Source organism: Coptis chinensis, chromosome 7 (assembly GCF_015680905.1).
Source record: "Coptis chinensis isolate HL-2020 chromosome 7, ASM1568090v1, whole genome shotgun sequence".
Classification (NCBI taxonomy): Eukaryota; Viridiplantae; Streptophyta; class Magnoliopsida; order Ranunculales; family Ranunculaceae; genus Coptis; species Coptis chinensis.
In genome coordinates, this window is record NC_141462.1 from 63205049 (window position 1) to 63257726 (window position 52678).

General features: G+C 36.2%; 3 protein-coding genes across 4 annotated transcripts; 1 reads left to right on the forward strand and 2 right to left on the reverse strand.

Moving 5' to 3' along the window:
* Nucleotides 1–14395: 14395 nt before the first annotated feature.
* LOC147488350 (uncharacterized) lies at nucleotides 14396–21511 on the reverse strand. Of its 2 annotated transcripts, XR_015201513.1 has the most exons (7): nucleotides 21046–21511; nucleotides 20869–20962; nucleotides 18098–18217; nucleotides 16754–16916; nucleotides 15373–15448; nucleotides 14885–14973; nucleotides 14396–14737 (listed from the first exon to the last, which is right to left on the reverse strand). XR_015201513.1 is itself a non-coding variant. In XM_086571666.1 (4 exons), the coding sequence occupies exons 1-4, from the start codon at nucleotides 21198–21200 to the stop codon at nucleotides 16902–16904; spliced, it is 384 nt and encodes a 127-aa protein (XP_086427792.1). In that variant the 5' UTR covers nucleotides 21201–21511; the 3' UTR covers nucleotides 16318–16901. The 2 variants fall into 2 exon arrangements, 1 of the variants encoding a protein (XP_086427792.1); XM_086571666.1 differs by lacking the exons at nucleotides 14396–14737; nucleotides 14885–14973; nucleotides 15373–15448 and having other exon boundaries at nucleotides 16318–16916.
* A 648-nt stretch (nucleotides 21512–22159) lies between these two features.
* On the forward strand, nucleotides 22160–23234 carry LOC147488351 (zinc finger (C2H2 type) family protein). The gene is made up of 3 exons (XM_086573154.1): nucleotides 22160–22405; nucleotides 22484–22546; nucleotides 22878–23234. Exons 1-3 carry the CDS (start codon nucleotides 22209–22211, stop codon nucleotides 22978–22980), a joined length of 363 nt encoding a protein of 120 aa, XP_086429280.1. The 5' UTR covers nucleotides 22160–22208; the 3' UTR covers nucleotides 22981–23234.
* A 3055-nt stretch (nucleotides 23235–26289) lies between these two features.
* On the reverse strand, nucleotides 26290–32739 carry LOC147488352 (ABC transporter B family member 1-like). The gene is made up of 10 exons (XM_086570998.1): nucleotides 32090–32739; nucleotides 31961–32015; nucleotides 31695–31870; nucleotides 31420–31620; nucleotides 31043–31302; nucleotides 30648–30964; nucleotides 30337–30560; nucleotides 28761–29134; nucleotides 27923–28637; nucleotides 26290–27804 (listed from the first exon to the last, which is right to left on the reverse strand). Exons 1-10 carry the CDS (start codon nucleotides 32510–32512, stop codon nucleotides 26545–26547), a joined length of 4005 nt encoding a protein of 1334 aa, XP_086427124.1. The 5' UTR covers nucleotides 32513–32739; the 3' UTR covers nucleotides 26290–26544.
* Between the last annotated feature and the right edge of the window lie 19939 nt (nucleotides 32740–52678).

The window sequence follows — 52678 nt, forward strand, 5'->3', positions numbered from 1 at the left end:
GAGTTGAACAACATAGGCCTAAACTGCTGCTAACGTAGCAGTGAAGCTAGGAATACGTGTGCATAAACCAACAGTCATGTCACAAGAGAGATATGAGAGAGGCTTTCCGTGCAAGCACGGTTCTAATTAAGTAACCTCAATCTTTCAAGTTTCCTAGACACCATTGGAATATGATTAAGATTTATGGAATTAAAATTTATGCAAAGGCGGTATTAATTTTAATTTAATTTGTTTTTTAATTAATTAATTAATTTTTTTTTTAAGATTTATGCAAGGGTTAAAATACAAACATGCAAATACGATCTACTCATACAATACTAGGTGCAGTAGCATGTGAAGATACTCTACTTATACGTATAGCTATACGAATAGGCAAGCTTGTGTCATCGATAAATACTTCCATACGTACAGGCAAATATACATCAGTAATACATATATATACGCTAATTTGTAAATGGATATTACGTAAACGTATATCAACAGTAACAGACAAATTTGAATCATTCATACGTATCTAAATACATTAGCATGCGAATATAGTATACATACGCAGATAAATACGACAAAACTAAACATGCAAAGTATTATACATAAACTAAAATACGACTCTTGTATTGCATAATAATTCAATTTTGACAATACTTATTGAGATTGCGAGTGTCATATAGAGAGCAACTTTACCTTGTAGGGTTTAGAAACAACTTACCCAACTCAGATTTTAACCCTCGTTGGAATGTTCTCCTCTTTCTTGACAAAATCGACTTATTAGACAATACCGTGTACGTATACGTAGAGAAATACTAAACATGTAATAATAGATACTTATACATATAAATATAGATAACCATGCAAAACAGTACCATTGGTATGTACATATGCATTAATATGCAATTCATACCCACTTAATCGCATATAAATATTTATGGGCGTATTAATATGATTCATGCATATTTCTAGCCTAAGACATAAATAATAATAATCCATAAACTAATTTATAATAATTAAGTACATGGCATTCATGCAATAAAAAAAAACAATAAAACGTTGGAACCTGTAGCTTCCCGCTAGTCCACCAAAGAGTGAAACAGACGTTTCAATCGTCGACGTGATTAATCCCAATAGATATTAGAAATTTCAGGTACAGGTCTAGAGATTTAGGCCTGGATATGGATCAAGGTAGATCAGGGGATGTTGGAGGTAAATTATTAGCACCAACAGAACAAATGCACCCGCGGACGAGGGTAAGACCAGCGGACGCGTGTCCAATACCGCGCACGTGTGTCTTTGATGTCACAATGAGTTCAACTTTTCACAGAACTCTTATAATCGCCTGAAGTGTACTTTCCCAGTCCTAACTTTTGGTACCTGGAAGTACAGCAAAAAATCCGTGAGCGAACAGGTTGTTTACACGTGAAAATTCGAAAAAAAAACATAAAAAAAATGAAAGGGAAGAAAGGAAGAGAGTGGGGGTTCCCCCTTGATGCAACTTCCAATCTATAGAACAAGTCCTATGCCTTTAGAACAGCAGCGGCGCCATTTTGATATTAGCTTTTTACTACGTTAGAGATTTGACTCTCTAATTTGGCGAAAGAGCGAATTCAAAGTTCCTTACTCACGATCTTCGCGTTCGTAAAGTTGAAGTAAGGATCGAACCAACCTAAAGGTTAGGACAACTACAACTTGGTTGTTACTCTTAGGGAACTAGTGAATAAGTTTATATTAATACTAGGTTTCTTTCCTACACAAACATTAAAGAAAAACATTAAGATTCGAAATATGCAACTAACACAAAATACAAATTACTAAAGAAAAGGTGGAGAGCTAATCCTCCTCATATGAAAATAACATTTAGTTGTTGATTTGAAAAGGTTCATTTGATTCTTCCTAGACTCATAGACAAACCCTAATGGAAGAAAATTTGATCCCTAACATGTATGGCTCATTTCTAAACTCATACATGTTAGCAATTGGAATCAAGCAATGACTTATCTCTAAGCTCATTACTTGATTCCTAACTAGACACTGCACCAACTATCATTTTAGGATAGGATGTAGGTCTAGTTGTTCTTCCTAACAACCTACCAAGCCAACAACAATTATTTTCCCTCACATGAGTTGGATTAACTCCCCAAAAGGGAAGTTAGCTCATGATCCTTGGGATAAAGGATTACAAACTAGAAGAACAAAAAGAGAGAGAGGAAGAGGAAGAAGAAAAACTAACTAAACTCACTTGCTTTTTATTTATTTTCTAGAAGAAAACCAAAGTTTCCTCCATTAAAACTATTACAAGCTTTTCTTACAAAATCTAAAACTAAATAATAAAAATGACTAAGGAACTAAAATAATACAAGGTAAGGAAAAGAAGTCAAGGGAGTAAATGGAGTGTCCCCCTTGTTTTGTTTTCTTCTTCATTTAAGAGACATCTCATTTCCTCCCATGTGAAACATCAAACCACATTTACTTCATTTTTATCCACCACATTAAAACAAAGTGACACCTTGCCTTTTTTCACTATTAACACCTAATCTAATTAATTACATGCAAGGTGTCAACTTTGCACCAATAATTTGTCATTTTTGTCTTGACATGCTCCATGATTGATGACTCATCCAATCTTGCAGCCCGTGATAGTGGGTCCTATGTGCAGTCCCAGTGGCGATCCGATCTTTGGGCAATTTTACAACTTCCGCCTATCGCGTAGAGTTCATCATACGATTGTCCGAAAGCAGTTCACTTGTCATATTCAAGTCCTGGTTCAAGAGGTAGGAGCTTCGGAAGTTTGATGCTTCTGTGCGGATTTGGAAGATTTCATATATATGTCGTTCCTCGTGCTTTATCGCAGGTTTAAACCATATTTCCATGTCTACTGCGAATACCTGCAAAAGTATGAAAACATATTTATTTCATGATTATTAAACACATAGTTAACCAAATTTATATGTCTCAACGGGGTTTCATAATACACTTTTGGGTGCTTATCAGCTATACTCCTTGTCTGGAGTTGGGTAAAGGGTAAAGGGTTTTATGAAAGAAAATGGCTTATTGTAAGGCTCAAAAAGGTTTAACATGATGGTCCTACTAAGTGGGATAAAAGCTAAATGGGTTCACTACTTGACTTATCAGTATGATACTTTGTTTCGAATAGACTGCAAGCCCTAATGGTTATCTCCCCAGTTGATGTCACTTCGTGATTAACCAAATCAACGAATAATGAGACTATATTACAACGATATAAAGAACTAAAAGATGTTGAGTCACTAAGACTCGGATTTTTCGTAAGAACTCTCCAAAGAATGGGTATAAAGCTCAAGTCTCACGGGCTAAGTCTCAAAATTCTACTTCCAGTTTACTAGGGGTTTAAATCTCTCTTCTAGCAAACGTACACAAAAAACGACCAAATCTTATGGTGGTGCCTTGATAAAGAATTCTATCAACAAGAACTATGTCCGAGCATAATAAATAGTCTAAGCGGTAATGAAATCAATAATATCAACTATCTATCAAACTCAACACTAAGTAGTATAGAATCTATATCCCACACTCATTATTAAAATTCATTTTTCTCATGATACTGATATCGAAAAAAAATATATTTTTATTTTTGAAAACTAATTTTTGAAATTCATTTCTCAAGTACACCCTCCCCCAACTTAACATATGCATTGTCCTCAATGTATAGAAATTAAGTAAATGAAATGAATGAGAAAAAGGGAAGATGTTACCATTGATGCTGAATATCAAAATTAATCCCAAAAATAAGGACATTTCCTTTTACAAAGTTTTTTTTTTTTTTAGGTCTTTTTAAGTCAGATCCCTAAGACTATATATCATGCATTATCAATTTGGAGTGAAGAGATTAGATTTTCTTACCCAAATCTGACGAATATTCGGAGGACGAGGAGGTCTCACCTTGTGGGTTGTCAAAAATACTCCTTGATATGCTGGAAAGATTGCTGGTGAAGTTGCTTCTCTACCTTGAACTATTTCAGGTCTGATGATTATGTGATAGGCCTTGTGGTTCCTCTGTATAGAAGATTGACGAAAATCTTTCTTTCTAACAGGACAATAGTTTCTTATGTGCCATTTACCACCACAGTAATGATAATGGATGTTTGGCTGACTGCACTCAAAGTGGGCGGTAAGCTGGTTCACATACTTCTCTCGTTCAGACAATGATAGTGTAGAAGAAGCTTCAGCAGTACAATTCTTCTTATCAATATGGTCCACTTTCTACTTGAGAAGACTCATTTTAGTTTCTAGATTCTGTTGTTTTTCCAAAACTTCTTTAAGCTGATTCTCTAACAACTGATTTTTCTGGGTAGAAGTCTGTTGTTCATCCTGAAATGTATAGTTCATTTTCTCAAGATATGATATTCTCTCTACCAATTTTCCATTCTGCTCACTTAAATCTTGAATTTTCTGCGGAGATTCCAAGAACATGGCTAGCAACGCCTCTGTGGTGGGGTTCTCAGGTTCATCACAGTTTTCTGTAGATTGAGCACTCTCAATTGTATCTTCGAATGGGAAGGATTCTTGTATCATGCTATCAAGGAAGTACACCTCTCCACCTTCGGTGTCATCACAATCCTTATGCAACAGGTGAAAGATATTTATGTCCATGGACATCTTACCAAAGTTGATCTTCATTTCACCGTTGTGACAATTTATCAAAGCTTTTGCGGTAGCAAGGAAAGGTCGGCCTAAAATAATTAGAATTTTATCAAAGGCCTCCTGGGTGTCTATCACAATGAAATCTACTGGATAGTAGAAATCGGCTACATGAACAAGAACATCCTCAACTATGCCTTTGGAAATCTTGGTAGAACGGTCAGCCAACTTCAATTTGACTTTTGTAGGTTTTAGGTTCTCCAGGCCCAACGCTTGGCACACATGATATGGCAAGAGATTAACACTAGCACCAAGGTCTAAAAGAGCATTACCTGTGAATTTTTCTCCTATCTTGCATGATATTGTAGGACTTCATGGATCTTTGAGCTTGACTAGAGCTTGCTGATGGATAATAGATGTTGTTTGTCCAGCTAGAAACGCTCGCTTTGGAACATGAGTACTTCTGTTTATGTTGCATGCATCCTTCAAGAATTTGGCATATGATGGCAACTGCTTGATCGCTTTGAAAAAGGGGATATTGATTTTATCTTTCTCAAATGCCTCCTTCATCTCTAAAAATTGCTTGTCCTTTTTGCTTTGAGCAAAAAACATAGGAAAAGGTTCCTTCGGTACAAACACATCAGCATGTGTCTGCTCTTCGGCATTCTTGCATATCTTGTCTTGGTTATCTTGACAAATGGGAGTTGAAAGGATTTCTCTCACTTCCTTTTGAACTTTCATTTGAAATCTTGACCGATTGCTCTATAGCAATGTCATCATGAGAAGGTAAGTCAACCTTGTTGTCTATCTTCAATCCTGATCTGAGAGTAGTAACTGAGCTGACATGATCATGGAGGTGATCAGTACTAGAAGTTGTCCCAATGTGGCACAAATCTTCAATCCTCAATATTGGTTCCAATAAGCTAGGTTGAGTGGCTTGAGTCTTTACAGACAAAGCAGTAGTGAGTTGGTCGACCTTAGCCTCTAGAGACTCCATTCTAGAACATTAACTTGTCTGAGATTGCTGGAGATTGAGTTAAGACTGTGCAAGAAGCTCTAAAACACTTTCAAACTTCTGATTTTTCTGTGATATCAAAGTAATTGCATTCTCCAGGTTGGCAGGTGTGGCATAATTTCTCATAGGATAAGGTAACTCTCCAATTGTATTGGAATTCTGCTGAGAGTATAATTGTTGTTGATGAACCAACTGTGAAGCTTGACTTGTCTGTGGAATATAACTTTGATCATGAGAACCTGGGGGTCCAGCAATCTGTCTCTAATAATTACCTTGAAAGTTATTACCACCTTGGTTGGGCCTCTGAAATGAGTTTATATTGTACTCTCCAACAGATGCATGTTGATAGTAACCAGGACATTCTAGAGTTGCATGAGAAGTGTCTGAACAGACTTCGCAGTATCGGCTAGCTTGCATGATTGGGAGAGATTTAGCTTGAGCCTTGTTGATCTTGGAGGGATTCATGGAGAACTGATTGAATTTCTTACTCAAAGTTTCAATGCTAGTGGCCAAGCTAACCAATGTAGACTTCAGTTCTTGATCTGATTATTCATGTGCTTAGTAACCAAACTGCTTTGGCTCCCCCTCCATGCTAGCGACATCTTCGTTGCTAGTAGTCCATTGTTGTGTTTCTTCAGCTAAATTCTCGATAAAGTTGTAAGCTTCCTCTCCATCCACTGATGTAAACTTGCCTTTGTGCATTGACTGTATCATCTGTTTGGTCATTATCGAGAGTCCTCGATAGAAAAAATGAGCAAGTGTGCTCTTATCTTAACCATGATGTGGATATGAGACTAGCATATTATTGAATTTCTCCCAGCTTTGATGATATTCTTCAGTCACCTTCCCTTTGAAATTACTGATGGCTTGTTGCATGGCATCTGTCTTCTGGGGTGGGTAGAACTTGTTCATAAACTTTGTTCTCAACTTCTCCCAGTTGTCTATTGAATTGATCGACTGTGCAGTTAACCATTCAGATGTTTTACCTTCGAGTGAAAGCAGAAAAAGAATCAACTTGATACTCTCATCTTTGATATTCTGGTTCTTGAAAGTTCTGAGGACTGATAGAAATTTGTTCATGTGAACATATGGCTGAACATTGTCTGAACCATTGAACTTTGAAAGCATAGAGATTACTGATGCTCTAAGTTCAAACTGGTTAGATTCTGTCTCTGGAAAAACAATACTACTGGGTAGGTCTCCAATGATTGGTGAATAGAAATTGCTCAACTTCTTTCTCTGTTGTGCTTGCATGGGTGGGATAGCTTCAGGATTATTGGTGTCCATAATACCTCCATCATTGCGTGCGGCCATTGTATCAATCTTGTCTAGTATTCTTGCTATGCGAAGATGATGAAAAACTATCCTACTATGCTTGAGTGCAATTAAACTAATATGCAACTATTCTAAATTATACTAATATGCAAAACTACTTTCCTTCAACTGGGTTGGGCTTTGCAGCTAGTATCTCGCCCGTTGTCTAAAGCTGTCTCTTCTAGGGTTATGGTGAATCACTTGGATTGCTTAAGTAACACGGCCTACAGACGATAGTCCGTTTGTCAAGATTCAGACAAGAAACATTAGAGTTTGATATTTCGCTGTGTTGGCTTACAACTTCAATTGTTGAAAAGGTCCTAAATGCAATTAAACTAGAAAACAATAAAACTAAACTATGATGCAACTATACTAAGAATGAAATAAAATAATTGAAGATTCGACTAACCTGGATGGTAGATCTTGTCTTTGAGATGTCCTTCAAGCTTCTCTCTTTCTTAAAAGGATGAATGATGCGGCTAAAATTACCTCAAGATCCAAACTTCTAATCTTGAAAGAAAATGTTAAACAAACAACTTAAAACGGAAGCGGTGCCATTTGACACTGCCTCCTTTATGTTTATTAGATGGTATATGGATGATGTAGATAGATGATGGTCGTTGAACAAAATAGAAGCGTATCAAAACCTAATTATCCCTCAACAAGTAAAGGATGAGAAGGGTATTGTTCCACTTTTAAGTGTATGTTTCTATGAAGGACAGGACTGGAAAGGGGGTTTGAGGGATTAAAAACTATTATTATAGATTTTAGATTCTAATGCTAAACTAAACTAAACTAACTAAACTATTGAGAACTTAGAAAAGAGGGAATTCAAGAGATTAGAATCCACCAATATTTTTGATTCAGTGACCTTTTGCTTCATGGTTGTTCTCACAAGTAGACTACAATTAGGCAATCGAGCGAGTGTCGATGCCTTCTTGGACAAAACATCGTTAACGAATAACTTTACTTAAGGTTGTTCCTATGTTTATGCTATTAATATCTTCTTTCTTTTTATGTGAGCTTGGGCAGCTATTCAATGATCACCATCTAAGACAAACACAAGGAATGCATCCCTTACTCTAAAACACTACACAACTAGAAGAAAAGTAGAGAATAATAGTATAATATTCAATTATAATAAATAAAACCCTATTCTAGCATTATATTCAATTGCAATAAATAAAATCATGTCACTAGCAAATATTCAATTGCAATAAATAAAACCCTAAACTAGCATGATATTCGATTGCAATAAATAAAAACCTTAATCTATACTTCCATCCCCTGGTCTGGGCAATGGAACTAATAACTAAAAACATAAAGAACTAACCTGATTGAAGAATACCATGAACCAGAAGAATCATTAAACCTTAAGCACCGGCTTCATATACTCTCTTGAAGGAGAAGATTGGCCTTCTATAAAAAAAGGTAGAACACAAAGAACGAGAAGAAGAAGAGTCGAAGAACATAAGACTAGAAAGACTAATTTATTAAGACTTAGCTAGTTAAAACCGAATCTTTTATTATTAATCTCTCTTTGCCTCAAGTTATGGAGACAAGAGTATGAGTGAATTGGCAAATTATATGAGGCACTTAGGTCCTCTATTTATAGGGGTTACAATGAGTTCTAGAAGCATTCCAAACCGCCATTTGTTTCCTAATACAAATAGACTTCTTTCAGAGTCCAACTTCGTCTCCAAAACAGAGAAGGAATTTACTACAGTGTCATTTCATGCGTCTGGACGCACAATCCATGCGTCTTAGACGCGAGCAATCTTGCCCGATCGCTTGCGATCCATCCCCGCATTAACCGCGAAAGTCTATTTTGTCTCTTCTGGTTTATCCTTCTATCCTCTTTTGCGGGCTTTGGTCCAAGCAACGAATCCTTTGGCCTTGGGCTTCCAAATAGGCTTTAAAATAGGTCCAAGTCGCATCTTTAATAGCTTCAATTCCTTGGCCTTCTCCATGATTGTCCACGGGCTTCACATGTGATCCTTAATGCTTTGAATTGCTCCGTTTTATCCCCTTTTCTCTAATATTCCACAAAACTTCCTCTTTCACCTGTAGAATCATAAAACATAACTTATAAATACTATTAGTCCACTAAGATGGCTAAACAAGAGGCATAATCGAGGGTTAAATTGTACTTTTTGAGCACTTATCATCTTACGAAAAATCCGAGTCTTAGTGACTCAACATCTTTCAGTTCTTTATTTCGTTGTAATATAGTCTCATTATTCGTTGATTTGGTTAATCACGAAGTGACATCAACTGGGGAGATAGCCATTAGGTCTTGTTGTTTATTCGAAATAGTTTATCATACTGATAAGTCAAGTAGTGAACCCATTCAGCCTTTATCTCACCTAGTAAGACTATCATGTTAAACTCTTTTTGAGCCTTACAATAAGCTATTTTCTTTCATAAAACCCTTTACCCTTTACCCAACTCCAGACAAGGAGTATAGCCAAAAACCTTTATCATCCATACCCATATGTTTCTAAGTATACGAGGGGCACAAAGAGGAAGAAAGAGCACAAAAGGAAGATTATATTACAAGGAAATATCAGAGAGATACAATGAAGACCATCATTCTGTTCTAAGTGAAAGAAGCTATTGGAAAACAAACATATCCAGTACTAATCAAGGATATACCACTGAGTTAAAAAAAAAAAAAAAATAAATAAATAATTTGAACAAAATGGCTGGAAAAGCTAAGACAAAGGAAGAATTTTCTCTGCAATACAGAATTTGAAGAAATCTTCCAAAGAATGAAGCAAAACCCTTAGTGTTTTAGAAACAACCTTTGACTCCTTTTTACCTTTCCTTCATAAACCAATACCCAAGCCAAGTTACAACCCGTGACTTATCACTACAGTATGGTACGAAGTCTAGAATAGGTGAGAGGATGCTAAAGTGAAGGACCTGACACTTCATATGTGATTGACATTCTTTCCATGAGACTATTGTCATCTAGAAGTCTATTTTTCAAGGTAGTATATGGGATGTTCGTATTCATTATTCTTTTCCCCACATACATGAGGTAAAATAGTAGTCCATTTTCTGAGAGTTTTTTTTCTAAGAGTATGATCGGTGAGGATTGAAAGTCGACATTATCTGCCTATGGTAAACTAGGGATTCCGGTTCTTGGATAGGAGAGTATAGGAGATTGACTAAGTACACACATAAGCCTTGATTGAGAATTTTGTCAATTTTTACTATCTCCCATCATAATCTATGAGTCTTTGCAGCAAATGTTAGCAATGGAGACCGTCTGTTGGAGTAAGCACTAAGTGGATAAGGAATTTCTCTCTCTAAAAAATACTATCATTTTTGAATATGTTATTGATTGATTTTGTGGGTATATCACATGAAAACCCTCAGGAGACTATAACTCGTCCTTTTTAGGGAACTTAAAGGTTTAAAACCTTGTTGCATATGGTAAATGCAATCGCGATGCCTACGGAGTTAGGATTTTATTTTTGTTATTAGGATGTGATTTTGATCACTTATCTATTTTTTATCTTATTTGCTAAAAGACTAGCAAAAGGCTAGTTGGGAGTTATGATAAGTGCTCAAAAAGTACAATTTAACCCTCGATTATGCCTCTTGTTTAGCCATTTTAGTGAACTAATAGTATTTATAAGTTATGTTTTATGATTCTACAGGTGAAAAAGAGAGTTTTGTGGAATATTAGAGAAAAAGGGGTAAAACGGACCAATTCTGAGCATTAAAGATCACAAGGGAAGCCTGTGGACAATCATGGAGAAGGCCAAGAAATTGAGGCTATTAAAGATGCGACTTGGACCTATTTTAAAGCCTATTTGGAAGCCCAAGGCCAAAGGATTCATTACTTAGACCAAAGCCCGCAAAAGAGGATAGAAGGATAGAGCAGAAGAGACAAAATAGACTTTCGCATCTGGGACGCATGGATCACACATCCAAATGCATTGCTTGTGTCTGAGACGCATGAAACGACACTATAGCCAATTCCTTCTCAGTTTTGGAAACAAAGTTGGACTCTGAAAGAAGTTGATTTGTATTAGGAAACAAATAGCGGTTTGGAATGCTTCTAGAACTCATTGTAACCCCTGTAAATAGAGGACTTAAGTGCCTCATGTAATTTGCCAATTCACTTATACTCTTGTCTCCAGAACTTGAGGCAGAAAGAGATTAATAATAAAATATTTGATTTTAACTAGCTGAGTCTTAATAAGTTAGTCTTTCTAGTCTTATGTTCTTCGACTATTCTTCTTCTCGTTCTTCGTGTTCTTCCTTCTTTATAGAAGGCTAATTTTCTCCTTCAAGGGAGGAGATGAAACCGGTGCTTAGGGTTCATTTATTCTTCTGGTTCATGGTATTCTCCAATCAAGTTAGTTCTTTATGTTTTGGGTTAGTTAGACTTACCCCCGCCCCCCTTCCCATTACTAGTTGCAATTAGTGATACCCCCCCATTTTGAGTGATCAAATGGTCGATTTCTTCATCCGAAAAAAAAAAAATCATCTCAGAAACAGTTAGATCTTGCAATTGGGGGGGTATTCACTAATATTTTTGAAAACGGGTAACACTAATTGCAACTAATAATGGGGGGGTAAGTCTAACTAACCCTTATATTTTTAGTTATTAGTTTCATTGTCCAAACCAAGGGATGGAAGTATAGATTAAGTTTTTTATTTATTGCAATTGAATAACATGCTAGTTTAGGATTTTATTTATTGCAATTGAATATTTGCTAGTGATATGCTTTTATTTATTGCAATTAAATATAATGCTAGAATAGGGTTTTATTTATTGTAATTGAATATTATACTATTATTCTCTACTTTTCTTCTAGTTTTGTAGTGTTTTAGAGTAAAGGAAATATTTCTTGTGTTTGCCTTAGATGGTGATTCATTGAATAGCTGCCCAAGCTCACATAAAAGGAAAAAATATACTAGTAACATGAACATAGGAACAACCTTAAGTAGAGTTATTTGTTAACGATGTTTCGTCCAAGAGGGCATCGGCACTCGCTCGATTGCCTAATTGTAGTCTACTTGTGAGAACAACCATGAAGCAAAAGGTTATTGAATCAAAAGTATTGGTGGATTCTAATATCTTGAATTCCCTCTCTTATAAATTATCAATAGTTTAGTTAGTTTTGTTTAGTTTAGCATTAGAATCTACAATATCTATAATAATAGTTTTTAATCCCTCAAACCCGCTTTCCAGTCCTGTCATTCATATAAACATACACTTAAAAGTGGAACGATACCCTACTCATCCTTTACTTATTGAGAGATAATTAGGTTTTGATACGCTTCTATTTTGTTCAACGACCATCATCCATCTACATCATCTATCTACATCATCCATATATCATCTTATAAACACAAAAAGGAGCGTGTGTCAACCAGCCCTCAGCTGCCCCTCACAGACTATTATCCCGCAGTTCGGAGGGTTATACTCCTCACCCCACACCTGTACGCTCTGGCCCGGGTCGTGTATTTCCAGGTCGTTTGCTTCTATCCCATAAGTTGCACTCAGTTTGGGGAATGCCCTTGTCGCAAGTCGATCCACCATCCTAGGGGCAACCCACTAGAGGACGACACCTCGTCATGACCTGAAGTGCTAGCTACAGCACCTACAGAACCAGATCGTGTCCTATCCTCCTCATCCCTAACCTCAGCCTCATCATCCTCATGGCCACTCTCAAAACCCACCGACTCCTCTTTATCTTCCTCATATTCACCACAGCTTACAAATACTTCCTAAACCTCTTCCGATCGAGTATCGTCAGAGTCAGACATCTCGTGGTTTGTCTTATCAAATAACCAAAACTAAGCAACAAAAGCTAACACCGATCTAGCTACTAGACACACAACGCCTGAACAAGAAGATGAAAAGGAAAAACGGAAAAGCAGCGGCAGCAAAAGCACTAACCTGATAAACCCTAGCTTGCGTTTTTGTTGAAGAAGAAAACGGAAAATGACTTTTCAGCTCTCCAAAATTTGATTTTGAATAACCGCTCATTCAGTTCCCAATGCATTATGATTACAACCTACGCCCTAGCCTGCACACGTGTACCAAGGACCTATCTTTTTAAGAGTCCGGAAAACACGGCGATACGTTTCCTCAACAACTGCTCAAATTTGCTCACGTGCTAACTATCACCGCACACCAGTTTGTCAGACAGCACGAATCGATCTCTATAATTCGTTGGGTATTTCCATTTACATCAGTTCGTCTTTTCATTCATGCTCAACACGCGCTACCGTGTTCTCTCAGCAAGTCGCTTCAATGTACTGCACGACCTACTAAGAGGGGGGATGTGTGAGGGAGTGATATTCTCATTCAAGAATATCAAGCACGTGCTCAGCATAGTGGAAATACCACACTGACCTCTAACCTAGTTCTCCGAACTACCTTCAGAACGACCTACATCAATAGCTCACGTCAACGAGCTACGAGATCGCTCTAGAACAGATCGACTCGCAGATCACCACGCAGATTGTTCTATATCATGACTTAGCCTATCTTCTAGAAGCAATCATTAACAAAGCTGCACTTACACAATCCACCACCGCAAGTTACTAACTACTGTAACCACTCCTATCATTACGGAATTCCTACCAACACCATTCCAATACTCCTCAATCTGAACCATACATTTGTATTTGTCTTTATACGTGTTGGGTTGAGATTCACCTCCACCATCTATAAATACCTCTCATATGAACTACGCCAGACCTAATTCTTCTCTCCCCCAGAATCGAGAGATAGATACGTAGACAGTTCGCTCAAAGAAAGAACTAGGTCTTTCCAATAATTAACCCCCTTTCTCCTCCTAATCTTATATGTAGAGGAAGACTAAAACGCTCCTTTATAACATGGTAACATCTGCATATCAGCATTCAGCAACAAGAGACATCAAACTTTTGAAGGGTGGTCCAACTTCATCCGTTCCAATTAAAATGAGACAAAATCCTGCGTGAGAAACTGTATACCGCGCAGTCCAAGCCCACGTGTCAAACTGTTAACCCTGCAGCCCAGCCCAGCCCAGACCAGACCAAACTTTAAGTTATCAAATTTGCTGAAAAACACTACACCATAACAGGCTATTTGCAACGGCAAAAAAACGTTGCTAATAATTTTCGCAACGCTTTTTAAGCGTTGCAAATATAGCGTGGGTAAAGTGTTGGAAATATTTGCAACGGTTAATAAGCGTTGCAAACAGAAATTTCCAACGGTTATTAACCGTTGCAAATATTATTTGTAACGCTTGGTTATGCCTATTTTGTATAAAATTTTAGCAACGCTTTTTAATTTGTAACGGTTATGAACCGTTACTGATGGGTTGCAAATTTTAAAAATAATTTCTCATATTTTGTAGCAACCAGCTAAACCTGCAAAAATGTCCAAAATGCCCCTCTTGCTAAACCCTACAAAAAAATAATTTATCATATTTCTCATTATATTGGAACGCCCTTAACCTGCAAAAATGACACTACTAGTTCTATATTGAAATAAACATCTCAATTCCATATATGAATTTATCCATATCCCCATTACCTTACAAGTAAATAATAGCAAGCCCAAGTAAAAGGCTGAAACATGTAGGATATTCGTTGAACCATATATATAGTATAACTTCAAAATATTTTCTGAGAGTTACAAATTCATATTTACAAATAACAAAGAGTTCCAAATTTCGATACGATTTTCCAAGCAATCCCGAATCTTTGCAATACCAAGCATTAGTGATGGTTTCACTCACTATAAATCTTAACTAGTGGGGATCCAAAAAGTCCATCTAATTCCTAAAAATTCACAAAACAAATAATGAACTCAGAAATACAATAATACTAATTAAACTCATGTAATTAATTAAAATTTTGAAAATCCACCTAAAGAAAGTAACAAGTTGAACAAATGAGAAAATGGATGGTGGAATTTTAAGTTTTTACCTTGATGAGGAGCTTGACGTGAGCATGATCATCTGATTAGGGAGTTGTTCTTTTGGTTTTCTTGTTTTTCCCTCCATCAAACTTATACCCTACACCACATTGAACCACAATAAAAAATTATCTATCTAGCTATTCAAGAAGGCTTTGAAACACTTTAAGAAACAAAAGCATCACTTCTACAAACCTAGGAGTGTCCAAAAATATTGCCCTACATCAACATGTAATAGCAAGCCATGGACCCAACAAAACTCTAAAAGGCAGTGGAACATAACAATGTATAGAGTAGGTCAACCTACTTTGTACCAAGTGAAACTCAAACTTTCAAACTAAAACTTGTGTCCAATGAAAATATATAGAGCAAATCATATGGATTCTCTAACCATGACGCCCAACTAGAAGCATCTAGTCATCAAGGCATTAGTTTCAAACACGGAGGTAAATGGGGCAGAGAAATTGTAGATAAAAAAAGATAAGAAAGAGTTGCCTACCTGTTTTGTATTCCTGAAACACAGTACAGACTTCCTTTCCACCTGCCCAGTACAAATAAGATGCCGAGTAGTCCACCTATAAGGAAAACCGAACCTTAAAAGTCAACAAATAATGATAAATTACAAAGAGATAGACACGTGGTTCGACCACATGTCCTTGTAAAGTCAATATAGCGCGTCATAAAGAACAATGAGGGCCTTTATGACTGGATACTAGCAAACATGGTGAATTGCAAAATTCCCAATGTATCGTTAACTTCAAACCTTCATAAAACTTTCATAAAAGGTAAAAATTAATTCCTTTCCAACAAATGTAACTCATTAATTAAGAGAAATCAGAGGTATCTTTTTCTAATGATATACCTTTTTATGTGTCTTTACTTCATCTGATCAGTGGTAAACTGCAATCAATATAACTAAGGGGTTTAAACACCCCACACACACTAGACGCACACTTTGTTCAATTGTGATATGCACAATCTGTTAACTGATCCTATGGAAAGATGAATACAAAATCAGCCAGTACATCAAGTGGCCCAGACAAAGATACTAGTTGGACTAAGCATGAGTATGAAAGGTTTGAGAATAAAAAAATTGACAAATCACGAAAATGAAAGATAGGTCGACGATTATAATCACATTTAGCAATAATAAACAATTTTTATTTGTTAAACAAAGTCTTTCACTGTGCTGGTACAATACTGGCCTCATATTAAGCTGTTGTAGAATTGTCCATAGTTCTTCATAAGATTATTGTGTTACAGGCTGACACGACGTACAACACTACTACGAAATTTAAATACTACGACATCCACAGTATTTAAGAGTATCGTATATGTGGGCTGGTAGTTACACATTCTGACAGGAAATTGCAGCTGCCTAGTTCTAGTCAATGATGGAAACAGGAAGGAACATCCAAAATTTAACCAAAGTTGGGAGGCCTTAATGGTTGTCATCCAGCATAATAACAACTTGGCCAGTTATGTAGCCGAACCTGTCAAACTTTCAACTACTCAAAATAGATGAGTAAACCAACTCCTATTGGGCACTTAGCTGGTTGGATTAGCAAGAAGACCAGTCAGATGAAATCATTCACTCGCATACCCACAGGGTGGTCGACAAAAGCACACTACTTGACTAACATACCAATAGTATTGATGAACTCGATTACTTCCACAAAACATAAGTAGAAGAGAAATATAAAATTCCTTTAGCAAAGAAACACATATTTTCCTTCTGGTCTATGTACAAACTTCTCAATCAAACCAATGCAACTATGGTAAAAGAAAGAAGTTACAGGGAGTTAGTATAACATCTAGTATCTCCTAGAGGCAACTAGAAAAAAGAAATATGATAAAAGAAATTTCTGACTGTGCTGTACCAGTAGCGATATGAGGAGAGATCATCCATCTACCAGTAAAATTTAGGAGTTAAGAGATCCCTGTATAATCTTCATAAACTTTGCTTCTCCTTCCTTTCTTCCGACCTTTCTTCAGCTTTGCATTCTTGAATATTTTCACAAACGTTCTTTAAGTTCCCCCAGCCTGTTAAGATCCAGTACAATGAATAAAATGAGAAAGTCCTTAACAAGGCGCCAGTCGGTAATCTGTGAAAGAAATGCGTATAAATGGAATCTCAGCAACACCTATTAGATAAGCATAGATGGACATACTGACGTAACCCACTGCACATTTTTGTGACCATAAAGTAACAGCAACCAGATATAACCAATTTACACTTTAACCTGAATGTCCTTGAAAATTAACACAAACTTCAAATGTGTGGACTTGTGGAGTAGTGTACTTACAAAATTACAGCTACCAACCATTATTGTTTAGGTAACATCTTACTTCTCTTTCCTTCGGCGCATATGGAAATGTCTTTTACAAGTGAATACCAACCAATTTTTCATGTGACAATTTTTAGTTTTTTTGGTAACCTCGGGACAACTTAGTTCTCATTTCTAGGTATAAATGCTCCCAAAGCATTATTAAAGAACAATTCAAGGAAACCAACCAAAACAATCAACTTCCCACTGAAAATCCACCATACGAGTAAAGGCTTACATAACGTGAAGAATCTCCATAATCCCTACATATAATCATATTAATCTTAACCAAGTAATGAGGTTTACTGTGCAACTGGTCTGCTTGGTGTATAATATCCCAAGTTTATACCCACAGCAAAAACATGGTGTGTGTAGTAAAAACATGTGCACCAGGTTTGAAACTTGCTATGAACATCTCATTAAACCTTAATAAAACCTAGCAAAAAAAAAACATGGTGTGTGCAGTAAAAGCATGCCCAGCTACCGTTTAAAGATAGTCTGATGTTTTCAATAGAAGTTTGGCAGAGTAACAAGCTATAAAACTTTTGTGTATAGTATGGATCACTTTCTCATAAACAACCCTGTTAACAATCTTAACGGCACAACTTTAAAATAACCACTAGTGTAAACGCGAACAAATGAGCAAGTCCATCCTAACAGAGCATATATAAAAAAAAAAAAAAAAAAAAGGAAGCTAATCATATAAGCAAGATTAACATCAATTTCAAATTAAAAAGTTTTAACAGTGGGATAGATGCATACCTGCTACAAAACCTGAGAAGAAGAAGTTGACCCACACAAAAGTAAGGGTTACCCACAATATAAGACAATAATAGTTGTCCCTATTGGGCAAACAGAAGGCAGAATAAAAATTAAAGATAGTACAAATTGAATTACCTGGGGTATGATCATTGAAAGATTTTTCTTCATCATATCCATCGCCATGTTAGGATCAAAGAACATTTGTGCCTGTGCATTTTGAGCTTGCCCTTTGGGAACATGCAGCAAGCCATTCTCCTGCATAACACAACATATGAAATCTCAGGAGGAATGGCCAATACAGCCTACTGCGACAATAATAATATTAATATGATGACAGATGCTCTAGTAAAAAAGAGATTTTAACAAAATATGGCACTGGGAAATCATGCATACATGTCAAACATATATCTTACATTGATTTACCGAACACAAAATCAATCTCTGACTCATCAAGAAATTATTACTAACAGAAACCTCAAAACTCACACTTCGATGTAGTTTAAGATGTTAAACGAGGAATATTTGAGATAATAAAGAAAACAAAAAAATGTGACGAACTAAGGCGACACAGCACACAAGTCCTGAGGTAAGCTGGTGCCAGGAAAAGCAAAGAAATATTCTGTTACTTTGATACTACATGTAGAACGGTAGAACCCCATTAAGTTAATACACGATGAATCAAGTATCTGCTTAAATAATGAAATTTGATAATCCCAACTTAGGCCAATGTATTAATAATTAACAAGTTCGCTAAATTTGAAAGATGATAAAGTTCAAAATTCCCTTATAGTCTTCTATAGGTTCCACTTGTTATAGAAAAAATTAATAAGCATATGATGTGTAATGGGGTAGAATAACTTGTGTTCAATTAGTAAAGATTGAAATTGAATAAATACACAATTATCATATGTGTAGAATTTTATGATATAACTGTGATATATACATATTTACTTATACATAATAGAACTTGCTCCAAATGAGTAAAGAAACATATATCAAGGTGATATTATAGATCCTTCATTCCATATCATGTATCAAATTTATAGAGAAATAGAAATAACATAAGCAGAATAAATTTTAAAAAGCTAAAAATATTTAGATTCTACTAGGAACAATGTAAGTAGCATAGTCAAAACTCCATGATATGCCACTTTGAAAGTAATCTATTTCTAAGGTGATTGTCTCCTGCTTCAGTTAGTGCATTATGGACAGGATAGGTGGTGGTTAAAATGGGGGGTTGCTAATAACCTACTCCTCATTCATAAGTGTTCTCCCTTGTGTCTTTAAAATTTCTAGCTGCCAAGAAATAGGTGAGTTATTATTTTCAATAGAAGATACTAGATTGATATAATTATTAAATAACAACAATAATTAAGGGCATAGCCAGCAGCTAGATCCCCTAAGATCGGATAGAATAACTCAAGACCCTATTTCATTGACGAAAAAGAAATGTGAACAAAGCAATAGTTGTGTAACTATAAAATAGTAATATATATTTTTTCTTTAGATTGATTGATTTAGCTGTCCTGGTGTCCTACTTCATATAGGTCACCATGATGGATCTTTCGTATTCGTGTCAAACACCGATACCCGATAGTCGTCAATGTTACTTAGAATTCAACTCATTAGGCATTACAATCAAACTTATATACATACCCACCCTAGGCCGACAATTACAAGGAAACAGAATTTTTAAAACCCACAAAGCATGTTAATGATCTAGCTTGTACTGAGTCACATCCCCCATAACATCCACTACCACTAAAGATAATCTATTTTATTAATTTTAGACCAGATATGTAAAACACGGAGGATTATGTAAACTTCAATGTAACCGCTTAAGGTTCAAGAGCTATAAAAGCCAATGTAGTGTAGGAGAAGTTTGTGTGCATCATGAATTCCCGTCCCAAGTACAAAAATACAAGAGTGTGTAGATTGAATTAGCCCCCAAACTTCGATAATCACGTTTTTGTGCATCCCTCCACTTTTTAATTTCCGTTGGTCAAACATCAATTGACTTCGCTAAGTCGGACACAAAGCACTTTCGTATTTATAAGACAAAAATACACATGTCCCATTTTGACAGTTAAACCCAATAGTTTTCCAAATTCAATGAGTTTACCATCAGCTTTCCAAACTCCTCCTCTATGACTACCACAATCACTACTACCGGGACTCCATGCTAAACCCAACTCTTGGACAACAGATTTCCCAACTGTTTCTCCACAACCACCACTTTGTGGGCCACCAAAACGACAATAAAATCATACCAAACAGACCTTCATATGGACCACCACCATTACCACAACCTACCTCCTTAAATGGATGACCAACTTCCCACCACCACATCATACCAACAGTTCTCATCCCTCGCATTGTACACTAAAAGCTACCTTGAAGATTAAGGATGGAATATACAGGAGGTTACTCATGCCTTTGGGTCAACAATTGGACAAATACCTCCATGGGGATGATGAGACAGGTGTTATGGCCACTGAAAAGTAAGTTCATAGTAGTAATCTTGGATAATATATATAATTACAGCAGCTACAACAACAAAAAAACTATGAGATATGTACTGTTCTTACATAAGAGAACCCAACAAGTTTTTCCTGTCAAACTCTAACGCTTCATCGTCTCTTCAAATATTATATCTACCAACCCAAAGAAAATCCAAGCCATTGTGGATTTCACCAAATATTCACAATGTGTATAGCCTCAATGGCTCAGCTACATTTAATCGCCAATTCGTTCATGATTTAGTTCCCTCATATCCTCTATCACAAATTATAATACCAAAACCAACCTAGAAAATTCTCCAAATAAAACAAAAGTCCCCCACTAATTAAAGTCTAATTTGCAGTTTCATCCTAAATACTGAAAAAATAAGAAAAACAAAAACAAACCTCGTTACTGAAATAAGCTCTCCAATTGCGAAAAGACTTAATAGGTATAAAATTAGCAGAAGCTCTTAAATTCCTCGCCCTAACAACAATCTGTCTGTTAAACAACAATAAAAATCAAAACTTTAGACTAATAACAACAAAATTGAAAGAAGTAAATAAAAATAAATAAAAAATTACCCTTTTTTGACGATTTTGGGATCAGTTGGTAACTGAGAAGAACGCATGAGTTTTGAGACAAAGTAACGGAAGATTCCGGTTAGTACCATGACTAGTGAGAGTGGGATTAATACCCAATCTCTAATTGCTGTGTCTAAAACTAGATCTTCTCCCATTATTATTAATTAATTAATTTCAGATCACCTCTCGAAATTGGAAGCAGTAAGAGAAAAGATAAGAAAACCCTAATGGGAATTGGGAAGAGAGTAGTAGCGGCTGTGAGAGAGAAAGAGAGGTTTTTTATTTCGTGATTTCTTTTTTGTTTCCCTATTTTCGAAATTTCGAAGTTGTTTTGGTTTTTTGGATTTCTAACACTTATCATACGGTTTTCAAGTGTTAGAAATTAATTCTTAAAATTCATCCGAATTTAAGTAACACTTTACCGCATTCCAAACGTTTAAAAAGCGTTAGCAAATTACCAACGGCTAAAAACCGTTACAAAGCAAAAAAGGTGTGTGTTATAAATATCCTATTATGGTGTAGTGAAAAATCAGTTAAAAGAGTCCACGCCAAACAATTAACCGCGTCCTACATTGGCTGGTGCCTAGCAGCAAACACAACCCAATTTGCTGTCAAAGTTGCTGAAATTTAAGGTTTTGTGGATGACTAGATGCTTGGTGAAAGACTAATGTTGGATTTTAGCAAATGTTTTGAGACTAAGGGCATCTTTAATGGCGAGTGGTGAAAATCAGCAACATTTTTCATCAACTTAAACACCAAAAAATCATTCAAGAACCAAAACATTTTGAGTCCTAAATCAAATTCACAATCACCAAACAACGCAGCACTATGAGAACACATGGTCCAAGCCCACAATACACTTTTAAAAACTTCTGAAAAAGCCCAAGCCCGCGTTGCACTTATAAAACTGCATGGGCCTAACGAAAAGACCCACGTTGCAATTGAAACATTTATTAAATAAGGCAAGCCCATGCGACACTTGATAAACTGTGTGGACCTAACGGAAAAACCCACGCGCCATTTATATAAGGGGGAATTGGTGTTACCGTTGAAGGTTTGATCTCAAAGCCCAAAAGCCCATAAAGCCTTTTGCTGAAAAGTCCATTTTTAGGGTTTAACAGAAAGAAACAAGTTTTTAGGCAGACACAAAAAAAAAACAGACGATGGGAGGAAAGTGTCCACACAGGAAAGTAAAGAAGAGAAGACTCTCACACAAGTCTGCTCGCCGCACCAAATTTGAACTCAAAGGTGACGATGCTGTTTACGATGAGCTTAAAAAAACAGATGGCGGGGCATCCAAATCATTACCACTCGATGAAGATCTTCCTGGAATGGGGCAGTTTTACTGTCTTCACTGCGAGTAACAATAATTTCTTCATTTTCTTTTATTTATTAAGGAAATTTTAATTATCTGAAAATGTGTATATGTTTTTGGCAGCCGTTATTTCTCAAACGTTGCTGTCAGGGATGAACACTTCAAAACCAAGAAACACAAGAAACGGTATGTTGATTCATAATTCTTCATATGCCTTTACGGGTCAAATATATCAATTTGTTATCTATATGATAGTGAATTCGTGATGATAAAAGATTAAATACATGCCCCTTTTTTTGTTATTTAAAATAACATGTGAAAGTTTAGCCACATTGCTTAGAAAGAACACAAATCATCATAGCCTTGGGACACCTATTGGTAATTGTATCCCAAATTACAATTGTTATCTGATATGTAGGTCTTAAAGGCCTTGTGCAAATCTTGGATCTCGATTGCGTTGTTTTATATACTTCATTTTGTGGGGTGTCATCTGAAAAAATATTTGATGATGATGCAGTGTTAAGATAATGATGGGACCTGCACCACACACCCAACTGGATGCAGACTTAGCTGCTGGGATGGGGATGCCTGATAATGGTCCAAAGCTAATGTCAATGTGAGCCTTGCGATTTCGATAATTTCGCAAGTGTTTATTTTCTCCACAAGGGATTAGTGAAATTAGCCCAGTGTTTTAGGTTTGTTTATGACTGATCAACCATCTTATGCTATATGGTTTTGCAAATTGCTATCGTTGAAAAGCTTTTGTCAATTGTTCAATTACATATAGCTTGTAATGAATGTAGGATGAAGTCTCCCATAAATTATTAATTGATATTTTCTGCAGCAGTTTTGGTTGTAGAAATCGTTACGTTTATCCATATCATGCTATATGTAATGACAGCACTAAGGTTTGGCATATGATGAAATCTTTCTTCGCGATTGTTTGACACTATAAAAGCAATGAAGAAACTTTGTCACCTGGCATATGTTTGATGCACTGCTTTACAGAGATAACATCAAAGTATATGTCCAAACCATCTAGGTCACACTGATAACCCCCAAAATCCTTCTAATTCTTTCTGCTACAGATGGAGTTGTGGTTCTACTTTATTATTAAGTCAGTTCAGTTTTTCGTTCTACTTGTATCTGTAGAAACGTTCACGGCATAAACAACTGAAATAAGAATTTAGGCATTGGTCAGTGGAATATTATTCACAGTTGGTAGATTACACTTGTCCCTAGGCGCTCTTTGTAACAGATAGCATAGCCTTCACCTCCCCGAACAGTTTGGTCAGCTTGGATTCTCTTTATAGAAGCGCCTCTTCTTGGTTTGTTCAATCCATGAAGCTGAGTATATGGCTGGCATGCACATGAGCATAGCTGACTTTGTTAAGCCCTTATGAGCAAGCAACGTAATAGGTTGTATCTTTAATACAACATCAATAGGTTCCGCAATCAGTTGCTACTGTATGTTGTTTGGTTAGCAACATATACCATTTCCTGGAGGCAAAATTTAGAATGGAATTACCAATGACTCAATGATTAGAATCCAGTACGATGACATTTGGATGGTAGACAACTAAACATAGAGGAGTTCCAGATTTGTTGCTGACCATTATGATATTCTCTGCTCAAAATGGATTTCAGTTCAAAGAAGGTTAACCCGATGAAGGTTGTACCAACTACCATGTACAACTCACCAGAAAATTAATTATTTTTTTTGTGATATCTTAAAATGGTATTTAATGACGTATAACCCCTACTCTGCTCATAGACGAAGACTGGCGTTGAGATGCAATTAGGTCTCAATATATAATAATGTAATACTATCTACTGATCTAGCAATTAGGTGCTAGTGCTACCGTGCTACACAATTCCACATTGATATATTGAAATGGGAGGGGGTGTTGCGTCCTTCTCCCAGAGAGGGAGGGGGTGGACTTGCACACCATTCTTTGTTGTCATATGCTGTTTAGAGCACCAGTTCATCATATATATATAAGTAAGTTCCGTTTACCATATTTTTTATACCATAGTTTATACTATGTTCCACAACTTTACCTATAACGTGAATTATAACCTAATTTTTTGTGGATATATTCAACTAACTATGAAGATTATCTTTACAAAATTTCAACTCATTTAATAATGTTTAACTATGTCAAAAAATGATTGCAAAATTGAAAAATCTGAGCCGTTTAAAAAAAATCAAAATTGAAAACAATTTTTAACTATGTTAGATATTTCTAAATTAGACAAATTTTTGTGGAGATATTATCAATAGTTAGTATATCATATCTACAAATTATCTACAAATTATTAACACTTAACTCATCTTGTAGGGAGGTGTAGTATAAGCTATAGTATAAAAAATATGATAAATAAAACCTGCTCTATATATATATGGTCTGGATGGAACTCCATACTCAAATTTGACCTCAAATGACCACATATTAGAGCTCAGTATTACATATGACAAAAAATGAGGGACAGAGAAGAAAATTAGATAATAGTATTCTCTGACCATCGTAGTTTTATGCAACCGGATGTTGTACATCACAGTAGCCTCAAAGTTGGTTAATCCATAGACCAAAATATCGCCGATATATCCGATATATTGCCAATATATATCGGTATTTTGGTACACCGATATCGATATTTCCGATATATATCTACTGAATATAAAACCCTTTTTTCCTCGATGTATATCGGAATTTTCGATATAAAACTTTATATCGCCGAGATAATCGATATATCCAATATTTACAATATATATTGTTTGACTTTTTGACTATTTTTTAATATAAATCCGATATTTCCAATATATTTCCGATATTTTAAATATTTTATATTGATCACAAAAAAATATATATATTCGATATATATCGGTTTTTGGTACACCGATATATTAACCAATATTGATATTTTGGTCCTTGGGTTAATCTACTTCCATGGAAGGAACGTAGTAATACGGTATGTTTTTAGATCATCATTTCATATTTATGTTACTACATGAGCTATGCACAAGTAACTTAATATGTCAGTATGTCTATCAGCAAATTCAGAAAACTAGCTTTTCACCAACCTCTAACTCTCAAGTAACTTTTGAGTGGAATCAACCCACGTGTGGAAAACTAGATTGTGCCATGCGTGGATGTCCACTTGACTAGAGGTCTTTTTCTGTGTCTTCATCATTTTTCATCTAGCCATAACCATATCCATATCAACAAGATAGGATTCACAATTCTTTCATAATGTTCCAAACAGGGCACTATCACAATGTTGCTTAGATGGACTCAATAAATCATCTGTAACTATCCAGATTTTATAGAAGAATATAAGAGGGGACTCACTCACTTTACCATTGTGCGGCATCTTCCCTGTCTTTTTCATGTTTTGTTTTCACTTCACATGCACCATTAAAATGAAAGTGAGGTCTTATTCATCTTTGTCCTCTCTTTTATTTCATCATCAAACATTCAAACTCAGCCATTGCTATCTGAACATGGGACTCAAAATTTGTGCGTGTGGATCAACTACCGATCACTCGAACTGCAGTTGTCTGCCAATCAATTTCCTTGTGCTGAAAACTCCCAAGCACAACATGTACAACTTTCTCATCTTACAAGTTACGTCACATATATTGTTGGGGATTTAGATTTTTAACCTGCATTATGGAAAGAATTTAAATTGGAGTCGTTGTCCATGAAGCAAGTTCACATTATTGAATGAGATATGCATCATTGGAGGGTGGCGAAATTTTGAATGTTTATCCATGAGACCATGACTGGTAAAAAGTAGTCGAAATATTGTTTATACTAGGACAACTCATAACTACACAGTAATCCATGGTTTTGTAAGCTAAAATACAGCTTTCACATGGCTTCCTATTTTTGAGTAGATATTAGTATGTTGTTATGCAAAAAGACTACAAGAACAATGAGGCTCCTTTCTTTTAAATTCACGCTGGAGGTGTACGTACATTCATATATTTTAATTTCTAGGCCGTATCGTTCCTAAGTAGTGACCAAAATTAATCTCATGATTGAACTGTACATCGAACATCCAATTTCACCAGCACTAGAAAACCGTGAAAAAGGAAAGAAAACGGAAGCCCTCGGGACACCAACCGCGATGCCTTCTTCGTGATAATTTTCTCATTTGGATTTCCTCTGTTCGCTCTCTCAGGGAATCGCAGAAGTGGAACCTGAAACCAATCCCATTACTTGTCCATGAGTGAAGCGCTGCAATTGTATCATGTGGGCGTAACATCCGTCCGGATAATGTTTCAAGAGATGAGAGTGTGACCCTTGTTCAGCCACCTTCCCATCATCAATCACTGCTATTACATGGGCATTCCTTATCGTCGATAGTCGATGTGCTACAACAATTGTTGTTTTCCCAGAACAAGCACGTTCAAGTGCCTCCTGGACGCTTCTCTCTGACTCTACATCCAGTGCACTTGTTGCCTCATCAAGTAGCATTATTTCAGCCTTCTTTATGAAGGCTCGAGCTACAGCAACCCTTTGCCGCTGCCCACCAGATAGCTGGACTCCCCTCTCCCCAACCCATGTTTTGTATCCATCAGGTAATGCTGAGATGAACTTGTGGGCATTTGCTAGAGTCGCAGCCTCAATGACCTCAGCCTCAGTCGCAGACTCTCTCCCGTATGCAATGTTGTCATGTATGGTGGCAGCAAATAGGCATGGCTCTTGAGGGACAATCGCAATGTGCCGTCGTAATGATTTGAGGTTGTACTTACGGATGTCCTTCCCATCAATTAGTATTCGTCCCGATGTTGGCTCATAGAAACGCTGTACAAGTGCTATGACTGAGCTTTTGCCACAACCACTTGGGCCAACAAGAGCAAGTGTCTTGCCCGAACGAGCACGAAGGGTGAGGTCTTGGAAGATTGTTACATCAGGACGGGAAGGGTACGAAAAGTCAACATGTTTGAATTCGACATCCCCACGTAGATTATCAGGAACAGGACTGGCATTGGTATCATCAGGCTCAATTTCTGTCTGACGATCGAGCAGATCAAATACAGAGCGCATAGCACGCCCACCCTTAATAAAGTCAGGTGCTAGCGTTAGTGTCTCAGCAGCACCATTGGCGGACACCATGAGGACCATGAAGACACGGATTGTCTTCGAGAAATCAGAGATTCCATGCTTTACTAGCCAAGAGGCATACCATAACCCAAGAGCATATGAAGCATAGAGCAGGAACTGGGCTAAACCAAATCCACTACCGGCAATCTGCCCTTTCCAGAAACAGCGTTTTAGGGGCGTTTGAAGTTTGGAAGAGAAGAGGGCAACAATGTTTGCCTCTGAATTGAAGGCGGCAACTGTTCTAACATTGGCAACTGCCTCTCCTGCTATTTGTGTGGCCTTGGCATGGGCAGCTTCTAAATCACCAGAGAAGCCTTTCATGAACATTTTCTGCAAAAAGCAATAAAAGCCTCTCTATAAGCAACACAGTTGTGCCATTGAGAATACACTCTACCATGTGATCAATGCTACTGAACATATTACAATAAAACTATCTGGAGTGACATACTTGCAAAACAGTAGCTGCGACAACTACGGGGAACACAGCAATAAGGACAAGAGCCAGGCGCCACTGCAGCACAAATCCTGCTGTGCAGGCAACAAGCAACAGAGCTGAGTTCTGCATAATCACTGAAATCCTGTCTCCAATAGCTGACCGGACACTGTTGGCATCCTGAGCGAGCCTTGCTGCTATCCTTCCACTTTCGTTCTCCTCACGGTCAAACCATGCCATTTCGTTCTTCAGGACTGCTGCAAGCATCTTTTCTCTCACTCGCTTAGTGAGATTCTCCCCCACAACATCCCAGAAGAAATGCTGTAATGTATTGAACATAAGAGTTGCTGATGAAACCCCAATTAAAAGATAGCAATACTTCCCAATTTCTCGACGCATATATGCATGATCTTGGCTGTAATAAACACTCATTACCGCACTTAAGACATAGGAAAAGAGAGCACTTATGCAGCCACACACAACAGAGCCAATTGATCCAACCAATGCATATGCCCATTCAGGGGAGTTCATCTTGGCTAGGCGCCAAAAGGAACTGGCCTGCTCTTTAAAGGCTAGCTTCTCATGCCTGTAAGTTGGGTGTGTACCATCGAGAGAGAAGCTGAAGTCAGAAGTAGAAAAGTCAGAGAGGCGTCTTGAGTAAGGTGACCGTCCATACGATGAGTTCCGGCAAATAATAGGTGAGCTTACTGAGTTTCTCGCACTAGAAGGCCTGCGAAAGAAGAAAAATTGTCTTACAAATGAGTTACCAGAGTCACTCACCCATCATTTTAGGAAAAATCATTGCAATTCAATTCTTCATCCTGTAAATTTTTCTGAATTGTGATTAGGCTACCTTGCACTGCTCTTCCTGGCATTGCTGAGAGCTGTTTCATGGGCCGTCTCCTGCATGCGGATGAGCTTGGCATAAACACCATTTTCACCTTTCGCAATCAGCTCCTCATGTGTCCCAATCTCGGAGACACTTCCCTGCTGGAGAACAGCCACAAGGTCTGCCTTGCGGATGGTGGACAGGCGATGAGCAATGACAAGAGTTGTCCTTCCAATCATGAAACGATCAAGGGCCTCTTGCACCAGTGTCTCTGACTCTGAGTCCAGGGCACTAGTTGCCTCATCTAGTAGCAAAATTGCTGGGTTCTTCAGCATTGCCCTTGCTATAGCAATTCTCTGTTTCTGCCCTCCTGAGAGCTGCAGCCCTCTCTCTCCAACCTGTTATTTCAAGCGAAAAGAAAGTTGTCATCTACTCATCTAGTTGTTTCTGTTGTCAATAAAACAAATGACCGATTTTCTTGTTAAACACAAAGCGACAATTCCTTACTGGCATTATTTGCTTCGCGCCCCTTCATTTACTTGCGAAATATTTTTTTTGCACGCAAGTAAGGAGTAGTATTACCAATAAAAGAATGTGTTACAGAGAGATAATAAGATTACATTACATTTACTTGCGAAATATTGAAACGGGTGCCAAGGAAAGAGTTCCGCTTCAAGTATATATTTTCTATGAAGTAATGTACTAATGTATGTAAAGCTTTCCCATGCAGAGGTGTCATTTTCGTTTATCTCAATCAAAGGGGTTCCACCATAAATCTTGAAATGGTTTGAATGCTGCTGATTCAGAAGTTCAACTAAAGCTTACTTCTCGTTTTGTATTCTTTTAGCAACCATCCGTACTATCTTGAATATTGTAACGTTTTGTAGAAATTTATAATAATGTTCCCCTTCTTGAACTTCTCTTGTGAATAGATTAACATTTCCTTGAGTAGAATAGTTCTGTTAAAAACAATCCGTTGATTTGTTTACTATTAATGTCTGATATAATGTCTTTGTTTATTGTCAACATGATGAATATGTTGACTGAGACCAGCTTTCTATAAATTTAACTAATGGATGCCTGATTTATGACCAGAGATAGCTTATGAAATTGCAAAACTATATCAGGAAAAGGTAGTATATAATATGCTACCAACATGAACATGCCTTGCCAAACGTTTTCCTTACATGACGGACACACTTTAACCTCCCCCTTCCCTGTGGCTCCTCTGAATGCGGCTAAGGCACCAGACTATGCGTGTATTTCGTCTCGATAGATACGTGCTAGATGGAACTCATTACATCACTATTTAGAGGAGTGGACTAATGTAAAATATCCTGTTTTTATATATATATATGTACTCTAGCTTCTTTTTATAATTTTGAGCAATGGAAAGATTGGATAAATCAAAATGGTCGAGATTTCTAGGCAACTTAATTCAAAGCGTTAGATCTCTTTCAGATTAATAGTGGGGACTGTCGTACCCTTGCAGAAAGGTGTTATGCTGAGTGCTGATGTTTATTATTTATATATAGGTGAAATACTGAAATGTATTAGTTATGGTCATACTGAAAGATCAAAATGTTTGGAATATGTTTACCTGTGTGTCATAACCTTCAGGAAGTTTAGCAATAAAGAAGTGGGCGTTGGCAACTCTTGCGGCCTCTTCTATCTCAACCTCGGTAGCATCTGGCCTACCCAAGAGCATGTTTTCTTTAATTGTGGTTGCAAATAGAGCAGGCTCTTGGCTCACAAGACCTATCTGTTGTCTTAGCCATCTCAGCTTCAATGTCTTTATATCATGCCCATCTAAAAGAACTTGTCCTGTAAAGATTCACCAACACTATTTTATTCTCGCGCGGTTCAGAATCATGAGCAACAATTGTAACGTTTATGGAGTCGATTATTTACCGGAGGTAGTATCGTAGAATCTCTCTATTAGGGAGACAACAGTGCTCTTACCAGAGCCACTGCTTCCTACTAAGGCTATGGTCTTCCCTGCTGGCACAACTAGAGAGAAGTTATTCAGGATCAAAACATCAGGTCTTGATGGGTATGAAAAGTCTACATTTTTCAATTCGACATATCCTGTAACAGAATCCAACTCCAACCCAGATTTCATTTTCCTGTCAATACTCGGTTTGTGATTGATGACGAGGATGATCTTGGCAGCTGCAACTCTTGCCTTTGCAAAGGCAGATATGCTAGGTGCAGATTGTCCTAGGCCTCTGTTGTAAAATCAATTATGAGAAACCACACACAAAGAATGCAATACATGTTGAGGAAGTGTTTAAATGGACACTTACATTCCACCTAACATAACAGAAAACATAGTGGCTATGGCCAGTCCTCCATTGGTGTAATGGTGTCTAACAAGATAACCACCATACCAGAGGAGAAGAGCATAGCAGCAGAAAACAGTGAAATATGTCCCACCCAATCCAACCCCTTTTGCAAATCCAGTCTTGTAACCGATTCTCTGAGTGATTGTCAGTGCTGAGGAGTAAGCCTGCATTGCTCTTGATTCTCCTACGAATGCTAAAACCGTCCTGACTTGAACTATTGTCTGCAATTCAGCTTGATATCAGAAACACACAGATGCACAAAGGCCGTAGTGTTCCAAGTTCCAATAAGAAAATACTGAGGGTCAGAAACTTAAGGAATGGGATTCTCATTGTAATACCTGCTCTACAATGTTTCCTGCTTTTGAGCTAGCCTCCTGGCCCTTGGAGGAGAGCTTGGCCAATGCAGAAGTCTGAATACCTCCAATGACAGCAATAAGAGGAACGACGGCAAGTGTGACTAGGGCTAGTTGCCATACTGCAGTAAAACCCACCACAAATCCAGAAACGAAAGTCGCCATGTAATGGATGAAATTACCCAACTGCGAAAATTGAATCCTCTGTTACTCAAAAACTCCAAGAAGAAATCAGAGGCAGTATCGAAATTATCATATACCTTCTCACTAATGGCATCTTGAACCATCACAGCATCAGTGTTAATGGCGAAAACCACGTCGGAAGTGCGAATCTCTGTATCAAAGTACTGGACATCTTGATTCAAAGCAGCTTCCAGATACTTTATCCTCATCTTGGTCGACTGTCGCTCCCCAGTCCACATCCAACATGATATCTCTGCAAGTGATTGAATTGAATACCGCCATAAACATTAGAAGTACTACAAATCGATTGTGATATGAAACAAAGAGATGAATGATAACTCACCAGCCCATGAAGAGACCCAAATGGCAGCACCCACCAGAAGAAAGTAAAAGGAGTACTGCAAAATCAATGGGATTATTTCATCTTTAACTGTATAGGAGCATAAAAATATTTTAACTATTCTGTACTTACCTTCAAAACTTCGTGCATCATCTTATCTACATTGTTAGCATAAGAACCAAAAGAATTCACAAGATCAGCAAAGAAGCGAAGAAAGATAGGCAACGAACAACCATGAACAATCGCGCCCAAGGTTCCAATTGCCATTAAAACATAGTCTAATGTATCTGCAAATCTAAAAAGTTCTCCAAATCCCACTGGTGGAATGGAACTAGGCTTCTCTGCACCATCTTTCTTCCCTTCAGAAACTTCCATTCCTACTCTCTCTACTTGTTCTTGGCTGCCTGCTTGTTCATGCAACTCTCTATGTGATCCTTGTTCTTGTTGTTGCTGCTCTTGCTCTTTATACTCAACTGGTAACAACTCAAGTCCTTGCATTTCAGACCATTTCCACTCTTCTAATGACTTTATCTGTTGATGAGAATCTTGTGACATTGGAAAATTCTCACTTTTAAAACAACCCCACTCTTTATTGCTATGTTTTCTTCAACTTTTTCTTCTTTATTCATAATTTTGTCCTTTGTTTGCATCCATTATTAACAATCTATCTCTTCTTCTTCATTTTAGCCAGGAACTGAAAAACAAGGTGGTGTGGGATGTTGTGTGTTTTATGACAGTTAATGAAGAAGAAATTCTTACTTGGTCTGTGAAATGAAAATGACAAATGAGGGGAAGACTAGTAGAGATTGTTAATAGACAAGAAAACACACACACTCAGAGTCACTGTTGAAGAAAACAACTTTTCTACCCGACAACACGGGACTGTTTGTGATGACTTGCTTCTTCAGTTTTTGACCAAAAGAAAGCATCAATGAATATTAACTGTGATGACTTCTTTCATTTTTCAACTTTATGTTTAAATCTTAGAACAGAAGAAATTCTAGGCCAATCTTTATATTTTTACTGTTTACTTGTACAAGCTAATTAAAGAGAAGTGGAAGTTGGTTATTTTAAGGCTAAGATACAAGTGGGAAATCTGTTGTGCCTGTCAGAATTACAGTTAAATTAAACTGGCTTTGAAAACAATGCACCCATGATTTGACAAAATAAATGTTAACACTAGTGGAATCTATGGTGTCAGAAAACAACAATGAGCATATGTTTCCAGCCTAAATTTCCACTTAATTGTTCTCTTAGAATCTCGTACTATATTGGGCAATTTTGTCAGAAACCACTATTAGATTTAGTGTATTTAAGTTTTGAATTTTGAGATCCATCTGAGAAAATTTGGAGGATATGATGCTCATCTCATCTGATTATTGGTTCATTTGGTTGTTAATAACTTACCATCAGAAGAATGTGTATGTAGCGACGTAGTGTACGAGCCAAATATTAACCAACACAAATTTTTCTGGTACCAACAAACAGTCTAACACAAAGATGCTCCAAAGAGTAGTCAAAGACATCATAATGTAGTTAGGTAAATGCCACTTCACGTACTAATCTGCTCTTACATGGTGGAAAAAAAGTACCCAAAAAAGTTGGGTGATCGATGAGATGGGCCGGGGTTGACGACTTCTTACTCTCACACTCTCTCAACATAAGAAGCATCACTACTGATGTTATCATATAAAACCATAGGCCACCGAGCGATGAGCCCCTATTAAAAATCCAAAGAATGGCCTACAGTCCCGAACAGTATTTTAATATTTCTTTAGGTAACTCTTGGTCTCTTCAACCATTTTATTTGGACGGAATTGCCCATATCCATTTGAAAATTACAAAACACCCAATCAAAATATAAAAGGAATTCTAAAAAGGTCATTTAAACTCAAATAACAACTACTAAACATCATGTGCGGAGCACATGCATCATGCTAGTAGGTTATAAGGACAAAGGTTCACGGGCACTGCACCACCCTATTATTCTAGCTAGCTTTACTTTCTGTATACATTTCTATCACCTTGCCACCTTGGCTTAGGCTGCAAAATTTTGATGATTCCCCCTTTTCTATAGGCAACTCTCTTGGCTAACATATTTTACCTAGCCTACATTACACTAAAATGCTATATATAATGCGGTTTTCCTTGCACAAAACTTAAATATATTTTTTTGTCAACATATAGTCATTGTTTCTGAACTGATTTAATTAGTAAATTAGCTGATTATAGAAATCAGGCTTAATAATACTTTTCTCTAATTCAACTAGGAAGTAGTCTGCACGTACAAGTTCTACCTACTGGTCTGGTAATCTGGTATAAATCTGACATTTAGCACATTTAGCCATTTAGGAATTACATAAAGACTACAGGAAGCATGTGAATATGAATATAAACTACTAGTCAAAGTAGAACTGCTCGACATATGTTGGGATATGCATTTCTTAATTGTATCGTCACACGAAAATTTTGGGGGATGGTTTCCCATTTTCAATATTATAGTATTCATTTTGATAATGTAGTGTGTGGCCTTTAATTGGATATATTATATATATGGTGAAGAAAGTCAACATTTAAAAATAGAAAGACTTTGTTGCATTTCAATTCAGATTTTCAGATATATCTTGGTGGCCATTCAAGAATGAGATCAAATAAGGTCGTTGCAAATTAGGTATAACAGTAATTACAAAACACAAATTTAGGCCCAAACACATAAATTAAATAGAATATCTGCTACAGTACTGGTGAACAAAAATTTCAGTTTTAAAATAAAAATGGGTCGACGTCAGCAACTATCATTAATAATTTTGATTTTAGGACAAATCTGAACTGACGTTAGTATATGTAAATACATAAATTTACATATAAACAACTATGTAAATATAATTTTACATAGCGCTACAATCATGTTAAAGATTTCATCAATTGCGTATTTTTATATGTAAATACTAATTAATTTACATATGTAAATATTCATCAATATAATTGCATATTTGTATATGTAAATACTAATTTGCATATGAAAATATAAATTTACGTGTGATGACGTCAACCCGAATTTGTCCTAAAACTGAAATTCTTGGTCATACTTGCCTAGACCCGTAATTCCCAGCCAATTTTGTCCTATGGGCCTGATCGCTAATTACAAAAAACTAGGTTGGTGATTTTGTTTTTGAAAATTAGTTTAAAGCTTTTTATATATATAAGTTTAATTTTATTGAATCAAGCACAAACTACAGTTACAAAAAGTGAGTGAGTTCCTCCTGCTAAAGTAGGAAGTGAGCTAAACATTTGTACCCCTCCTATCTAAACATTAAAACAAATTAGTTCCCCAATTTTACTCTAGACTAACCCGGCCAGCACCATATCCTTGAAGGCATAATTCCTTCTCTCCAGTCAGCCCAGAAGTAGATGTCCAATACTGTATGGTTTTTTTTTCGATTCCAAAATAATTTCCTGCATATAGAAAGCTCCTTGTTCTTGAAGACATAGTTATTTCTCATTTTCCATATGAATTGAACCACATCACCGCAAAGGGAGTAATTGCCACAAGTTTAAATAAGCTTAGTATAACTGGTGATAACAAGTCAAAAAAAAAAAAAAAAAGAATGTATCATTCATTTTAGGGGTTTTTAGGTCTTAGTCCTAATAATAGTTGGTTTATTAGGGTTTGGTCTAAAAAAGCTTGAATATTAGGTTTTGATCCTAGTTCTGGTAGTTGACTGCCAGTCAACGAACTCAGATGACTGTGGTTAAGGGGTGGAATTCAAACTAATCAAGTCGAGCTTCACTATGCTCAAGCTCGGCTCGTTTATTAAGCGAGCTTTGAAAAAAGCTCAAGCTTGGCTCATATAATATATGAACGAGCTCGAGTAGCTCGGTTATTTTACACTACAATGATTCAAACTAATCAAGCCGAGCTTCATGCAAACTCGTTAGTTAGACAAGCTATAATATAGGTTCAAGCTTGGCTAATTTATTAAATGAACGAGCTAAACGAGCCGAGCCGAGCTCGAGCCGCTCAGCTCAAATTCCACCCTTAAATGTGGTCAATTTGCTTAGTATTTTGTATATAGCAATAATACCATTGCATGCCAAAACCCCGATTAGACTTTGATACATGCATATAATAATGTCATCTTCTAGGACATGACCCTTAGTGTATTTGACAAATTAGAGTTTAGTCCTACTTGTTAACCATTAGAGTTTTGAAGTAAGGTGAAGAGCTGGGAAAAACTTTAGGGGTGGCAATGGGTCGTGTTGGGTTGGGTTCGTATCGTGTCATATTCGAGTCACGTGTTAGGAGAGCAAACCCAAACCCGACCTAAAATTACTAATCGTGTCGAGTTTGTCAAATCCAAACCCAACCCGCCTATATAACGGGTGACCAGCTATTTTCGGAATAGTTTCAGATTGGATTCACAGATAACCTGTATGCAAAATATTTAGTATTTCACAATTTTATTTATCAAAAAAATTTATTAATTCTAAAAAATCATTCATAATTCAATTACATATCAATGAAAATTGAATAACAAAACATTTCTTTATTGAATGAATCCCCATGAGTAATCTTTCTCCTTTTAGTCGTTTATTTTAGGTAGTTGGGATAATGAGATCTTAAAAAATAAGAAAATTTATCTTAAAACAGGTAATACAGGTCATAGGTTGATGACCCGACCTATTAGACCTGAAAACTAATCGGGTCTACTTACGGGTTACTTGGGTTAACATATGTGACCCTAACCCAACCCATTTATTTGACAGGGTTCGGCGGGTCAACCCTTAAATAACCCAAAAACTTTTTTTCCTAATCCGAACCCGCTAATTTCGTATCACGTTAGCGGGTCATGTACAAAACTGTCACCCCTAGGAAAAATGTACCCGTGGCGCCACGAAAGTACTAACTTAGGCTCCACCCATATTTCCAAATTTTGTTGTTTGTATGATTTTCGAAGAATGAGATTAGCAAATGATGAATTTGAACTCTTATATAAAGCACTACCAATGTCTATTGTTTTGGCACACGAGGGTATTATTGCCATATACAAAATAGAAGCAGATTGACCACAATTAACCAAGTTGACTGACAATCAATTACCAGAACTAGGATTAAAACCTAATATTCAAGCTTTTCTGGACCAAACCCTAATAAACCAACTATTATTATGACCAAGACCTAAAAACTCCTTCCTTTTAATTTTTACCTTGATTTTTATCCTCACTGTCAATACTCAATGTCTCGATGCCCACTCAACTGAATATCAACTTAAATGATGTATATATATGGCCGTCATTATGTCATTCCATTGTCTTTCTAGGTGCAAACTCTGTATTATTTTACAAGCTTTGATAGATTATACTAATTGAATTATATTAATTATTTTTTTTATAAAAGTTTTATTTCTGTTGTTTCATTCCCATATATATACAATTATGAAATATAGGTGTTATGTTTAAGGTCAAATTTATGGACACGTACCTCAATCTCTCATTTTTCTTTCATTTTTTTTAGCTTGTTTATTAGGTTTTTGAGCTTGTTTACTTGTAAATATTTCCTAGTAAATTTTGAAATTATTAAAAAGTGATACAATGAAGTGGTTAGTATGTAGGATGTTTCAATTAAGCAATTTAGCCTATGGTTGACAGTTGAACATATATTTAGCTAAACTAATAATAGATGTTTGACACATGTTCCAAAGATATTCGAAACTTTAACTTCTTATTTTTCATCTAATCTTATTTTGGCTTACTCATTCTCATCCACAAAACAATGCAAATTGGTTTGTATCTTTACCATTTTTGCAAAAGATTATCCAACACTCAATTTCTCATGGGCCATACCATGTTTACCATGTTTTTACAAGTAGGAAAATCGGTGCATATATATTTTTACCATTTTCATCAAGCTAGGTTGTTTTTTTTTTTTTTTTTTCGATAATCTCTTGCTAGGGCCCTCGAAATCTCAAAGCCGGCCATGCGCATAATAGAGGTAACTCATTGTAAAATGACTAATACACATCCCAAAAGTTAAAGTGAACCCATTTTTGCTACAAATTAAACTTTGTATGCTTAGTTTGCTTCTCGCCGAATAGGAAGAAGTCAAATATACTACCAAACAAAAACAAAAACTGAGCTCTCAAATATAATAATGTTCTGCTTTTAATTTGTGCATTGTTTTGTTTGTAGTACATTTGGCGTCTTCCCGTTGGGGGCAGAAGCAAAATGAGCATATATACAAAGTTTGCAGGAAAATGAAATATGTTCTTTCCCGTAGCTCCTTCCTCACAAGGATGCCACGTCAACAAACAAAAGGGCTAGAAAGAAGACTGGAAAATTAAAATTTTCAATGTCAGGAATTTGGTTAAAACAAGGATTTTTTTATCCGATTTTTATATCCAATTTTCAGATTCTTTTACCATTCACACATAATAATATACCTAGAGCCATTCGGAAAATTTTAAGATAATGATACGCTTTTTCAGTTTTCACCTATTTAATTTGATCAGTATAGTGTCTAAGATAATAGGTAAAATTATACACTTTACACAAGAATGATTTGGTTAAGAAGGTTACCAGTGTGTTTTCAAGATTAAGACTTCTTCAAACTGTTCAAAGACAAGTATCGAACTTTAACCAAGCTAGAATGATATATGGTGAATTGAATGTGATCGATGAATTCCCTTTGACAAATGACAATTAAATGGATGGGGTTTTTGGTAGGAAGAGTAGGGAACATAATCTCTTGAAGTAATATATTAAGGGTCGTATAAAATATTTTTGGTTGGAAAATATCATGTAAGGATCCACACCACTGATTTTATTAGAATATATACACGTTTTTTGAGGACGATGCTACTAGGTAGCTTAAATTTCTAAGGTAAAACAATTAGTTCTTAAAACATGTCTCTTGAGTCTTGAGGATGCTATTTGATAGGCTTTAATTACTAGGTTGGGAAATAAAGGAACAAAATTAGCTAGCCCAGTAGGAAAAACAATTGTGATAAGATTGGCAAAATCTGCTAGGAAGATATGAAGCTTTAGGTACTGAATATATTAAGAAGCTAATTGTAGATAAGGATTGAAAAATGGGTTTAATTAGGCTAAAACCCCCGTTTTTTGTACCTGTTTTGACTTAACCCCCTATGAAATGAATCATTAGACATAAATACCCACTATGTTTTTCCCTAGTTACAAAAACCACAAGAATTAAAATGTATTTCACTTAATGCCAAGAAAAAGCCCTTATTTGCCCAATTCATCTTCTTCCCCAGCCACTCTACTAAACATTATTTTCTCAGTGACGAAACATATAAGCAACCATTTTGATCATTAGTTAGAAGAACACAAATTCATTTTAATGGCTAGATTTTTTTTTTTTTTTTTTTTTTTTTTTAAAAAAGTGAAAAAATCCTTTTCATTTGTAGCCCACCCAATTCATCACTTCTTTACTCAATAAAAAAAAAAGGTGCTAGTGCAAAACCTTTGATAATCGCTCCTACTTTTCTTTAAAGATTATATATAAAGAGGGGTGATTGAAAAGAATTGTTCTCGCTGAGTTTAAAGAATGTGTTTAGATTGTTGGGAAGAAAAAAGGGGCAAATAAGGGTATTTTTGGTAGTAAGTGAAATATCAAAGTGGGACAAACGGAATGGGGTTTTATGTCTAAGGTATTATACAATAGGGGGTTTAATCTAAACATGTATATAATTTGTTTGTGTGTGTGTTTCAAAAAAACATTAAAAGTCTCTGAATTGATAGGTTACTGAATTTCAAAACGAATAAACAATAAAAACGGTAAAAGTCTCCGAATTCTCAATATTTATTGATTTTTAGCGATTTTTTTCCGATTTTTTTTTTTTATAATGGATAGCTTTCTATTAATTTTTTTAATATTTTACTTTCTAAATAGCAATTATTTGGAGGATATCGTAAGATATAACAAGACTTTACATATATATTTGTAAATTTGAATTTGATATATGCTCGAAGTAACCCTGACATGATGCACAATCACACATTGCATATTATTTTATGTTTTAATTATTTATCGATTCCCAATTTTTTCTGATTTTTTTAACGAATTTGTACGAATTAACAATTTTTTCTTTGCCGAATTGGTGCTGAATTCCGAATTTGTGACTATGGTCTAATTAACTAGGGCTGTCAATGGGCCGAGACAAGTCCGAAGCCCGATTAAATTCGAACCGATAAGACAAAGACTTAGACTTTACATTTAGTTTGATAAGATTATTGGGCTAGGTCTGGACATACCTTTGTCCGATCCGATAATGGCCTGACCCGAAGTGTATAGTAGATTTGTGTATTTTATAGTTAATATTAGTAATATATTTACTAATAGTGTACATAGAAAATTGGAAGCAATGTTGGTCAAATTTGATTGATTTTTAGGGAAAAAAAAAATCACATGTATTGCTAACAGACCTGGGCCTGACTCGAATCCGAACTTGTCCGATAGGACGTAGACCGGATTTGGCTCAAAATTTCATATATGTTCTGGGCAGGGCTTGGACCTAGGTGTGTCCTGTTCAGGTCCGACCCATTAACAACCCTATAATTAACCCTTGAAAAATTAATACTTTTAAATCAAGAGAGGGAGGGAATTATGCATGCTCTAATCTCTCAATAAGTCAATCTGCTTATACATTATCTTCCTCTTCATTTCCTTCTTGATGTTTCCTTTTGTTTTGTATTATTTATTTTTCTTTTCTTCTTCTCATTCTCTTCTTTATTCTAAATTATACCAAGCAAGAGTATAATTTTTCACTTTTCTATTTAACGGTTAAAAATAATGTACTATATACTATCTTATGGGCGTATTTATACATTGAGAAAATATCACATTATATATGTTACCATTGTTACATTGTCTCAAAGCTCGATATTTAATTTAGCATATATACGACTAAGGTAGTGCTCTAAGGTGGTTATCGAAAAAAAAAATACGAGGATGTTTGTAGGGCTAACCAACATTGTTTCATTCTGTTCAATTTCGACATTTTCGATTTCTTGGCACAACCGTCTGTTGAGCTCTTTAAGAGGTTATAGAAAGTTATGAACTGTAACCTAATGACAACTGGTTTTAACGAGTTTGTATTTTGGAAGATATGATTTGCCATTTAGAAAAAACTTGTGGCGCAGCTTGTTACATGTTGTCTTAATTATTTATAAAACTCGTTATTATTATTAATAAAATTTTCCACTAAAAAAAAAAGAAAAAGAAAAAGTAGACTCTAAGAGCAGATTTTTAGTAGGCAATTTTTTTATGTATATATATATATATATATATATATATATATATATATATATATGTGTGTGTGTGTGTGTGTGTGTGTGTGTGTGTGTGGTAGGTTCCGTTTACAACACTTTTTATACAACGTTTTATACAATACCCCCCACCGGACCCTTCAAGATGTTTTAAGGGCTAATATTTTGTAGATAAGATGTTCTCACCATGGATATGATCTCCACAAAAAATTGGGTCCTTTGAACATTTCTAAGTTTGCCAAAAAAAAGTTACAAAATCGATATTTCTGGACCGTTGATAAAAATTCATAGGTTGAGAACAATATTTCTCATGATTAGGAATTTTCAAATGAGCTGAATTTTTGTGGAGATGATCTCCATGGTGTGGAGATCATATCTACAAGGAATCAAGGCTTAATTCATATTTTTAAGGAGTATTGTATAAAACGTTGTATAAAAAGTGTTGTAAACGGAATATACCCCTATATATATATATATACTTTATATGGCCACAAGTTCAAATCCAAAAAGCTTAGAGGAAACAATTCACAATTTTTTGGAATGACCAAGATTATTAGTTCATTATAGGGTAAATTCCTGATTCGGCCATGATAAGGTCATTTTGTTCCTAATCAGGCCATTGTCAGCAACTCAGTGCAAAAAGTTGCTGACATTACCCCACTAGTTGCTTACAAAATGCGTTGAGTTGCAATTTGTGGCCAAATTGGGAACACATTGATATTATCATGGCCGAATCAGAAATTTACCCTTCATTATATCCGTTTTTTTCCATACGATACTAGTGTGTAGGGCTGTAGGGCATGCTTCCTGCCAGCCTTGCCGATGGACTAGCTAGCATGGCCTAGAGCAGCCTTTGTTGAACAGTACACCACAGCGAGCCATGAGATCAAGGGTGCTGAGAGCCTTAGACACCACACCTCCCCTTCCTTCTATGATTGATATATTATATTTAATCTGAGGGACAATTTTCAAAGTACTTTGAATAGTTAGGTCAATTTATGGAATAAATCTCCACAAAAAATGTGTCTGAAGTCTGAACAGAGTTGGAAAAAATGTAGTATGTCTAAACAGAGTTGGAAATGTAGTAGTGTGTCTACGATGGAATAATAAAACTTAACCTCGAATTCCTTTACGTAGTTACATCCTATACAAATTTTGGTGGACACATCAGATGTAGAAAGTTGTATTCTGCTTTCTGTGTATAAGGCACGACCTGCGCTCAGATATAGTGTGTATAGAGCATGACCTGCGCTCAGACGTTCGGGATGTCCAGTAGATTGAGCGCGACCCGCGCCCTTCTCTAGCCTAAACATGGCGCGACCCGCGCCCCGTGTTTCTCAAGCCACCGAATTTTGTTGTTTCCTATTTTGTAAACTCTATATAAACAATTGTAATCTCTTTAGACTTCAATCAAGTAAATATACACTGAATTGAATTGAATCCTTTGGTTCTACATGGTATCAGAGCCAAACCATTGAAATCCGCTACATTGAATCCTTGAATCTTAAACCCATTATTGAATTCTTGAATCTTAAACCCCTCTCACAAAGTTTTATTTTTTATTTTCTTCAAAAACCTAAATTGTTTTTTTTTTTTTCTGCAATGGCTAAATCTGACAACAATTCTTCAAGCATCATTCATCACTACTACACCCCACAAGACAACTCAGTGTTCCCAAAAATTGTTCCATTAGATGAGTCCAACTATACCATTTGGGCTCCTCTCATGCGGATGCGGATTGGAGCAAGGGGAAAGCTTGGTTATTTGACTGGCTCAAAGGTTGAACCGCTTATGAATTCGTCCGAATATGAAGTTTGGGCAACAGTTAATGAAAAGGTAAAAAGCTAGCTTATTGATTCTATGGAAATTTCTCTTATGAACCGCTATATTCATCTTCCTACTGCAAAAGATATTTGGGAGGCTGTGGAGAAGACCTTCTATGATGACTCTGATGGAACTCGAATTTTTGAAATGAAGCAGAATGGGAGACTTATTCCTTTCTATTACAACGAATTGGTGGCTATGTTCCAGGAGATTGATCAGAGGGTGACCTCCCATAATATTCGTTGTTGAAAAGGTAAAAGTCCATGGAAATTTCTTTATGAACGCCCACGATGTCGGAAAGACCTTCGATGTTCATATGTTTTCCTTTCTATTACAACGAATTGGCCTAGAAATGAAGTCAGTCCATGAAACGCCCACGATCGTGTTCATATGTTTTACGCGATGGAGATGATCCTTCGAAAAGAACCTAAATTTTCCTTGGAACAAAGCTATGCTTACATTCGTAAGGTACAATCTGAGAAACAGGCTATGGGGTGCTCTGTATCAACGGAATCCTCTGTCTTGGCTGTTCATAGCAAAACAACTCCTCCAGTTTTTTTTGGTCCTCCACGCTATCCTAAAGGTAAATCAAATCCTTAGGCAGATAAAAAGTGCGGTGTTTGCGGAGATTTGGGTCATAGTAAGGAGAGATGTTATGAAGTGATTGGTTATCCTGATTGGTGGGACTTCTCGAAGAGGCCACGAAAGAATTTAAGCAAGACCGCCATTGCTAATTTGTAAATGGAGACAATGCTTCGGCTAGTGTCGCACAATCAGGTATGAATGGTAAGATTATTTTGAATAATACATAGATAATTGATTTAGGTACATTTGACCATATGACAAATAACCCTAACCTTGTGAAAAGTCTTAGACCTTCACCTCAGACCGCTGTTTCTATTGCTGATGGTACTCCAACTCCAGTTAGCGGAGAAGGGTCTATTGAGTTATCTAAAACCCTCACTCTTGAATTTGTCTTAGTTGTTCCATCCCTTGCTTATAACTTGTTGTCTGTTTGTCAAATTATCCTCGCACTTGCATGTACTGTGACATTCTATCCATCTTTCTGTATTTTTAAGGACATTCTGACTCGATAGATTCTTGGTTATGGTGTTAGAAAGGGGAAATTGTACTACCTGGACTTGATAGAAACTGGCGAGAAACAAAAGAATTTTCTGGGGCAAGCTAATCAGTTAATAGGGTCAAGAATGCCAAAGAAGTTGTGTGGTTATGGCATCGTAGGTTAGGTCATCTATCTTTTAGTTATTTGAAGAGGTTGCAACCTCAGTTATTTTCAGTTGTTAGTGAGTCTGAGTTTCATTGTGACATTTGTAAACTGGCCACGAGCCACCGTATTTCATATTCACCAAGTATTAATAGATGCCCTATTCCTTTTATGAAAATTCATTCTGATGTTTGGGGTCCTGCCAAAGTTTCTTCATTTTCTGGAGCTAGATATTATGTGACTTTTATTGATGATTGCATTCGCATGATGTGGATGTCGTTACTGAAAAACAAAAGTGATGTATATGGGATGTTTACTGATTTTTACAAAATGGTGGCGATGCAGTATCAACAATCTATCAGGGTTTTTCAGTCTGATAATGGTGGAGAATTTGTGAATGGCCTCATGTCTGAATTTTGCAAAAGAATTGGAATTCGTCATCAAACCTCCAATTCTGGTACCCCCCAACAAAATGGTTTAGCCGAACGAAAGAACAGGCAGTTGTTGGAGGTTGTTCGTGCTTCCTTGTTTGGCATGAATGTACCTCGATCCTATTGAGGTGAAGCAGTGAAATCAGCAGCCTATGTTATCAACTGTACTCCCTCACGGGTAATTAAGTTCCAGAATCCTTATCAGAAACTCCATACACTTTTGTTCATCCCATCTATGCCTAACTTGGAGCCTCGGGTGTTTGGATGTACAACTTATGTTCATATCCCACAACCAGAACGAAGTAAACTTGATTCTCGTGCGAAGAAGTGTATTTTTGTGGGTTATGCTGAGTTTCAGAAGAGGTATAGGTGTTATGATCCGATTAATGCCAAGATGTATATATCTCTTGGTGTCTCATTCCATGAATCAGACCCGTATTACTCAGGGGGAGTTTCCCAGTCTTCCCTTCAGGGGGAGAGTGGCGGTGAAGGGAATTTTGATGTCTTTTAAGAATTGGAACACTTGGAGGAACGATTTGAAGTTCCCCGCGAAATTGATCCCAGAATAAAGAAATAGAAAGCACATGATCCGGATGTATCCAAACGTAGTACACGACATTTCCCTTCTACATCAATAACCGAAGATCTCGATCAGAATGCTCCACCTCAGGTACCTCCTATAACCTTTAATGAGTCTGTTGGGGTAGAAAGTCTTGAACCTAGACAATCACAAAGAGCTAGTAAGGGAGTTCCTAAGAAACAATATGAACCAGACATCAAAGCCAATGCTAAATACCCTATAGCTAATTATATGTCTAACCATAGCATTTCTGAAACCCATGCACTTGTCATAAATCAATTGTCTACTGTATCTATTCCTAGTAACGTGCATGATGCTTTGAAAGATTCAAAATGGAAAAAAGCAATGAATGAAGAATTTGAAGCCCTTCAAAAGAATGTAACATGGGAGGCAGTTGATATGCCTGTTGGACTAAAGACTATTGGATGTCGTTGGGTGTTTACCGTGAAGCTTAATGCAGATGGAACTATTGATAGATATAAGGCGAGATTGGTTGTCAAGGGATACACACAGTGTTATGGAATTGATTATGAGAAGACTTTCACACCTGTAGCGAAAATCAATACAGTCCGGATTTTAATTTCACTTGCAGCAAATAAAGATTGGCCCTTGCACCAGCTTGATGTGAAGAATGCATTCCTGAATGGGAACTTGGAGGAAGTATACATGGATATGCCTCCAGGTGTGAAGAACCATCCCAAAGATGTTGGGAAGGTGTGTAAACTGAAGAAGGCTTTGTATAGCCTGAAACAGTCTCCAAAAGCTTGGTTTGGAAGACTCACACAGTCAATGAAAGTTTTTGGGTACAAACAGAGCAATTCTGACCGTACCTTGTTTATCAAACACAAGAATGGTAAGATTGCATCTCTAATTGTGTATGTTGATGACATGATCGTTACAGGTGATGATCTGAAGGAAATAAATGAATTGCAGAAGTATTTGTCAAAAGAATTTGAAATGGAGGATCTAGGACAACTGAAGTATTTTCTGGGTATTGAAGTTGCAAGGTCTAAAAAGGGGATTTCACTCTCACAGAGGAAGTATGTCCTTGATTTGCTTGCTAAAACCGGGATGTTGGATTGCAAACCGATGGAGACACCCATTGAGATGAATCACAGACTCGCCATTCATTCTGACCAAGTTCCTACTGATCAAAGCAGGTATTAGCGCCTTGTAGGAAGGTTAATCTATCTATCTCATACTAGACCTGATAATGCTTATGCTGTGAGTGTGGTTAGTTAATTTATGCATTGTCCTAGTGAAGAACATATGGATGCAATCTTTCGTATACTGAAGTATTTAAAAAAAGCACCTGGCAAAGGTTTACTATTTGGAAAGTATGATGCATTGGATATTGTTGGATACACAGATGCAGATTGGGCTGGTGATAAAACTGATAGACGGTCTACATCAGGATATTTCACTTTTGTTGGTGGAAATCTTGTCACTTGGCGCAGTAAGAAGCAAAAAGTTGTTGCTAGATCGAGTGCAAAAGCTGAATTTCGAGGTATGGCACAGGGGAGTATGTGAATTATTATGGATTCGTACTGTCTTGATGGAATTGGGCTTCGAACTTCAAAAGCATATGGATTTACATTGTGATAATAAAGTCGCCATTCAAATTGCACATAATCCAGTTCAGCATGATTAGACAAAGCATGTGGAGGTTGATCGTCATTTTATTAAAGAAAATCTTGACAGGAAGGTTATTTGTTTTCCGTTTGAAACCTCTGAGGAGCAATTAGCTGATGATCTTACCAAAGGTGCATCCCAAAAGGTGTTTGACAGCTCAGTTGACAAGTTGGGCATGATTGACATCTATGCACCAACTTGAGGGGGTAATAAAGTCAGATTCTACTTTCTACGTATATAGGACGACACATTTTCCGGATATAGTGTGTATAGAGCGCGACCCACGCTCAGACGTTCGGGATGTCCAATAGATTGAGCGCGACTTGCGCCCTTCTCTAGCCTAAACAGGACACGACCCGCGCCCCGTGTTTCTCAAGCCACTGAATTTTGTTGTTACCTATTTTGTAAACTCTATATAAACAATTGTAATCTCTTTAGACTTCAATCAAGTAAATATACACTGAATTGAATTGAATCCTCTGATTCTACATCGGAACCTTTTGCAAAGGTTACTTAAGATTGTTGATTACAAATATCCAGTTATGTATATAGTGAGACGAGCATATACAATAAATGACAACATTGTTTTTTTGGTACATATAAACTAACAGCATACTAAAGAATACCATATATTTGCTAACAATTTAAGAAATAGTAAAAAGGAAGAGAATACTTGCTCGAAAATTTATCATTAAGAGAATTAAAGACCCAAGTGCCACAAAATCTAATCAACAGCTGGTTCACTGCTTGGTGTAGTGGGAATCCCACTGGTCCATATCACATAGGAGTTAATAATTTGGCATCCTTAACGGTAACAAGCTCTACACCTAATAGTACTATTACTTTAGAGTTTTATAATTATAATTAAGTTCCTCAATCTTTATTAGTGGTTTCCACCATCTCTTCCACAAAGCTGTTGAAGGTTTAGAACATCGTACAAGCCACATGCCTTGACATCTCACAACAGTGACAAGTTTAATTATTGATCTCTTTTTGTTTTCTCATTCGTTGGTTTTACTCTTAAGGGACCTTTTTGCTATATTTTCAATTATTGCTATGCTTTAATGCTAAATTCTTGCAACCAACACATGTTTTTGAACAAGTAATTTGAGTTTATATCTTGAAAATGAACCCAATATTGCTCTAAAATAATTCAAACAGAGCCCACATGGCCACATTAGTAAAAAGAAATATACAGTTCGTTCCTGCTTAAATATTTGAATGCATTGAATATAGCTTTTCCGTTGATATATAAATAATAACCACAACAGCTTTTTTTCTTTGTCTAGGTAAAGTTTGAATTAGATGGTCATTTGTGAGAGACAAAATAATTAGAGCAAGACTAGCTAGGTAAATAGTGTATCTGTAGTAATTATTGATCGAGTAACCACCCAAAGATATCCTAACCTAGATAGTGGAGAAAAGATATGGGGTGGTTTGAAAAGTTTGACCTTAAGTCATAACAAAAATGTAATAAATATCTGTATCAATTTCCAGATTACCAAAAAAGAAAAGAAATGTGTACCAATTATTATTCTGTTCTCATGATTCATGAAGTGGAGTTGGTTTCCATGTCCCTGTGTACGTTTTTTCTTACTTTGTATCTACATGGTGTGTGTGTGTAATGTGTATGCAGCGCTGTGTTGTGTGTTCCATGACTTCATGCACATGCTTGCTTGGTGTATAGGTTTGTGATTAGTTTGCAACTTCGCATGGGGTGTAAATGCGTAATACACTAATACGGCCATACTCTTTTTGTCCCTTTTATTTATTTTAAAATTTTCAATATTCACTTTCTCTACTTTTCTTTGCTTTTACATTGTTTAGCTGTTAAAATTCTTTTCTAATGATGATCACTTTTCCTTTTTGTCAAAGCATCTCACGCAATCCCCATTTGTTTTGCAACAGACAAGGATGGCCCTTCTTTTTCTCTAATCTGCGTCACCAGATACGAAAGAGCCACAAAATACACACACGAACACTCATTTTTGTTGCATTTGGTTTTTGCTCTTTGAATTTTTTGGCATTATGCATGCGTGCATTATCTGATTTAATTTCGGTTAGCTTAAATAATTGAGAGCTCAACTTATTATTGGGTAGTGTTGGCCATGCCATCCAGCAATGTGAAATGTCTAACTTTGTTTGCAGTACCTAATCAATTAAGTGGTTGAGCTTTGTTGACAGTTTATGTCTTTGGGGCTGTTAATATCTGTTTGTATGTTTAGCAAAAAAAAATATCTGTTTGTATGTGCTGAACTGCTGATATTTCATTTTAGATATTCACATAAAAAATTTAAGAAGTAATAATAATAGAATGAATAGAAAATGAGAATTACTCTCGGCATTTCTTATTCTTCTTCAATTCCTTGAAACCAATTGTTTTCCTGTCACAATGGTAATGCATGGGCTTGTCTTTTTTTATTCTTCTTTTTCGGCTGATGGCTTTCCCAGGCGTGTTTGGACTTTGGAGTATCAAGCTCATGAACTGTATGTATCCCTGCTCACTAGCAGCACACAGAGAGTTTTACTGAAGTAATTATTAGGAGTTCGATTACTCCGTCATTAGCATATGGGTCGTAATATGCTAAAACCATTGGTGCTTTCTGTTTGTTACCTTCGAAAGGAGGCTAATGTCCTTGCCAATTGAACCATAACAAAAGCAAGTCTGCTTCACGGTTTGGACATGAGTTTTTCTACGTGAACAAATAGTTTTGAACAAACTCTAGAGAACAAAAAAAAAAAAAAAAAAATCTTTTTTGTTGGTGTGTACTCTCCAATTTTCATCTCTTTCGCACTAAAATTTCAATCTTTTCACTAAAAATTTCATCTTGAAAATGACATTGATTCTTAGGTAAAGAACACTCTCTTTTCGTAATCGTCAATCTCTGTCTTAAGCTACACTACTATAGTGATTTCAATATTAAATAAGAGATGGACGTTGAAGTTTCTATTGAATTTCCAAGCATTGATATGAATAAATACCAGGCAGACTACGAGATAATTGAGATAGAAGGTAGTGAGGAAATTGAAGAAGTTGAGTATACTTATATTTATTTCTTCTTGTTAAGAGGTTGTAGATTCATTATTGTATTAGTTTTGCAATAGCAGTGTTTTGTTCTTTAATAGTTTTCTAGCACCAACACGTAAAGATAACCGATGCAACCATGACAATCACGATATCAAATTTTGGCAATAACGACTATAATCAGTATAAAATTTCAACGTCAATTACAATCATAGTGTTGAAATCCAACAATGACGACAGTCATCATACCAAATTCCGATGACAACCATAATCACTACATTAATATCTGACAACGACGACAACAATGACTATTCAAATTCTGAAGACAACGCCGTTGATAATGAAAAAAAAATAGATTAAAATTAAAAGTAAAATTTGTAGAAAAACTGCTCTTGAATTTACTTTGGTGACTCATAATCACGTATAGAGCTAATTGATTTGATCGCTGCCGACCGGAACGATATTTACTTTTAGAACAGGATGCTAACACACATGGAGACACACATGGATCGGTGAAGATAGAGGGTTGAAAGTAGAAAGAGAGAGAATGGGGTTACCTGCTACAAAGAAAGGCAATCTTTTTTGAGTTCGATTTTTTTTTTTTTTTTTTTTTTAGTTTTTATTATTATTATTATTTTTTTAACTATTTTGGAACTTGAGGAGTGTTGTAGCTAAGTAAGGCACATGATGCTTGCCACTGTCAGGTTGTTCAAGAGGGTTTGTTCATATAGAATTTTCGTTTTGAAATGGTTGATTTTGGTGATGGGCGGAGGCTTTGTAGGAAAAGTAATTACCTAATTTTACTAAAAAGGGACAATAATGAGCTTTAGAAACAGTCTTTGTTAGCTTAGTTAAAAGAAATTTGCTTGATCTCATAAATGGTAACAACTGAGTAGTTCAAACTTCAATCATAGGGCCCGGCTGCTACACATTACAATGCTTACTAGTCTTCAAAAGATAAAAATTTGGTTAAAAATGAGAGCCCAATGGAGAAAGTGATGGACATTAAAGCAAAAGAAAGGAATAAGCAACTTTTACCATCTGATATGTGATGTATAAAGACAATAGCGCATGCATGATTTTGCCCACTGAAGCCTGTAATCGATTACAACTCAGTGTAGACTGTATAGTAATTATTTGATCAAAGATATTAAACATGCTTGATTCTGTTTTTCAGAAGTAGTTATACATATTTCACTTCCGTAGCTCTGAGAACCTGGGTCCGGTTGATAACGATTTTTAATGGTATTTGTTATTGACAGACCCACCCCATATTGTGTTGTGCAGACTCCAACAAAAAAAACAATTATTATAAGTGTCTTATTGGTCCTAAAAAATCTAAAAAAAAATAAATATTACAAATGTGTTATTGGTTCTAAAAAATTGAATTCGAAAACTCCAAGCTTAAACGATCCGGCTAAGCCGTTTATTGTCAAGAAACCCAAAATGCTGCCACAATCGTTCGGATCGAGTCCCTGATGATGTGCCACACCGTTGGCCAGAAGTCTCAACGGTGTAGCGCCACATCATTGGGGACTCGGTCCCAACGGTGTGGCCATTATCGTTGAGACTTAGTCCAAACGGCGGTGTGGCACCCGTTTGAGATTTGAACTTTGAAAAATATAAAGTTACGTTTTTCTATTAAAGACTTAGTCCAAACGGGTGCGCCACACCGGGTCAAGAGACCAAAAATCGAGAAACATATTTTTTTTTTCCCAAACGGTGTAGCCATCCCAACGGGGTAGTCCAATTCATCGTTGGGGACTTAGTCCAAAACGGTGTGGCCGGATTTAAACTTTGAAAAAATACTAGTTTTTGAGCCCGTTCAACGAACGGGGATCGTTTTCGTAAAATATTTTGTACTAAAATTTTTAACTATAGAATATTGTATTGAGTTAAATTTTGATGAAAACACTAAAAGTACTGGTTTCTATCATTTAGGGAGGAACTAATGTATTGAAGTAACATATCTATACTTGCAGAAGCAATTCACATGGCATACACTATGAATTACAAACTTAATAACAGGCCCATCTTAGAAATCTCTTAAAGGCGTTTAGGCTTGTTGGTTAGGTGATCCCATCCTTTTTAACGAACAGAGACCATTTTCATAAACTATTATGTGCCAAAAAGGTTTTAACTATAGAATATTGTAGTGTTTTAAATTTTGATGTCAACACTAATACTACAACATAGTATTAATAAAAGAAAAAATAGCTCAACAAACATAATTAATTTGATTTATGACCAAATTAAACCACTGATAAATACAAATTATGGAAAACAGAGAGTGGTTAGAGAGTGATAATGTGTACTCGTATATGTCAAAATGAGTGACCTTGCCTTATGAAATATTGTGTCAATGACAATTAGCACAATACTTATTATAGAACATTCTCCATCATGTATTTATGAGTCCTTCATGTTTGTGCTTTATACAAAATTAGAAATCATGCGCATCCGGTAATAAGACTCCTCCAAGTTCATTTGGTTACATGTAAAAATATCACATGAAAAGTCAATAAATTTGGTTGAACAACCGGTTGTATTGTGGATGAGATATAATATTTTCATGTTTATATCTTAAATATCAACATCGACTATTGTCATGCAATTGAATTAAATATAAAGTTTTAACTATAGAATATTATAATGATTTTTTTTTTTATATATAAAAACACAAATTCTACAACCCTGCATGGGCTATAATATTAAT

What these genes read in the sequence shown, in the direction of transcription:
- LOC147488350 (XM_086571666.1), bottom strand. Translation starts at nt 21,200, where the DNA reads ATGGGAGAAGATCTAGTTTTAGACACAGCAATTAGAGATTGGGTATTA. An exon ending in CCCAAAATCGTCAAAAAAGG is followed by an intron (nt 20,963 to 21,045) that starts GTAATTTTTTAT and finishes GTTGTTTAACAG; the next exon opens with ACAGATTGTTGTTAGGGCGA. An exon ending in GAGCTTATTTCAGTAACGAG is followed by an intron (nt 18,218 to 20,868) that starts GTTTGTTTTTGT and finishes TGTGTTATGCAG; the next exon opens with GAGAATGGCTTGCTGCATGT.
- LOC147488351 (XM_086573154.1), top strand. Translation starts at nt 22,209, where the DNA reads ATGGGAGGAAAGTGTCCACACAGGAAAGTAAAGAAGAGAAGACTCTCA. An exon ending in TTTTACTGTCTTCACTGCGA is followed by an intron (nt 22,406 to 22,483) that starts GTAACAATAATT and finishes TGTTTTTGGCAG; the next exon opens with CCGTTATTTCTCAAACGTTG. An exon ending in ACCAAGAAACACAAGAAACG is followed by an intron (nt 22,547 to 22,877) that starts GTATGTTGATTC and finishes ATGATGATGCAG; the next exon opens with TGTTAAGATAATGATGGGAC.
- LOC147488352 (XM_086570998.1), bottom strand. Translation starts at nt 32,512, where the DNA reads ATGTCACAAGATTCTCATCAACAGATAAAGTCATTAGAAGAGTGGAAA. An exon ending in CTGAAGGTTATGACACACAG is followed by an intron (nt 29,135 to 30,336) that starts GTAAACATATTC and finishes TTGAAATAACAG; the next exon opens with GTTGGAGAGAGAGGGCTGCA. An exon ending in GCCAGGAAGAGCAGTGCAAG is followed by an intron (nt 28,638 to 28,760) that starts GTAGCCTAATCA and finishes CTTCTTTCGCAG; the next exon opens with GCCTTCTAGTGCGAGAAACT.